This window comes from Wolffia australiana, chromosome 1 (genome assembly GCF_029677425.1).
Source record: "Wolffia australiana isolate 7733 chromosome 1, ASM2967742v1".
Lineage (NCBI taxonomy): Eukaryota > Viridiplantae > Streptophyta > Magnoliopsida > Alismatales > Araceae > Wolffia > Wolffia australiana.
The window spans coordinates 2,108,514-2,180,198 of NC_135835.1; the positions used below are offsets into that span (position 1 = coordinate 2,108,514).

At 40.5% G+C, this 71,685-nt stretch overlaps 5 protein-coding genes and 2 long non-coding RNA genes across 15 annotated transcripts in view; 3 read left to right on the plus strand and 4 right to left on the minus strand.

Annotated features, from left to right (window-relative positions):
* Nucleotides 1-4,608: 4,608 nt before the first annotated feature.
* Nucleotides 4,609-11,134, minus strand: LOC144701162 (WUSCHEL-related homeobox 4-like). 5 transcript variants are annotated; one of them, XR_013580939.1, is made up of 7 exons: nucleotides 10,798-11,134; nucleotides 10,523-10,729; nucleotides 10,147-10,438; nucleotides 7,627-7,699; nucleotides 5,327-5,493; nucleotides 4,869-5,238; nucleotides 4,609-4,765 (listed from the first exon to the last, which is right to left on the minus strand). XR_013580939.1 is itself a non-coding variant. In XM_078572905.1 (3 exons), coding segments are annotated over exons 1-3 (498 nt in total). In that variant the 5' UTR covers nucleotides 11,087-11,134; the 3' UTR covers nucleotides 9,999-10,436. The 5 variants fall into 5 exon arrangements, 2 of the variants coding, with proteins under 2 accessions (XP_078429031.1, XP_078429023.1); XR_013580938.1 differs by lacking the exon at nucleotides 7,627-7,699 and having other exon boundaries at nucleotides 4,612-4,765; nucleotides 4,869-5,210; XR_013580936.1 differs by lacking the exon at nucleotides 7,627-7,699 and having other exon boundaries at nucleotides 4,612-4,765.
* Nucleotides 8,316-10,153, minus strand: LOC144701155 (uncharacterized). The gene has a single exon (XM_078572887.1). It carries the CDS (start codon nucleotides 9,896-9,898, stop codon nucleotides 8,411-8,413), a length of 1,488 nt encoding a protein of 495 aa, XP_078429013.1. The 5' UTR covers nucleotides 9,899-10,153; the 3' UTR covers nucleotides 8,316-8,410.
* Nucleotides 10,921-11,696, plus strand: LOC144701178 (uncharacterized). Its single transcript, XR_013580940.1, has 2 exons — nucleotides 10,921-11,061; nucleotides 11,129-11,696. It is a non-coding gene; the product is annotated as an uncharacterized LOC144701178 (long non-coding RNA).
* A 29,489-nt stretch (nucleotides 11,697-41,185) lies between these two features.
* On the plus strand, nucleotides 41,186-44,573 carry LOC144701185 (glutathione hydrolase 3-like). The gene is made up of 6 exons (XM_078572927.1): nucleotides 41,186-41,692; nucleotides 41,766-42,284; nucleotides 42,356-42,582; nucleotides 42,653-42,917; nucleotides 43,982-44,119; nucleotides 44,208-44,573. Exons 1-6 carry the CDS (start codon nucleotides 41,240-41,242, stop codon nucleotides 44,475-44,477), a joined length of 1,872 nt encoding a protein of 623 aa, XP_078429053.1. The 5' UTR covers nucleotides 41,186-41,239; the 3' UTR covers nucleotides 44,478-44,573.
* A 178-nt stretch (nucleotides 44,574-44,751) lies between these two features.
* LOC144701203 (uncharacterized) lies at nucleotides 44,752-45,034 on the minus strand. Its single transcript, XR_013580944.1, has 2 exons — nucleotides 44,997-45,034; nucleotides 44,752-44,902 (listed from the first exon to the last, which is right to left on the minus strand). It is a non-coding gene; the product is annotated as an uncharacterized LOC144701203 (long non-coding RNA).
* A 3,219-nt stretch (nucleotides 45,035-48,253) lies between these two features.
* LOC144701193 (ATP synthase) lies at nucleotides 48,254-48,621 on the minus strand. The gene is made up of 2 exons (XM_078572937.1): nucleotides 48,398-48,621; nucleotides 48,254-48,300 (listed from the first exon to the last, which is right to left on the minus strand). The coding sequence occupies exons 1-2, from the start codon at nucleotides 48,516-48,518 to the stop codon at nucleotides 48,254-48,256; spliced, it is 168 nt and encodes a 55-aa protein (XP_078429063.1). The 5' UTR covers nucleotides 48,519-48,621.
* A 20,298-nt stretch (nucleotides 48,622-68,919) lies between these two features.
* The window catches only part of ACR9 (ACT domain-containing protein), a 4,514-nt gene continuing 1,748 nt past the window's right edge, over nucleotides 68,920-71,685 (plus strand). For all 5 annotated transcript variants that reach the window (XR_013580945.1, XR_013580947.1, XR_013580948.1 and 2 more), the window contains exons 1-5: nucleotides 68,920-69,188; nucleotides 69,286-69,498; nucleotides 69,573-69,678; nucleotides 69,750-70,071; nucleotides 70,664-71,126. Coding sequence is in view for 1 of the 5 variants with exons in the window: in XM_078572955.1 (XP_078429081.1) it covers nucleotides 69,041-69,188; nucleotides 69,286-69,498; nucleotides 69,573-69,678; nucleotides 69,750-70,071; nucleotides 70,664-71,098 (1,224 nt within the window). In the remaining 4 variants the exon portion in view is untranslated. The remainder of the gene's footprint in view (nucleotides 69,189-69,285; nucleotides 69,499-69,572; nucleotides 69,679-69,749; nucleotides 70,072-70,663; nucleotides 71,127-71,685) is intronic.

The window sequence follows — 71,685 nt, forward strand, 5'->3', positions numbered from 1 at the left end:
GAATCTTATCTAAAATATTTGTACTATTTTCATATTTTTCATGCTTACTTTCTAACAGGTTTTGCTTTCCTGGAATTGTACCAACATCATATAATCGCTGGTTTACTTCTATCAACTCCTTTTCTAGGCTGATGACTTTCTCTTCCAATATTTCATTCTCCTTTTCTAATTTCTAGTTTGATTTTTTTAGATCGTCAATGATACCATTCTCATCATTTCCAGACTTCCTCATTTCGAGTAGAGCTACTCTCTCCTTCAATTCTGAAATCTCTAGTTCTAGTTTTTCCAAGTCCTTTGTAAACCTCTCTATAATTCTCAGTTTTTGTTCTCTTTCTACTCTAGTTTTCTTCTTAGCATTTGCATATTTCTCTAAAATTTCTAACACATATGACTTTAAATCATCATCATCTAAAAAATATATATCTAAATTTAAATTTAAATTTGACTTACTTGAGGCTGACTTTTCATTGAAAGTGGGGGTAGAAACTTTTCATTGAAATTTTCTACCTCTCTAGACATACCACATAAGTGTCCAAATCACTTATGTGGAACTGATTTTGCACTTTAACTAAGAGCTGATTTTCATTGAACTGATTTTTCACTTTATCTAGAGTTTATTCCAAACTTTTCATAAGTGTCCAAATCACTTATGTGGTATGTCTAGAGAGGTAGAAACTTTTCATTGAAAGTGGGGGTGGCAGCCCATCATGTCCTTCCATTTTTCTCCATCAAAGGCCCATTAGACATTCTAAAATGAGTAAATAGCACGATACATCCCAAACCATGTCCAAAATCTGCGAGTTAACCTTAACTTTTTTTTTGGCACAGTATATCCCAAACTCATTAAGTCGACGGTGATATGTCCAGGTGATGACGTGGAATCCATCGTGGCTGCCAGGTGGATCTCCGGCCAGATTTTGACCTGGCGGAACCCACCTGGCAGCCACGCGTGATTCCACGTCATAAGGGGATATGTCGACCTGCCAAGGGTTTAACTTAAAGAGAGAGAGAGACATTCTAGAGAGAGAGAAGGAGAGAGTGAGGTTCTAGAGAGAGAAAGAGAGGTGTTCTAGAGAGAGAGGCACTCTATAGAGAGAGAAAGGGAGAGAGAGACGCTCTAGAGAGACCCGACCGAATCGAATCGCACGGGAGAGTGAGGCGAAACCACCTCTGCTGCCGGCCGCCGAGGCCCGCGAGCTCTTGGCGGAACCCCCCCTCTCACTCTCTTTCTCTCTCTCTCTCCAATATCTACGACGATCGTCGATAACCTTCCCCTCTGTCCCTGTCTATGTCTCTATTCAAGAACGCCTCACTCTCCCGCGTGATTGGATTCGGTCGGGTCTCTCTAGAGCGCCTCTCTCCCTTTCTCTCTCTATATAACGCCTCTCTCTCTCGAACACCTCTATTTCTCTCTCTAGAACCTCTCTCTCTCTAGCCCGCCTCTGTCTCTCTCTCCTTCTCTCTCTCTAGAATGCCTCTCTCTCTCTCTTTAAGTTAAACCCTTGGCAGGTCGACATATCCCCTTATGACGTGGAATCCAACGTGGCTGCCAGGTGGGTTCCGCCAGGTCAAAATCTGGCCGGAGATCCACCTGGCAGCCACGATGGATTCCACGTCATCACGGGGATATATCACCGTCGACTTAGTGAGTTTGGGATATACCGTGCCAAAAAAAAGCTAAGGATAACTCGCAGATTTTGGACATGGTTTGGGATGTACCGTGCTATTTACCCTTCTAAAATTTGGAATAAACTCTAGATACTTATAAATGAGATATGAAAGCTCTTGCTTTTATTTTTGATAGCCAATACATTTTCACTTCAGTAATAATTATAACCAATGCATGTTAGATATTTTTCATAAATATTAATCTTGAGAAACTATCAATATTATTTGCTTCTATAGTTATTAAAAATAAAGAGTTAATCTCAGATTTCTTCATGAATTGATGCTGGTAGATAATGATCATGGGTGAATCCCACATTTTTAATGTGTATAATTAATGCTGGAAATTCTCCAAAAACTTAAGAGTCCTATATGTGATATAATCTAAATTCGCATTAATATATTTTTATATGGCCCAAATCATAGTTTCAGACTAATTTAATTTAATTATCACTCTCATTCGATTCACCGTCCAGCTTTACATAAGCAAAAAGAAGCTGGGAATGTACTAAAGAGATCATGCTCAAACTACATTGAGGCATACCCATGCTCCCTTGGGGCATAATTTGGTGTTTGGTAGATGACGGGAATAAATTATGAAATCATTTTCATACACAACTCAATGATAAACAAAATAGAGTTTTGAATTCTCTAAAATGTATAATGGCAAGTAAGATGATGAATGCGGGTCAAATCCACAGAGATTGATGGTTGACTTTTGAATAATGAATTGTTCAACTGTATCTTATTAGATGAAGAAATAATTAAAAATTATTATCATAAATTATAAAAATAATATAAGAATTTTAGGTAAAAATAGGAATAAAGGTGATAATAAAATTAGTAAGGAAATTAGCTTAGGCACATGTTGACCAAATAATCTTACTAATTTTTTAGATAGAATTTTTACATTTTTTATTTTCAGAAATATGGCATCAATAGTATTCTATGTGTTGGGTTCTATGTCTTGGTTCATCCATGGAAACCATGATTCCATGGATTCCAAGTGTGTTAGTCGATTGAATGTCGATCTGTGAAAACATACATCAAATGTACCTTGTGGGGAAATTTTCAACCCTTCACTTTCTTTCTCTGATATCGTTCTAAAGCCGTTCACATGTCCGGCCTATAGAAGTATTCACGCGATCACTTGGCGCTTGGATCTCCACGCCTTCTTCAACTACCCTAAAAATCTTAAAGATCTTCTCACCATGAAGACACTCTCCTCAGTTGAGAAGAGAAAAGAGTAGAGTAGAGAAATGGGGGCTCCTAATTCTGGCTAGCATGGTTGCTTGAAATGAGTGCTCCTTCCCTGTTTATATTTTACTTAATTTTTTTTTGAAAAACCCCATAAAGTAAAATATATTCATTAATGCCCCTATGATCTTAATCGTGTAACCGTCTATGCCCATATATCATTCTTGTTGATCACTTTAGTGGCCCAATAACAGTTATTGGCCAACCTCATTATTTAGCTGTATTAACATTTATGTTAATTAACTAAGGATATATTTAACCTAATTGAAAGGTTAAGTTTCCAACCCGTGGGGTGACAAGGTACACCTCATGCTCTAGACGATACCAAGTATTGTTTGGACTCTCTCATGAAACCTTTACCATCATCAATTACGATATATATATAATATCCATCATTTGTGCGAGACTCTTGAACAACTTTGGATATGGTTGATCGTCAACCATATTCTTTCATTTGATTAGTACTGATGCGTAACGTGAATCATTGGAGAACACCTTATCCAATATCCTCAAAACCGTGGCCAGAGATTTGTTGCATCATTTTCCTTGAGTCAATATCCTCATATACCGAGGGCGGATGATTTCATCTAAACTATGACTTGTTTGAATCACATGTTTAGAGTTTCGTAAGTCGTAGTAAAAATATAGTTGTCCATCCATTAAATCTCCTTGGTGTCTCAGGTCAATGGATCGCTTATACAATCATGTCATGAATCAACAAAATTTACATTTAGGTATAATACCATTAAGAGACTCTTCGGATCAATTATGAGAATTCTTTCTCCAAAGAGCACCCACCATATGTCCTTAGTGTCGCCACACTAATAGCCACATGATCAACTACACTTACCATATAAGTAGGATCAATTGGTGCTATTTTATCCAGATAATTTGATGTCCGTCTTGTTTAAAGACTGGTGGGCATTATATTATGAATCTCATCATAATTCACTAGGCCATTACACATATTCATGGACTTGATTATAATCATCGCATTGGAATAATAATGAACATAATTTTTTATTCAATGAACTTAAACAAACATGTTGGTGTGATTGGCTAGATGGCCACATAATATCCATCACTAAGAAATTTTTTGTAATTTTTATAATATTAGATAAAAGGAAATCAAAAGACAATGCATGACCTACTCATTGGATTTAGGTTAATTGAGGGAAGAAATGGTAATATAATTATACAAATTTGTATTTTCGGATAGAAATTGTGCAAGAGGATAATAATCTTATAAAGACAAAATTTTAAAGAATGTATGGAAGTAATATCAACTTTAACATCAATGCTTAGAACTGGGATGAGTATGATTAGGACGGAAAGCCAAGGAAGTTTTTATTCTAGATAAGCCAAAACCATGAAAATTGGATGGTTTATTTTCCAGATATGGCTGGCAAAAGTCGACACCTAGTAATGGTCACCCACTTGAGGTTGTGATGTTCAGATAATGAAAATGGGGTGAGGTCAAACTTCAACATAAATTCAAAAGTCTTTATCATGTAAACAAGAACCAACAACAATCATATTGCAACAAAAACCATGCGGTTTGGTTAAGAAATAACTGAAAATTTTGTGAACAATCTCAATGCTACAAATTGCAGACAATTACAAAAAAAATGGCGATGATTTGGTAAAATTCATTCAAAATTTATAATTAAATGGGAAATTAAATCTATCTAAATCTTTCTTCAATGATTACATCTTTCCAACCAGGAATCTCCAAAAACTAAGCCTGAAATCAAGTTGAAGGCACATCAATCACCTCATTCTTCACTTTTGAAGAATTTAGGCTTGCTGGTAAAAATTCTCTCTCCTCTTTTGATGAAATTTTCTGGACCAAGACAGGTGCTAACGATTCAAAAAGCTAATCAGTCATATTTTGACTATGAAATGAATACATGCTTTATAAAGTAATTACTCTATGGATAAAATACCTTCATACAAACTCAAAAGCTCTCAGGCGTCCTTCTTGTTGAATGAAATTGAATGGTCAAGATGATGCCACATCCTGCAATGATATTGACCACAATGCACACATATGGGGCTCATAGCATTTGCCTTTTTTAAATAACTCTGGAACGTTAGATCTTCATCCAATGCATCAATAGAATCGACATGCCATTATGCAGATAGCTAGCTGTGATTAAGTTTCAGCCATCCAATTTCACTTATAAGATCAATGACAAAGTTCCAGCCATCCAATTTCACTTACTCAGAATTTAGGTATGTGCTTCTTGTTGTCTGATGGCCCACCATGTCCATGCTTCTTATTACATCTGTAATAGAAAAGGATCCTGATCGGGCCTTGCATACATGTAAAACAACTCAGAACCAATTAATCAAAACTCAAAACTCAAAAAGTGGATATTAATAACTCAAATTTTTTGCTTACTGGCATATAATATCCAAAGTGGATATTTATTTGAAAAGTCCCTAACTGACAAGCCTCCGCTTGGTGATCCATGGGTCATCTATGGTCAACCCAGCTTTAAATGTATGTCACGTAAAGGCCGGTGCTGCTGCATTGGCTGTGCAACCACGCCACCTGTCGCCGTGAGCCTACATCAATGAAAATTTCTCCATTGGTTCCTAATTTGATCTTCTTTAAATCCACGCTATCAATAAAACAATAAATAGTTAGTTTTCAGGTATAATATTATGTGTGTATCAAATATACCATAGCAAATTCGTAAAAAAACTGGAAGTGCTTCTTTCAAAGTGGACTAAAAAGAACAATATACTTAATACCTATCAATAATTATAATTTAAAAAATTTTCTGGCTCTCCTAGAATTTCTCTTCTAAAAAACCTATAATATGAATCTTTTATGAAAAATAAATCATCAGATCCATCAAGTATAATTCATTAATTCAATGTATTAAGATCAAGTTTGAAAAATTACGTTATATATTTTATTTTTATATTCTCAATATTATTTGATTCAAAAAATAAACCATTCAGATGTAATATTTTAATAGTTGAAACTTTAAGATATTTCTAAAAAAAATTACAAACCTTGAGCTTCAGGTCTTATATTTTTTTAAAACCATCAAAATGTGAGTTGAAAATGCAAGGAGCTCAAAGATTTCAAAAGAGTTCCCTTTTCTTGAGGTTCTATATCTCTTCTAGAGAACACATATAACTAATCAAAATGATTTAATTAAAACTAGACATATAAATAAATATCAATGATCTAATGGTTATTATAGTATATCCAATTCAATGCTAACCCCAAGTAAAGTACTCATAGAAATGTGATTCAAGCCAGAATCCAGAATTAACTCACAATTTTGATAAAATTAAGTAATATTCAATTAGTAAAAATGATTATTGGATTATTGATCAAATGAGACTTTATATCCAACATATATTAATTCAATTACCATTAGCTGCATAATGCATAAAACAATGCCCTAGTTTAAGTATTTATTATATTTTTTATTTGATCAGCTATCTCATCTCACCAGTAAATTTTCCAATATGATAGAAATATTGAATTTCAGACAACATTTCTCTACTGACTAGAGGGCTACCTCTCTTATAGTCATGGGAATTATAATGTTATGTGGACTTAAACATGCATGAATTTTGTATCAAGTTGTCTTCTTTATGACCAGCAGAGAAGTTAACACGCAAGTATAAATGAACAACACATGCCGAGCTCTTTGATCCAGGCCATAAATTCTTGATGATTTTAGAATGCAACTGCGGAAGCGATATATGTAATGGTGGCAAGAACTATTAGTAATTCGCGTCACCTTCATTTATTCTTATGCAAATGTATCTCTCTGCTCGAGGATAAGAGATAAAGAGAGAGCGAGTATGATGGAGATTATAATCTATACTGTGTTCTAGCTTCTCATTTGAAAATGAATCGCCAGATTGAGATGATATCAAAGTAAATCAATATCCATATTATATGTTACATGAGAAAAAATTCCATGTGATATGTTCTATAATTAATACTTTTCAAAATATCCTATTTTGCAAGTAAAAACACAAGGATAAGATTTATGTTTGCATAATAGGATACCAATATTAATCAAAATGATAATTATTATCAATGGAATGAGTAATAACTGATGGACTAAAGACAACTACTAAGGAAAAATGGATCTATAAATGTACCTGTAGATTATGCAAAAGTGAAAAAATACTACCACAAAAGAAAGATGATTGAATTCAGAGGTATGTTTGAAATAATATGACAAAATTATGGTGTCTAGATACAAAGGGCAGATGTATGCAAGGAAATAAAGAAGGGTGAATATATATATGTATATATATATATATATATATTTCAGCAATAAAATATATTTTGATATGTCACGATACGTATCTATGTCAAATTATAGAATAACATAAAAGCTGAGACATTATAGATATATACATGTATAATATCTAATTCGTATAACAAGGATATCAAAATCTACGAAAATAAGTGAAATGGCATTATAGCACTTGACTATTGATTCAACTCATCTAATTTCTAGATAAAACCGTACGGATATTTTTAATTCTATGATAGATTCGCTAAGGACAAGGACACAAAAGTCTAGGGGTGAGCTCTCCCCGTGCGATAAAACCTAATCTTGATGATGACCGGTAATCAAAATTATAAAAAAATGTTAAGTCACCGCTAAATAATCATAATAGAATATTTTAAAATGACAAAAGACTGAAATAACTTACTCTTGATGTTTTCATCAAAACATAAACGATCTTGTAGTTTTTAGTATGACCCGAGCTTCCTCTTATGTTGGCTCTAGCAGAGTTGAAGGGGGAGGCAGGAGTTCAGAATTGTAAGATGATGAAAAACATTGAAAGCAAAATATGTGGCGATAGTGATTGTTTCTTATCCTCAGATTTTCCTATTGCCCCTCTTCTCCCTCTCATATGTGGCGATAGTGAAAGCAAAATCTCAATCCTCAGATTTTGACAGTAATTTCATTGTCATCGCCCCTCTGACAGTAATTTCCTCTTCTCTCTTCAAGATAGAGAATGGGGCATCATCAACACATTCCTACGAATGGGAGAGATGGAGATAGAGATTGAGGTTGATATAGATATCGAGACTGATATCGAGATAGAGATAGAGATCGAGACAGAGATAGAGATCTAGATCGAGACAGATACACAGACAGAGATAGAGAATGAGACAGAGATCTCGATCGAGACAGAGATAGAGATAGAGATTGAGGTTGAGAGAGATTGAGATTGAGATAGAGAAAGAGATTCAGAGAGAGATTGAAATTGAGATGGAGAAAGAGATTCAGAGAGAGATTGAGATAGAGATAGAGATACCGAGAGAGATAGGGGTAGAGATAGAGGTAGAGATGGGAATAGAGACAGAGATAGAGATGGGAATAGAGACAGAGAGAGAACCCAGGAAAACGAATTAGATCTTCTTCCATGGAAGAATTGCATCCATCCATCCATGATGTTGTTCATCGCCACTCGGCGACGGATCAAAGAGTCAGCAAGAGTTCATGAGCTCCAGCGGGGGGCGAAGGCAGACTCGGACTTCGTGCTCCTCCGGCTCCGCGCGGTGCTTCGGCACGGTGATCTCCAGCACCGCCCCCGTCTCATCGTAGAAGGCCTCCAGCTTCGCGTCTTCCGGGATCCGCGTCGGCAGAGGAATCTCCCTCACAAACTCCCCCGGCGGGCAGTGCTCCGGCGACGGGTCCGTCAACTTAAACGTCCTATCGTGCCTCTTCACGTAAGGCATTCTGGCAGTGCTCACGCAGAGTATCTTCACCACCCCGTGCGTGGGCGTGTTCTTCCAGTGCACCTTCACCCTCTGCAGATCAGAAAAAGGCAAGCTCACCATAATCAGATACCCTTCTTCGTCCTCGTAGATCGTCTTCGCGGCCGTCACGGGCCCGTAAACTTGTCGCATAACGCCGCTGAACTCGCTCAGCCACGGCGGCTCCGTCGCCGCCGGGCCTTCTCCCTCCGCGGGCACGGCCAAGCTCGCGTCTTCCTCGAGCCCGCGGGGGAAGAAGTCCTTGCGCCGCTTGTGGCAGACCGGGGACAGCTCCATGGCCTCCGAGCCGCCGTAGTTGGACAGGTTCAGGCCCGACCCGTTCAGCAGCCGCCGGGGCGGCTGGCTCTTCAGCGGCGGGGGCGGCGGCGGCGGCCTCTCGAGCTCGAACTCCGTGCTGGGCAGGTTCCGCCATGACTCGAAGTCGCTGGCCTCGGTCGGGATCGAGAAGTTGAGGTCTCTTCCTGTGAGCTCGAGCCATTTCTTTCGGTCCGACTCTGAAACCACGCTTAGATTCGGCTGACGCACGACTTCGATTCCGTGAAGGCACTGCGGGTTCGACAGGCCTCTGTACTGCTTTCTCTGCATGCGGTGGCTGCGGACGAAGCCCTTGTCCGCGCTGAACGGGAACTGCGGCTCGCCCAGCCGGGAATGCCCGTTCATGTAGCTCCTCAGCTGCATCTTCCCCAGCGCGTTCTCCGGCCGCTCCTTGAACACCCACATGTACATGTTCTCCATGTCGTGTTGCACCAGGAAGGTGTCCAGCCGGAGATCGGACTTGTCTCCGCCGCCGCCGGCCTTCCCCTTGGATTTCTCCGCGAGAACCGGCTTGAAGTAGAAGTTGAAGAAGAACCAGGCGCCCCAGATGCTGTCTCCCCGCCGGGCGCATTTGCGAGCTCCGGGCTTGGGAATGGTGAGGAGGGACTCGGTCTCGAACATTTGCGAGCCCAGACCCACGTCGAGGATGTCGCAGGCGTCGGCGGTCCACGGCGGCGGCGGCGGCGACCGCTCCGCCGACAGCGGCAGGTTGATGTCCGGCGGCCGGGAGAGCGCCATGGGCTGCCGCGGCTGGATCATCATCTCTCTGTCCGATTCCTCGTGCGAGGTTGCCATGGAGGCCGCCCCTGTCGGGTCCATGGAGAGCAGCGTTGATGGGTGCTGGTTTTCCATGGATAGGGTTGTGAGCAGCGACTCCCCCATCTCCTCCCCCCCAAATCCAATTCACCTTCCTTCCCAATTCAATGACTCGATCATAATCCCCAACCCACAAACGAAAAATCAAAAATTTCACCCACCTACGAACAGCCCGGATGAATCCTCATCGAATCTCAGGAATCCGGCGGAATCCAAACAATGGCAGAAACGGAAAGGGTGGAGTGACGAGTGACAACGATAAACCTAAAATCGATTGACGAAGATAGAAAGGGATGGAGAGTTGTGAAACCTACTAGGAAGAATCTCCGGGTGAAAAGCGTGGATCTTTCATCTCCGGCTCGAAAACAGGAAGAAGGGTTTCCTCGGCTTCTTCGCCGCTCTTCTTCGTTCAATCTGCCCGGCGAGGCGAGGAAGACGAAGATGGGGAGCAGGCGCCCATAGTTAACGGCTGTTTGATAGCCGTCTCCGTCCCGTTATTTAACGTTGCGTGTCAACCTCAACTCCTCTCTCCAAGCCCACCAAAACTTCTAATTCTGGTTGTATCCTCCCCAAGGGAAAAATCTTAAATGCCGCGTCTCTATCCTTCTACGATGTCAGAGAAATAATAAACGAGCGTACATAAAAATTATCCTATCATTGACGTAGTTGATTTCGACGAGATATTCATACAGGAGCAGCTTCCATCGTCGGTTTCGGGAGTGGGGGATTGAGAAGCGGAGGAATTTCCCTCGGGATGAAGCGGAAAGAGCTGGAGAGTTCGATAACGCGCCATGTTACGACAGCCGCAGTCCTCGTCGGCGGCGAAAACGGGCGGCGGAGATGGGTAGAAGTAGCCGAGTGCGGCGAGCTTCGTCATGTAGCAAGACCCGGAGAAAACTGCGAGAAAAAAGAAGAAATTCAGAGATGGGTCGACTCGGTTCTTTGAAAATTGCACGACGGCGTACCTCTCGGGGGCGGCGGCGCCGCCGCTTTCGGGCGGAGGAGCTTGACGAACTGGTCGGAGTTGTCTTGCCTCTGTTTCTGCTTCTGTTTCTGCCGCTGCCTTGCCTTTTGATTCTGAAACCAGTAGAACACGTTCTTGCCTTCGATCTTGCCGTGCTCTTGAAGCCTCGCGGTTATCTCCTGTATCTGCTCCGTGGTTGGCGTGCGCATCCCTTCGCGGTAAAGGGTTTCGAGGAAGGAGATCTGCTCCTTCGTGGGGTTCCACCGTGAGCATGCCTGCCCCTCAGCCATATCTAATTCCTTCTTGCCATGACCTGCTCTTTGCTCTTATAGGCCCGGGCACTGCTTCTTGTTCTTGCAGTCCTCGGAAATGATGGCCGAGGCTTAAGCTGATAGTGACTCTGCTTCGCCGTCGAGGAAGAACGGTGGCCTTTGATGCGTCTCTGTTCCCGGAAGCGCCCTTTCGGGACTTGCCCCGTGGGCGTTTTAATTAATGGCATTGGCGATGGCGACGTTGTAGCAGCGAAATAATTGAAAGCGCCGCTCGATCGAATGATTTAACCTGAAGAAACGAAGAAAAGAGAAGATCTTTGGAGTAGGAAGGACACGAATCGCTCCGTTTCCCCAGGCTGCCATTGCCGGAAACACACGGCCGGCAATCATGACGAGGGGGCGATTTTCTCCGGATCTCCGCCATTAAAAACCGAAGCTCGCCGGGGGCGCAAGACGGCGCAGTGATTAATACGGGGGATTTGGTTATTCTTCTGCTGCGTACTGCGATTCGCGAGTGCTGCGGCGGCCATGGCGAGACGAGGTTGTAGGCCTGCAAAATCTAATCTCAGTTCCCCAAACTCTGCCGGTGGCCGCGTTGGGAATTGGAGGAAAAGATATACTCTTCGTCTCTCTCTCTCTCAGTCTGTCTCTCTACCTGGCTCTCTCCGTCGCTCTCTCTCAGTCTGTCTCGCTACCTGGCTCTCTCCGTCGCTATCTCTCAGTCTGTCTCGCTACCTGGCTCTCCCCGTCTCTCTCTCTGTTCCTCTCTCTCAATATCTGTCTCTCTTTCCTTCTCTCAGTCTCTCTATCTCTCTCTGTGTCCCTCTCTCTCAGTATCTCTCTCTGTCTCTCTTTCCTTCTATCAGTCTCTCTCTCTCAATATCTCTCTCTGTCTCTCTTTCCTTGTCTCGGTCTCTCTCTCTCTGTCCTTCTCCCTCAATCTCTCTCTGTCTCTCTTTCCTTCTCTTAGTCTCTCTCTCAGAGTATCTCTTTCCCTTTCTCTCGGTCTCTCTCTCTCAGTATCTATGCCTGTGTCTCTTTTCCTCCCTCGGCTCTCTTTCCCTCCCTGTTTCGCTCTCTCTCTCTCTCTTATTCTCTCATTGTATCGCTGCCCCTCTCTCCGGCACTCCCTCAGTGTCGTGTAGACATGCGCGTGCAGTGCGGTGCGGAAATTCGCACCAAATATGCGAATTTCCGCACCGCACAAACGGCCAGGGCGGTGCGGAAATTCGCACCAAATATGCGAATTTCCGCACCGCACAAACGGCCAGGGCGGTGTGCGGTGCGCTTTTGTGCGGGAAAGCGCACCGCACAACGCACCAAATTCGCACATTCTGAAGGCGGGGGGGGGAGAGGATGGGCGTGGTGGTGCGGGGCGGCGGCCAGGCAGTGGAGGGGGCGGCGGCCAGGCAGTGGAGGGGGCGGAAGGGAGGGGGGGAGAGGACGGGGGGGGGAGGGGGGCGGGGAGGGGGGCGGGCGGCGGCGAGGAGGGGAGAAGACGGTGGGGGACGAGGTGGGGCGGGGGAGGGGCGGAGAGAGGGGCCGGCGGTGCTGGTCACGGCGCCGGGGGGGCGGACCGTGGGGGAGCTGGTCCGGGGGGGGGGGGGGTTTTTCCCGGGGAGGCGGTGCGGCTGTGCCGGGACTGCCTGGCGGCGGGATGCGGGGTGCGGCACGGGGACGTGCGGCCGGAGACGGTGGCGCGGGCGCGGGAAGTGGGGTACGTTGTGCACGGGTGGGGGCGGGCGGTGGTGGAGGAGCGGGACCGGCCGGGGATGGACGGGGGGTTCTCGTCGACGGGGGCGCTGGGGGAGGGGCGGATGTGCGCGGCTGGGGACGCGGAGAGCGTGGTGTACTTGGTGGAGTGGGCGGTGGGCGGGGGGTGCCCGGAGGTGGGCTCGGTGGAGGAGGCGCTGCGCTGGCGCGAGGCGGCGTGGAGGCGGCGTGGGGGCGGCAGAGGGGATGGAGGCGGCGGGGAGGGTCGGCGGGGGCTAGAGGGGGGGGGCGGCGGGGAGGGCTGGAGGGGGCGCGTGGGGGGAGGGCGCGGCGGGGTAGGGGGCGGAGGGTGGCGGCGCTGCGGGGCAGGGGAGGGTGGCGGCGGGGGAGGGGAGGGGGGGGCGCGGCGGGGCAGGGGAGGGGAAGAGGGGGCGCGGCGGGGCAGGGGAGGGGAAGAGGGGGCGCGGCGGGGCAGGGAAGGGGAAGAGGGGACGCGGCAGGGCAGGGTGGGGAAGGGCCCGGCGCGGCGGGGCGGGCGGGGGGCGGCGCAGCGGGGCAGGGGGGTGGAAGGGGGCGGGGACGGCCGGAGGGGGAGGCAGGGGGGCAGCCGGCGGGGGACAGGCGGCGGGCCGACGGGGGGGGGGTGCAGCGGGGACGACCGAGGGGGGGGGGGGGGGTTGTGAAGTGTAAAAAAATCGCACAAGTAAAAAAATCGCACAAGCGCACCGCACATGCGCCCAACCGCACGAGCGTGAACCGCTCGCACGGTTTGGCGCATGTCTACTGTCGTGTCTCTCCCTGTCTCTCTTTCCCTCTCTCAATCTCTCTGTCTCTCTCTCAATATCTCTCTCTGTCTCTCATCTCTCTCTGTTTTGCGCTCTCTCTCGCTTACTCTCTCTTTCTCTCTGTTTCGCGCTCTCTCGCTTACTCTCTCTTTCTCTCTGTTTCGCGCTCTCTCTCTCTCGCTTACTCTCTCTTTCTCTCTGTTTCGCGCTCTCTCTCTCTCGCTTACTCTCTCTCTCTCTCTGTTTCGCACTCTCTCTCTCGCTTACACTCTCTTTCTCTCTGTTTCGCGCTCTCTCTCATTTATCTCTCTATCTCTCTTTCGAGCTCTCTCTCTCTCTCTCTTACTTTCCCTTTATCTCTCTCTCTCTCTCTCTCTCTCTTTTTCTGTTTCGCTATCTTTCTCTCTCTTATTCTAGCAATTTCTCTGTTTGTGTTTTTGTTTCTCCCTCTCTCTCTCTTACCCTCCCATTCTATCTTTGTCTCTCTTTTTCTCTGTTTCGTTCTCTCTCTCTCTCTAACACTCCCTTTATCTCCCTCTTTCTCTTTCTCATTTTCTCTGTCTCACGGTCTCTCTTTGCTTTAACATTTTCTATATCTCCGTCTCTCTGCTTAAAGCTCCCTCTTCTTTCTCCCTCATTTTTCTCTCTCTTTTCCTTCTGTTTCTCGCTCTTTCTTACTCTCTCGTCGGCTCCCTGTCTTTCTCTTTCTTAATCTCTCATTTTCTCTGTTTCTCGCCCTCTAATCTCGTTTTCTGTCTCTCTTGTTTTCTCTCTATTTCTTGCTCTCCCTTATTTTCTCATTTTTTCCACCTCTCTCTTATCTCTCGTTAATTCTCTCTCTCTCTCTTACCTCTCGTTCATTCTCTCTCTCTCTCTCTCTCTGTGTTTCACTCTCTCCCTTCAGTCTCACTATCTCTCTATGTCTCTCTGTTTCACTTCATCTCCTTTTCTCTCCATCTCTCTCTCTTACACTTTCACTATCTCTCTATGTTTCTCTCTTTCACTATCTCTCTGTCTCTATCTCTTCCTCTCTTTTGCCCTCTCTCAAGCTCTCTTCAGCCCATTAGAATCAAACATGACTGAATGTCCTTATTTATTCCATCTGTCCTTATTTAAGTTAAATGTAGGGTCGGATAGATAACTTTTGTAATGAAAAAATGATTAAGATGTAGAGGGGTTAATTAATTGGAGTATTTATTTTAATATGATATAAGGGGATGGATGAAGAAGAAATGGGATAAGCATATTAATGAGAGTAAGATAAGCATATATAGATTAATGAAGTAGAGACAGATTTATACATGCTAATAGTTTAGGTTATGGTAATCACAAATAATTTGTTAAATTTCATTATAACTCCATGCACTTTGTGCGTTTGTTTTCCTTGAAATTATCATAATCCATGTCATTAGAGTTTAAAATAATTTATTTCACTTTTATAATGAATTTCCAATATTCTCTCTAATATGGTATTTCAACATAAATTTCTGACATCAATTTCTTGAATAAAATACTTTCACAAGCCAGAAAATATCTATCTCGATACTTAAATATTTAAGGTGGTTTATTATATTTTTATGGATTTTCTAGTATTTATATGGAATTTTCCAAAGTTAAATTCATGAAGAAAATAATTTTATAATTCAAAAAATATAAATTTGAATTTATAAGGTCTGAGGTCACGAAGAAATAAAAAGGTGATAAGCATATTAAGGGCTGAAAGAACGTTCTGAAATAACGAAATTTAAACATTTTGTCTTTATCCACTCCAAGATATTCGTTCCAGGTGGCAGTCTGCCATATAATTTTGAGGAGAGATAAAATCGGAGGGAGGAGAAATCAGAAGGCTCAAATCGCTCCAAATTGAAATGAGGATATCTAATGATATAGAAGGAATTTTTTGGCTGAAATTTTGAAGGTAGTTCCATATTTCCCTCCTTTATCAATCCACCATCTTAGATCTATAAATAGAACCCCCCGTCATTGTAAAAAAGACACCCTTGGATTTTGTTCGTAATTACGATTAGCAGAGTAATTGATGTGATACGACTACGGCCGGGATCGATCGGCGCATTTCACGTCACAGGGTTATGATGCGAATGTATGGGATGTAAGCCGAATGATGAGAAAATACGAATGAGCAGATAAGGACTTGACGGATAACGACGTCGGCCGTACCGATCAATGAGAGACGAGTGATCCTAAGATCAAACTCCCAATGACCCGCTGGACCTACTAGACGTCTACTAAGTGAGGGGCATCTAACAGCCCTGGAGCGTTCGGCGTCCAAGTCGGATGACAGTCCGTCTACCACAAGAATCCCTATGCTCGACAAGGTGGCTAGTCCTATCCGATGATGTTCGAGAATATCACGGTAGCGGACGCGATAGGGGAAGACGAGATTGTCGAAGATAATAATACTGGAGTTTATAGAGGGGAGACGAGACTGACCTTTGTATCGCTTAGTCCAAGGCGTCCAAGTCGTCGAGCGGATGCTTAGTGTCGGGTCGTGCGGACGAGTGTCGTTGACGAGGACAAAACCGGGTGCGGACGGTGCGGTCGTAACTACCAGCAGAGAGCTGAGTCCACGGGTGGCGTGCAACAAAAGTCGGAGCAGAGGGCGCACAAGGCGCGCTTGGCTGGCGCGACGCGGCGTAGTCGTGTGGGCGGGCAAGACAGCGAACCAAGTATCGTGGGAATAGTCGTGGGTGGGGCAGAAAACCAAGTAATCGGTTATGGCGAGGGTGGGAATCAAGAAATCAAGAAAGATGAGGCGAAGGGGAGAACGAGGGAATCAAGGAGAGATGGTGAGATCAAGAAATCAAGAAATCATGAAATCAAGGATTTAAGAAATCAAGAAATCAAGAAATCAAGGGGAAAGAAAGTGGGCGAGCAAGAAAGACAAGAGGATGCGGTTGGGGATCAAGAAACGATGGGGAAAGGAGGGTGGCGATCAAGAAAGGCAAACGAGGCGGTTGGGAATCAAGAAACGATGGGAGAAAGGAGGGTAGGCGATCAAGAAAGGCAAGAGGAGGCGGTGGGGAATCAGGAAACGGGGGGGGAGGGGGGGGGCGATCAAGAAAGGCAAGACGAGGCGGTTGGGAATCAAGAAACGATGGGGAAAGGAGGGTGGGCGATCAAGAAAGGCAAGACGAGGCGGTTGGGAATCAAGAAAGGATAGGGAAATGGGGTGGGCGATCAAGAAATGGTGGAAGGGTGGAAAAGGTACCAAGAAATGGTTTTCTTGAACTGTAACAACCAAGAACCCTCCAAGAAAGAGGAGTTCTTGACGGATCTGGAGGGTGCTCCCTCGACGGAGCAGATTTCCCCGGTTGATGGCGTGTCGGCTATGCTTCTTGAATCTCCCAAGACCCCGAGTAATCTCGAAGGCCTCTTTCGATTCTTGATGGCGGCGGCTTCTTGAAACTCTTTCCTCGCACCGGAGTGATCTCGACGGCGCGCTTTAACACACCTCCCTCGGAGTGATCTCGACGGGGAGACGTGGGCTCTACCCACGGAGTGATCTCAACGTGGGGTGGGGCTAGCCAAACCCCCTACACTACTCTCACGATAGGGGAGACGAATTGTGAATAAACTTTTCAACAATGACTCCAAGGTGTTCCTTGGGCATGCCATCCCCTTATATAGTGAGGATGGGTGCCAAGTGAACGTGGGAGAGGAGGAACCGTCGCGAGACGTGGTTCGGCCTCCCTTACAAATTCAAAATACAAACATAAAAAGTAAAAATGACGAGGACGGGGCCCAACAACATTGGCCCAGTCCACGAATCCAAAAATACAAACACACATGAAAATGAGCATAAGTAAAAAGATAAAAGTTCTTACGCGGGGTACTTAAACCCCGGGTGGCGAGCGTCGGCGCGAGCTGCTCGGCGTGGCTGACGACATCCCGTCGCGTCATCCTCGAGATGGTTCTTCGTCATCGTGGCGTCGTCCTCGAGATGGTCCTCCATCAGTAATTTTCTCATTCAAAATCTCATTTGTGTCCGTTCTTGTACTTCAAGAGTGAAGGATTGAAGGAACGACAATCAGATCAAGACACGAGAAGAAAAGGCACCACTTGGCCCTTTGGGCACGTGACGACAATGTTAGTGTGATTTTCGTCTTTTCTGACTTACGTCTTTGTCCTTTTTCCTAGTTTTTCATCGTTGATAGCATAGGTTTATACTCTTACGCAGACCAACTTCAACTCCGCCGCTTGTCTACACATATCCGCCTCCATCTCCATCCCACCAGTGGCGGTAAAATCGTCATCACTCGCCTTCCCTCTGTCGCTCGTCGGCATGTATCTGCTATCATTTCTGTCACAATCAGCACAATACCTCTTTCATCCACTCCACTCCACTCCACTCATGTCCATCTCTGTCTATCATCACATGACTCTCCCAAAATGTCGGCTTAGGTGTTTTCAAATTAGCATTAATTAGTATTTTTCTAGTGTAAAGTCATATTAAAATTCTCAAAATTATTCTATAAAATCTGAATAAATTAGATTAAATTGGATTAATATTTTTTGACCTTCCTGCAATTATTTTAAATTTCTTTTCACTAGTTTTATTTTTTAAAATTAGATTTGTATCCTTAAATCAATATACAAATCCTAAAAAATATAAATCAAATATAAAAATTTACTCTCTTATTCTTTGTTCCTTGTGGATTCAACCATTACCTACCTTATTCTAAGGAAAATTTAATAAATATTGTTGCATAAATCAGAGCCTTAAACTGAATTATTTAACCCAAATTGTGTTTTATCAGTTTAGATATGGTAAAAGCAAGAAAGTAGAGTTTGATTTTTAGAAGAATATAAGAAACTGGTTGACAAAGAGAGCTCGAAGATGATGGATAATATGAAACACTGAACAATATTAAAAGTGTCTTTTACCATACCTCCTATATTTGTAGGCTATTTTGAAAGAGAGTGAACTTCGAGATGCATCAAGACTGTTAGAGAAGTGGAGATATTACAATGAATTGTCATATTGGCAGAATGTAATGACCTAGGGTGAGTCTTAATGGCATACATTGGTTCATCTGCATCATAGCTATTAGATTAGATCCATCATCCCTTTATCAATCACATCATTTTTATCATCTTTATCACTTCATAAATACTTCCACATCACTGTACCTCATTATCCTACTTTCATTAAGATTATATAATTGTTCATATCCATTTGTATTTGCATACCCATCTCTCCACCTTCTCATCTCATTGTTATCTCTTTACTCCGACATCCTTATCTGTATTTCTCATTATCTCTCTCACATCATTATCTCCTACCACTCCATTTCTCATATTAATATTATTAATATCTTTATAAATATTTTATATCACCTTCCTACCTCTTTTGTGTCTAATCTCACTATCTCATATTTAAGAAGTATCATACTTCACCTATTTAATCACCATTTAAATATTAATGAATTTTTAGTCAACAATCCATATGGACACAATCCTTATTCATTGCTAGCTAATCATATTTTCATTAAATAAAGGTTTGCAATTTTTTTGATTAAAATACAAACCAATGAGATTAATTAATATCCCTACCTATGAATGTATAAAATTTCCTTATTCCTTGTTCCTTGTTACAAAATATAATCTCATACAAGTGATTTTATAATTTTTCCATAAGGTCCTTTAGTTTCTTAACTAATGTCTTCTGTAAATGAATTTCATCAGAAAGGGATATGGACATCTACAGAGGAATGTATTGGTCATATGGTTTATGACCACTCTTATATGTGTTTTAATAAATTTTCTTTATTTAGAAAAAAATCATATTTTGTAAATGAAATTGGGAGTATTATGATTCAGGATATGATGAAATTTATCCATGATTAATTAAATTTTCAATTAAGTTTAATTGTATTTGATTAATTGACCCCACATGTTTGACACATTTAGTTAGGGGCAAATTAGTAAGGAATTATTAGGTTAATTAATTCATTAAATATAATATTACATTGGTTGAGGGGGTTACACACAAAGTATTCATTAGACATTGGTTGATACACTTAAAGTAACAATCTTTTCTGAAAACTCTGCTAAGCGTAACATCATATTAAGTTAAAAATTAACAGGGACCCATATAACCCTCTATTTGAGTGCACTTCTCCTTCCCAATTTTCTCCTTGGGTACCCTCCCCTAATATTGCTTCTAAGAATAGTGAGAAAAATTCTCAAAGGTCTTTGGAGACATTTATCTGAAAGAAGAGATATTTGATGTGCTAAGGACTATGTGGATACATCTGGATTTTTTTTCTCCATCTTCTTTCTAAAAATCCATCAAAAACCAAAATGAGAGAGGATTCCATTCCACGAAGATGATTTGTGATAACACCCTAAATTCAGTATTTAATTCAAGTAATTAGCCCAAGTTTATGCATTTAAAGAGTTTAAAATAGGGTTGTTAATATATATTTACATGTAATTAATGTTTCCAAGTAATTTCTGTTTTTTCTCTAATTTTCTGTTCATTTTATGAATTTTCTGGAATTTATTTAAGCTTGGAATAATTCTGTTTAAAAGAAAATTTCAGGTTTATAATTTAATTTTGACGTTAATTAATGTGGGGACGAATTACTGAATTTTCTAAAATTTTATTAGAATTTTTGGGAACTTATTCAAGGAAGAAATGAATTTTTAAGAGAAAAGGATATATTTATAAGGAAAATATGAGTTTTAAAGATATTTCTAAAATCAGAGGGTTTTTTCCTACATTTTTGTTGCAATTATGCCTTTAAAACAGCTGTCGGTTGTGTGTGCAGGCGTACAAATACTATTAAAATAATTTAGCATTTTATTACAATTAATCAGGATTTTTTAAACTGTTTTTAGGAAAAATGGAGGAAAGAGAAAGTGAGAGGGGCATAAACACAAATATTTGCTGGGCGCCGTCCGTTTGCACACGCACATTTAATCAGGGACTTTTCTGGAAAATTTGGGGGAATTCTCTCTCCGGACAGTAAGTTCACCTCCGGTGCGGCACATACACAACACACACGATAGTACAAGCGCACAGATACGAGCAGAGCGCCTTGTACAATGTATTTTTTCAATTTTTTATTTATTTTGATTTCAGGACAGGGGTACGTGGTGCGCGATAAATGATCCCACCCTTTGAAGTTCAAAATGCACCAGCCAATCAACCGTCGACATGTGATTGGGTGTAAAGAAAAAAGTAGTTAAATAAATGAATATTGATCTAACAACTATGATTGGTCAAAATTCATTTATTAATAACTTTTGATCCTGAACTCTGATTGATGCTATTTTTTATTGACTTGCTCGCCTTGATTTCTCTTTCTATTTGTATTATCGGATCATTCAGATCAAACCTACATTTATGGATAAAAATTAATTATTAATCAGGGTAAAATGGTAATTTTTACCAGTTAACCTAAGTATAAAAAGATAAATTTTGAAAGGAGGTCATTCTAGAGGTGGTTCTTTCACAGCTGCAAGATAGAGAGGAGCTTCATCCTGGATCAACCCTGTTTGGTATTTTTTTCTTCATTGGATTTGAATTTTAGTGTAATTTGGATTATGTTTTAGTGAAGTTTGTGATTTTTCCTCTTGAACTTGGACTGCGTTTCTAAATTGCTTGGCTTGAGTGGCATGTACAAGCCCTTACTAGGACCAACCCTGTTTGGTATTTTTTTCTTCATTGGATTTGAATTTTAGTGTAATTTGGCTTGAGTGGCATGTATAAGCTCAATTTTACTGTGTTTTTTACTGGTTATTTATCAGTAACATGTGTGAGGATTAAGCTTATTCAACGAATTTATAAACCTCACAAGTCAGGGCGAGTGAGGGTCGATCCACAGGGAGCAAAAGAAAACAGCAGGAAATTCCTTTTCAGTACGTTAAAGTGCAACTTAATCAAGCCGTCTACAGAGAATTTCTCTGTAGACAGATCCTTTGCCCTTTGGGGGAAAGGATCGAACACCTTGCGTGCAGGGATAACCTGCGCGCAAGGTGTTGCGTGCTTGGCGGCCTCCTACGCGCTGACTATGCAGCGCGCGACGGCTGCCTATGCACGGAGTGCCTGCACGCAACAGCGTGCTGCGCGCGGCTGCGTGTTGCGTGGCGGCTGCGCAGCGATGCGCGCGCTGCTGCGCGGCTGCGCGCTGCGCGTGCTGCACGCGGCTGCACGCTGCGCGCTGTCTTGGCGCGGCTGCACGCGCTGTCTTGCGGCTGCACGCTGTGTGCTGCGTCAGTTGCCAGCGGTGCACGCGGCTGCGCTGCGTGCGGCTGTGCACGCTGAGCGCGCGGCTTTGCTGCACACGGCGTGGTGGAGATGCGGAGGAGTTCTGTTCTTTTGGAAGATTTGGGAAGACGATTTGAACAACAAAGGAACAAAGTTTAAACTGAAATCAAATCTAAACGAAACAATCCTCAGTTGGAAAACATTGGAAGATCTTGTGACTCTTCCAACCCAACCAAAATTGTCTGAGAAGAGAGGGATTACAGGGCTGAAGCTTGCGATTTCCCCACGTCGGGTGTCACGTCCTTACGGCGAGGCGTGGTTCTTCAATCCAAGCTATCTTCAATCTGTTCTTCCTCTCCAACTCCAAAAGCTCATCAGCTCCTGGAGGGTGCAGAAATCCTCTTCTCCAAGACCTAGTTTCCTTAGAGAAAATTCTGAACACCTAAACTCCTCTCTCAAGAGAGTATTTATAGGTTTTCTCTTAAGTCATGCCCAGGGGCATTTTCGTAATTTTTGCCACTTCAAATTTTTGCCCACTTCTGTTGATCCTCCTCTCTTCCTTGATCTTCTTAACCTGTTTCTGAATGTTCACTAGCCATAAAACGTTAAATATATTCCACTTGATTCAAAGAATCAAGTGGGGTTAGTGATTTCATAAAACAATACATATGCATGAACTTAGCATGAATTCACAAGATAATTGTAATGAATTTAAACTTGAGAACTTGATTATTTGATGACATATTTTAGAGTCATCAGCTACTCCATTTGCACACTAAGAAAAAAATATAGAAAGGTCTAATTTCTAGGATAAATTAGATTGTCTTTATGATATAATAGACAATTTGGTTTCCAAATCCCCCCAAAACAAACTAAGACAAAATATCCTTATTAACCTCTCTAATTAACCCCTTTGATCCTTCTTATTGGATCAAAGATGTCAATCTAGAGCTCCTTGCTTCTTCTATTTTTCCCATCTCTTCTATACCCCTTTCTAAACTCTTCATCTAGTTAGGGTGATTTGATCTTCATTGAAGATTAATTTAAAATCTTAATTAGGCTCAATTATTCATGCATATCACAATTGAATTACCTTACTAGCTTCCCTTGGACGATACCTCTACTTATCATTATACATCTTAAGTGAAGGTTTTATAAATTTTGTTGTATAAGCTAAAATTAACAATGACAAGGGATTATAAATTTCAAAATTCACCCCTATTTTTGGCTTATCAATTTGATCATCCAATATTTATTTTTTGAGTTTTTCAAATGAATGGTCCATTTTTTCTTTCATTTCTTTATCACTTATCCTCTTTGAATACTAATTGTGACTAAAACCAACATAGAACTTTATTGTTGGAGGGGTAAAAGATAAGAATGATACTCGTGTTCTATAAATTTAGTTCTAGTCCTGTACTACTGCCAAAGTGATAACGAACCTAGAATTTTGTGCAAATCCAAACTATTGTGTGATCCTTACAAGAAAAATTACATGGTAATAATATATTTACTTTAATCTTCGTAACCCCTAAACTAAACAAGAAAAGATAAGAATCTTACCTAAAAATATGCATTCACAAAAAGCATATTAGTGTCATATATCATTATTCACGCATGGAAATTAGTAAATCGGCTAATGTTATCATTTATTTTACTCATATTTATACTTACATAATATTGTTTTTATTGCTTCATATTATTCAGCGTCAATAATTTCTATTCTTTCACATAATCATATTTCCCCTGTTATTATATTTTTCACACTTTTAGGAATTCTTCCAGAATCTTTTAGAATTTATTTGTTTCTTATGTTTCATCTATTTTAAAAGTTTATATATGTATATGTTCCATATTTATGGGTTTATGAGATCATCATGTTTGGTCATGTAAGTGGTTTGAGTGCGCCAAAGGACCTGGTCAGTGGTATCAATTGCGAGAGATTATGTTGATAGCCGAACTAGTAAATTTTACCTGATTTAATGAAGCAATCAGGTGGACTCAATTCCATTGAGTCAATACAGATTCTTATTATGTCAGGGATATGTGGCTCACGATTATCGGGCCACATTGGCACTCCGGCTTAAGAGCATGGAACATTCAGGTTGTCTAATTATCATTAGAAGACTGAGAAAATAAGTATCATGTTCAGTGATAAATCAAATAAATCAGTTTCTATTAAATTCTAAACTGTGAATATATTTTTATTATACCTAGTACAAATCTGATATTAAAAAAATTAACTCAAGAAAAATGTACATGATAGATAAAACATTGATAGAGATGATGAAGTCAAATTGTGTATTTACTTTTAGTATCGTTCTAATTTTAATTTTTCATAAATTTTATTAACAATAGTGAAAAATCACTCAACTGTATAGTAGGAGCAAGGTCCTCTCCGCAATTACTGGACTTCAGAAGTGAATTTGACAATAGAGTTATAGTTAAGGAGGAGTAATCCTAGGAATAAATATAGTGAATATAGCAGAAGATAATAATTAGTAGTTAGGGAACATTATCTAATGGATTAGAAATTTTAAGATTATATTCAATAATACTGAATAGTAGTTGATATGAGGGAGACCTAGAGAAAGAGAATCTTATTGAGTGTTCATATCTTTTAGTAGATACTAGAGATAATAAAGAAGTAAAATATTTGAAAAGGATCAGCGGTATTATAGTTATAGATGGTGTTAATGTAAACAGTGGAAGGAGTAGAGAAGATAATAAGATACAGAGAATACTCAAATACTATTGATAGAACGTAGGTGGTTATTTATTTGATTAATAGTAAGTTATATCTTAGATATGAGATAGGTACAATAAAAATGAATATTAAGGCTTCATTAGATAGTGAAGAATAATTTATTCTTAGTAAGATGTAAGGACTTAATTAGAAGGAATAGTTATTGTAACAAGAAGTAAGAAGAAGAATAATGGGAGTAGAATTTTGATAGATAGGGAGAGATTATTTAGTTAGATATGGCTTAATGAGCTAGAAAAATATTTATACATGATAAGAGGTTAAGATTAAGATAAATAGAGATAGGTGAGAGGATAGAAGATATATACTTTTTAAGAGGTAAGTTAATTAGATATAAAGGAGAGGATAAAAGAATTTAGATAGCGTTAATAAGAGAGAAAGATTAATATATATTATAATGTGATATGGTTACTGGTAGTTTAAAATGATAAGATGCGCTTTATAGAAGTCTTTATATATAATAGGTCATTTAGTATTTTTTATATATAATAGGTAAATTAATATTTTTTATATATAATAGGTAATTTAGTATTTTTTATACAAAAAGGTAATTTAATTTTTTATATATAATAAGTAAGGTAAATTTGGAGAAAATAAGATAATCGGGAAAAGTTCCTTGATGCATGGCACATGTTTGTGAAAATGTATCAAAGACACAAAACTTTGAATAAAACTGAAGAATCAGAATTTTAAGGGGATTGAAATCAATACTATGATTAAGATGAGGATTTAAGGATAGATTTCTACAAGGACTTCAGCACTTCCCCGTAACACCTTGATTCGAGTGACAGAGGGTGAGGGCACCATTCGCCGGCCCCTGACTTTGGCGTGCACCTCTACCACTCTCCTCTGTGCTGGTACACTCTTGGTGTGTGTCCTGGAGCTCTTCTAGTGCCGTCCCAAGCTTTGTGAGCCGTTAGAAGGGTGTCACTATCCCCCTATTACTCTCGCCACAGTCGAAAGGGTCTCTTGTCGCTGTTTCTGTTTTGATCAAGAGATCGTGAAATTGGGAGTTGTAATCCCCTTCTGAGAACTCTAGAGGACCTCTCATCATCGTAGATCACTTTATGTGCCCTTGGAAGTCCTCCGATGGCTGTCAGATGACTGATGGTCCCCCTTATGAGAACTCTAGAGGACCTCTCATCCTCATAGATCACTTTATGTGCCTTTGGAAGTCCTCCGATGGCCATTAGATGACTGATGGTCCCCCTTTTCGCTTGAATCCACCGTCCGACCAGTGATGTCGATGACCAAGGGTGGAGATGGACGAATCTTCCCCTGGTTGTCTGATCTCCTTCTTCGGGAGTCCAATGGCTGCGATTAAATCACAATCGTGGACCCCTTTTACACACGGTGCACCCATCAACCACATCAGATCTTATCAGCCTTTTCTCTATTGCGATTTGTTTATCGAAGGGCCGCACCGCCCTTGTTTGCTGTCATGGCTAATCAAAGGCCTGGAAAAGAAAAAGAAAGAAAAATTAATAAGAATAGTAAGATCTCATTGTCTGGTCTTCCTTAAGAAAATCAGACGGTCCATATAATATCATTATGCTTAAATTGGCCCATTATGATACAGGCTTTGGGTTGAATTTGGTCTGAAGCCCGGTCATAAATAGTTTCAGTTTCCTAAATACATGGCCTATTGGGCCGCGATCCACCATTAAAATTCTCAGCCCGACCCATGCAATTCTGAAAGTTAAAAGCAGTCATTAATCCCATATCGGGGTATTCTAAAATATGTAACACTATATAAACTCTGTCCCATGTTATGGTATGAAATAAATTAACCTTCCCTCTCATGTGTGTGCACGTGCCTTTGTGTTGGCCTCATATGGGCCCCCATGTGGGCCATGTGTGGGCCACGTTGCCGCTATTAGGCGCAGTGGCTCTCACCAACTGTAGGCAAGCTTGAGTGCCCTTGCACTCGCCTGCTTGTGGCATGCTTGAGTGTTGCGTGGGGCTCATAAATAATTTATTCTTTTTATTTCTAATATCTTTCCCTGAAAAATATAAGCTAACATACTAGAGATAATAAAAACATTAATATTCTAAGCATATTTAAAATAAGAATTAGTGGTTTGTTAAATTATGCTACACATTATATTAAATTTTTTTATTTTGACCACAATTACTTCATCTAATTCATGAGATTAAAAAATTCCTATATAGATGAGGATGATATAGATAAATAATCCCAAAAGTGGCATTAGAATGTTGATAATTTCGTGATGATTTAGAGTAAATCAAGAGACATCACGGTTGGAACCTAGGGATTCATCATGTCAACCTTTAAATCTGGTGCAAATAAGATCATGTCAGAAAGGAAAACAGGCGAGAGAATTATTGATCCTTTGTGAAAAATTATTAGTTTATAGATATTAAATTCATTAGATTAGAATATCACACCTAAAATTTCTAAATTTCCACTGTTATGGAATTTCTCAATTCCAAATGATTTAAAGGAATAAAACATATTTTTTTTCATTTTTTATTATTGTGTCCACTCATGCACAAACACATTCCTGCAAAAATGAATATATGAATAAAATTACCAACGTCCATGTGGTAAACTTTTTATGTCCAATTCTTACAAATGTGGCATTTCTAGCTGAATTTTAACTTCACTTTTGGATTCAATATTTTACTACCATGATGTTAAATATGTAGGAAGCCACCATGGTCTCATTCGATTTGGTTTCCAAAGCCTTCTCTTGGTTCTCCTTCAAAGCTTTCTTAGAAACCGTCAGTGTAGGTCTATTGGTTTACTTGATTATGCTACAATATTGAATGACATTCAATCCAATAACATTATCACAAACCATTCAAGAACTCAAAAACGCACAGTCACTTCAAATATTTATGGAGTATTTCCCCAATTGATATCAAAAAGAGGTTTTGTGAATAACACTAGCTCCATTAATTTTAAGAAAATTGATAAAACATATTTTCAGATAAATTTAGAAATTACTTAACTAGTGTACCTCTTATCATCTAATATTCCCTGTTATTCTCTCATAAATAAATCATTCCAATAAATATATCACAATATATAACGAACGGCTTCATTATACCAAATCCTTAATTTTTTTTCTTTTTATTATCCATTCATTATCTCTTTTTTTAGGTCGAATTAAATTGCAATCATGGATCCAATGGATTAGGGAAATCTTCTGTTTAATAGCAACTTTATAATACTTACATAAACTTAGGTGTTTATAGGTGATGCTTTACTTCTGAGGAGAGAAATTAGGTTAGAATTTACCCTTCTAATTATACAGTTTTACTATGAAAATTTTGGATGGATTTTATGATCTTGTGAATACAATCAATAAATGAAAAATTTTAACGAGTTTGCTTCTGATTAGCTTTGATAGTTTATGGGTAAATTATACTTCATGCATTTCAATATTAAACAGATAAATAAATTTTTATGCTATATTTATTTTTCATAAAAAATAAAATAAACGTTATTGACTAAGAAACATATATTTGTGCTGGACAGGTATTTTGACCAATCAATGTATACCATTTCAATTGTGGAATTGTACCAGTGTTAAGATGCATTTAATGCTTCATGTCACATAAATTATGAATCCTTACATGATATTTTGACCATTGCTTATTTGATCAAAAGGTTGGTTTGCCTTTATTAAATGAATATACACTCTAATTGAAAATTCTTGTATTGAAATTACTCTTGACTATGTTAAAAATTGGTAATCAATTGGGTAATTTCTGCATGTGTTGACTTTAGCAAGACTAAGTTCAGAAATTTTACTAATACACTTATTGTCCAACATAATTTTTATATTGATCAAAGCCTTTGGTAATTTCCTTTAAATTGTCACAATCCCTTAAAAAAGAATTATTAACAAAGGATAAAATTTTCTGAGGCACATTTGTGCTACTATTGAATAAAATTATATAGTGTGATTGTAAAAACTATGATTAAACCCATTTATCAACACAAAATTTTAGATTATAAGCATATCTTATTAGTTATGATGGTGGTTGAATTATGATCAATACATCTACTTGTGTACATCTAAGTTGAACTTATGGAAAATAAAAAGATAAGTACCCCTTTTCAGGATTTTATGGGAAGGTGAAGATTGTCAGAAATAAATGTGGCGGTGATGCTATTGGGGGAGGGACACATGAGCTAGAAAAAGGGAATCAGTAACCAGAGTTGAGATATTGGTAAGGTGGATGCTCAGGGTAGGTCCCCTATTGTAGTAAAGCCATTGAAGTGATCATGGGTGGTCCTTATAAATGACATCAGGCAGCAATAGTCAAGGGTAGATGGGGCTGGCACCAAACCAAGTGGTATAGAGGTAGATGCTTGTAATGGATAAAGTGAGGTTGAGAAGAATGGGGTGCCATCATGGAAGGTGACATCACCAAAGGTGATGTAGTGACTTGTATCAAGAAAGTAGATGACATACAATTTTCCATACATGGATAAAAAGGCTTTGAGCGGTCTAGACAAAACGTTTACAAAGAGAGGATTTATGATTTTGGACAAATGTCATGAAACCAAATATCCTAGAGGGTTGAGAATGGGAAAACGAGAGGCATTAGGGTAGATGTGATTAAGAGGAATGGGCTAGTGAGAAAACAGAATGTGGTTACCAAGATTAGTAGAAGTTGAGAAAAAGAAGTTAGTAAGGAATGTCAAGTAGGTAAGGATGTTTTTACTTTGTAAATACATTTTTGTGGGAGGTGAGGGACAGGTGGTCAAATGGCTTTACAGAAAAGTTCAAGGACATTTTACATGTGAAGGATTTTTGGGGTAGTGTAACATTAAGTTAACATGTGTACAAAGCTCATGTGTCAGTCTAATTAATGACTCCAATACTCCAATAACATTTATTTCCTTTATTGAACTATATCATTATATAAATTAATTAATGTTGGATTAATCTAATCCAATGGATTGGTCGAGTTTCTAGTCTGTTGGGTACCAAGCTAAACCTTGTCGATACGTTTCTACTCACTCATGGAACATGTCTATCAGTGGAGACAATGTAAATACAGTCCATCCTCTTGATGCTTGTAGGATGACTTAGGGGATGTTCAACTATCAAACCGATATTGGTCATTTGAGTTAGTACTGATGCATTCAGGAATCATTGGAGAGATTTTCTCTAATTTTCCACTTTATTGCATTGTCTTCCTTGAGTTGTTTTCTCTTATACCAAGAGTGGAGGATCCCATCTTGATCACTCAACTATCTTCCTTAACTTCTTGCTGCACCCAAACTTAGACTGTTTAGAATTCCATGATTAGGAACTCATAACTCATATTTAAACTACAACCATCCATCCAAAAGATGTCTTTGGTGTCTCAAGTCTAAGGACCATTTCCACGACTGTGACATAAATCAACCTGATTGAGAGTCTGGTATTATAGTATTCAAGGATTCGTACGGATTGATTCAGTGAACAATTTCTGCTAAAGAGCACCCACTATCTATTTTAATGTCTCCAAACTAATGTTATAAGATCGACCATATTCATCATACGAGTAAGAGTAGATAGTGTTATTCTATATCAATATCTTGATGTACTATTTCAGTATCTTTTGAATATGAATATATTTACAACACACACTTGAAGAGTGGTGAAATCCATAACTGATCTTTTTACATTTCGCTAAATTGTATCTGTATTCTTGGACTTTATTATAAGCATCACATTGGTACTATAATGAATACATTGGGAAGATGTTTTTATGTCTCTATGTTGGAAATATATATGGCCTGCAAGCAAATCACACATACCACATCTTGTTTAAGATTGAGTAATATTATATTCATTAAAATACACTTTTGATGCTCGTAATTGAAGTCCATGAATACATGCAATGACTATGTGAATTATGATGAGATCGTAACATAGAGATCAATAGTCTTTAAACATTTGTTTAAAATGATCTTATTTGAAGTATATTATAGGACATAGAAATATCCAAACAAAATAAAATTTTCTAGGATAACTCATATGATGAATATGGCTGACCTCATAGCCATTAGTGTGGAGACATAAATGACATATAGTGGGTGACCTTTTGGGAAAAAGTTAATTAGTTACCTCCATGAATCCCTGTATGTTATTATACCTAGCTTCTATTAGCTTAATTTATATCATGATTGGATAAGTGGTCCTTAGACTTGAGACACCAAAGACCTACTCGATAGATGGTTGTTTTGACTACGACCTACTAAAAATCATAAATACGATTTTATTGTTAGTAAAATTTTCATGTATTTTATGTGCTTGCTTTTATTTAAACAATTATTTATGCATTTTATTAGTGCTTAAATGATTTGTTACTCTTTTAGAATGAATTTCTTATTTTTCTTGACTTTATGGTATTTTAAGATAGTTTTTTGACATTAATTTCATAAATTAAATAACTTTAAAAGTCAGACATATTTAGATTTATTTAAATATTAAAGGGGTTTATTATACTTTCAACATGTTATATATATTTTATAGTATTGTTATGGATTTATTTGAAGATAAATTTATAAAGAATATTTTGAATTTGCTTAAATTTTAAATGAATTTTTTGAAATCGTCCGCTCTTATAACTGCATGCCACACTAGAAATCTGTTAGACACATCAGAGCCCACAGAAAATTGGATGACTTAGATTGCTTTAAATTGAAATAAATTATACATAGCGATCCAAAAGGAGTTTCAGGGTTGATATTTTAATGTTAGTTCCATCTTTCCCTACTCTATCCATCCAACATATTGGATCTATAGATTAAACCTCACATCCTTTTTAAGAATGTACCCTTGGATATTATTCCTGATTACAACTAGCAGAGAGATTTGCTCAATCTTGTTTGAGTCCATTCTTGGACTCCAAGACTGACAGATTAAAGGATTGAGGTTCAGATCATGGCATGTGAAGAAAAATCACCACTAATTCTGTTGGGAACATGAAAAAAAAGTTAATGTGAGCTTTGCCCTTTTTTTGACTCACATGTTCATCCTTTTTCCTAGGCTACAATCACATATGGCCTAGGTTTCCAATATCATGCATGTCACCTTCAATTCTGATGTTTGTTATTACATATTCATCTCTATCTTTGTCACACCGACGATGCTAATATCATCACTATTTCCCCCCTTCTACTTCATGTTGACGCATATCAGTCATCATCTCGGTCACACACAACACTGTATCTCTTTCATTCGATCCACTCCACTTGCATCCATTTTTGTCAGCTACTGTCTGTCGCTGCGACATCAATGATGAAGGTATTTTAATTAGAATTAATTAGCATCGTCATTTATAAATTTCTACAAAATCTCCAAAATTAATTTATCAAAATCGACTAAATTAGGTTAATCAAGATAAACATTTTCTTAGCATTTCATAGTTATTTAATAGTTTGACTTCATTACATTAGATTAATTCCCTAAATAAGGAGGAAAAATCCAAAAATAGAAATTAAAGCTAAAATATCACTCATACTGTACTTGCTCTTTGCGGATTTGACTCTTGCTCACCTTGTTCTAGTAAAAAAAATTATAAATTTTGTTGCTTAAATTAGAAGCCATAAGTGAAATTTATAACCGTAATATCTGGTCCATCACCTGCAAGTATCTAATCAAGTGATTTCAAACTATCCTAGCCTGGATGGAGTGACAAGTCCACAAAGGTGATTGTGCAGTCAAGATGAGATCCTCCACACTCAATATTAGAGAAGATTGACTCAAAGAAGATGATATAGTTAAATTCCTATCCAAGCTAATGGAAATATAGAAGAAAATGTTCTGTCAATTCCATGAGAGAGTTGACATGCTCACTTGTATCTTGTAGATCATGAGGTGTAGCTTGGCCCCCAGGGGTGTTAACTTAACCAACTGATTGGGTTAAATTGATCTTTGATTAATTAATTTATATGTGATATAGTTAATCAATAAGGTTTTCCAAATAAAGTTTTACGCGTCAATCAAGTTATTAACTAGAGGGCCAACAAAGGTTACATGCATCTAGAGGGTATCATGCACATGATTTTGGGCTGTCAGTGGATATACTCAAGTTCAGTGACTTCTATTGAATATTCCCAAATATGGGAACTTTTGTGAAGATTTATAAGGGGATTTTTATGAAAACTTCCCCTCAAGTATAAGTAGAGGGGGGGGGGGGGACATCCACATTTGATACCCATGAGGGTCAGTTTGAGTGTTCCCCTCTTTCTTCTCTTCCTCTTCCTCTTCCCTAAATGCTACTTCTAGTGGATATTGTAAGGAGAAGAAATCAAATTTCTATCAGCCCAGTTCATGGAAAGAGGAGGAAATCCAGAGCCTTAAAATTCATTGCTACATCTAAAGGCTAGACATCTGAATGGATTGGAGATGCTTTCTTGAGGAACCAAGAGATCAAGGTGACATTTTTTCTATGTTTTTGGTTTTCAGATCCATATTCAATTCGATATTCTACTGCACAATTGGGTTCAAATCATGACGATCAAGACCTAAAATTCTTAGCACTATGATATAATGTGAATTAGAATAATTGATAAAAAGATAATTGTTACTGAACTAAGATATTACAATCCTATACAAATGAGGTCACGAGATGGGAAGTGATATGCCCTTTGTGAGATCATGACCTGATTGGGTTAACTTAGTTAGTCCCTTGTCTAATTGAAATATCTGTCATCTTAGATCTGAGAAAAAAATGGACGATATTAGATGTCGGTATCAGTTAATGATATTGATATCAGCTTGCTAGAGGATCTCACCATCCTATGGATGGTAGTAGATGCTGATACTGCATCCTCAATATCAGATGACAGATTTTTGAGATCTGTGTATGAAAAAAACTAAAGGCTGTTGGTCCCATATTTCATGTATATGTCATAGGTTTCTCTAGAAGAACATAAAAAATTATTGCTAAAATCCTTCACCACCTGTTATCCCATGTGCCTCTCGTTTTGAGCTTGATGGAAAGTGGGGGTAGGATTAGTTGGACTTTTACTTTAAAGAATGCAATGGTAACCAACTGGTCCTTGTTAAGTGGTCGGAGGACTCATATGTATATATAGGGCGGTCTCAATCCTAGATGGCTGTGTGAAATAGACCACCATTGTGTTTGTGATGGCGGAAGTCGTTGATGGTGTTGTCCGACTAGTAATTCACTAGGGAGATGTAACTACATGATGTGATGAAACCCTAGAAGAGTGTACGTGCAGGTCTGACTTGTTGGAATTCGTTGAAGTCCAAGCTCCGGATTGGGAGACCAATGATGATGACGGTGACCTTCTGACCCTCGTCGGAGCGATGATGGCGACTACGTTGCAAAATGGAATGATTCCGTAGGGCTCACACGTAACGCACGGGCTCGGCCCGTACCTAAGAAATCAGTCGTGATGTAGTTTTTTTCTCAATAATTTATCTCACCGAAACTAACCCGAGCGCGGTATAGTGCAGCCAAAAATATATTGTAGAAAATAATATAATGAACGAGCAAGGGGAACGGTGTACCTCGTCAGTGGTGGCATCCTCATCGTCGGTGTCTTTGTCGGCACAAACCGGTACGGGCGAGTGCAATGGAGGAGTGCCGGAGACGGGCACATGGTAGCTCAACAGGTGTTTGTGGCGCAGCACTGGAGCAGGGTGTAGGAGTTCGGAGGCAAGGAAGTGGCTCGACGGGGAGTACTCGGACAACCACGGTTACAGTCGGTGCACGGCGGGAGAGCAGGTTGAAAGCAACATCTAGGGCGGTAGGAAAGATTCACGCAATGGCAAGGGGCAGGATGCTCGATGAGGGCGAGATATAATCCCAGGCCGCAAAGACAAACTTCAACCCTCCGCAGCGGCGACACCAAACTCTTGCGACAGGTCCGCGATGGTTGATAGACTGGTCGCGGGCAGAAGTCGGCAATTTCGTTGCACCACACGGGTGGACAGGGTGATACAACCACTGAATTCCATCATCAATCAAAGGCAATTGGAGGGTGTGTAGAAAACCTGCAGACAGAGGCAGGATGGAAGCACGAGATGCCCAAGAGGCCACTGGATCTCATTTCACAGGGCATTGACTACCGCGGTAGAGAATTTCTTGGATGACCAAGGTGCAACAAACCATCACGACTGCAAGTAGCCGCTCGATTCGAAGTGACTGTTTGCACGGTCACCGGCGTGACAACAGCGTTCTGTGACATGGAAGACCAAGGTGCAATGACGGTCACACCCGCGATTAGCCGCACGATTCGAGATGGACGTCGGCAAGATCACAAGTGTGACAAACAACGATCGACGACCAGGAAAACCAAGGCATGACAACTGTCATGACCACAATTTGCCACACGATTCGAAGCAGTTGTCGGCAGGATCAATGGTGCGACGAGCAGCGTTTGCCGTATGATGACACAACAGTTGAATATTGGTCAAGGGGTCGATGGGCGAACAATTGTTGGCATTTTACAGATCGTTAACAATGCGGTTGACGACAGATTATGGGAGGGGTGCAACAGAAACCAGGTGACGGGCTTCGGGGGGCTACGGCCAGAATCAACAGAAGAGAAAACCTCAATGATCTGTATTTCCACTCTCCCCCACCTTCTTCCTCTCTTCTTCCTCTTCTCTTCCTTTCCTCTTTTTCTTCCTCTTCCTCTTCTCCTCCTCTCCTCCCTTCTTTCTTCTATCGTGAGACCTGGAATGTATAACTGCTAAACAAACAACAACCAGATCTAGCATGAACGTGGTGCCCATCATGGCATTATATAGGGCCATGATGGGCACCTTAAAAAGAGTCCATTAGGGGATCCAATAAGAGACCCCCTTTTGCAACATAAACAAAGAAACTAAGAGATTAAACGATGTGAAAATAAAATGATACAGATGGATACGAAAACACGATGATACAGACGTGTCACGATGAGTAGGGTGCACTCGTTGTGACGAACACAAAACATATAATTAAAATGCAAACACGTGCGCGGGCGTGCTCTACCCTGGGTGTCTTCACGGATGTTTAAACTCGGGCGTCTTCACAGATGCTTCGGCGTGTCAGTAGGGCTGGACACAGACCGGCGGTGATGCTGATGATGACGCAGACGGCTCTGATGACGTTTTGTCAACGTCGTTTGGGCGCGCTCCATCACTTTGCTAAAGTATAGGTAAATGCATGCTTTTTCCTAGTAAAAAAGCTTGCATTGATTATGTAAAAGTATGAAAATATCCCGAAAATGAAGATAACAGGGTCAACACATACTTTGATAGAAGAAAAAAACATTAATTAATACAATATAAGTCTAAATCAACAATTAATTTATGAAGTGTCTGCTAAAATAGAACACCATCTTTACTTTTTCACCAAAAAGATTATTTGCTCAAGGTGTACTTCAGCCAAAAAATGCAGTAGAGCTATTAAAATTTTAATACATCAAGAAAATTTTTGGAACGTTTTACGAAGGTTATGGATACCTTTGACATCCAAATTAATAAAAGTCCCTCTAAAATTCATTCAAAATGGTGGTTTTGAATACTTTGGGTGTACTTGATGGTCAAGTGTGAGGAAATACAGTGACTAAACACTCCAGTTAAATGTATGAAAATCATAAATTTTGATACCAATATATTATTTTCTCCACTTAAACCCCGTAACATATGATTTATCACCCTAATGACATTTTTATTAATACAAAGAATGATAGAATCACATGTGATTATCCCTCTCTGTCATTTTCTAAATTTGTCTCTGAATGAAAATTGATTCGCTCAGATAATATATTCTGGAAAGTTATCTCATTCTTATTAATCATTTTATAACTGAGATAATTATTTCCTAGTATCAATGTGTGTATTAATATCAAGGATTCGAGTGGTCATAGTTTAAATTTATAAGCTAAATGTAATTTTACATTTTATTCTTTCTTATTCCATACTCACTTTTTATAACATGTGTTGGTTCAATGATGAAAAAATCTAGACATTTACAACATCCTTCATTTAAAATCTTATTTTGACTATTGGAGATGTATAATATTCATCAAAATCATCAACAAATCCTCCAAGGTTTTTACTCAATGCAGAAATCTCAATATATATAATTTCTGACCTTGTCAGATTTGAATTTGAAAACAACATAACAAAGCAACATATTTTTTGACAAAATAAAGGAGAAGTCCCTAAGTTTCGCAATACTATACCCTCCATCAAGAGCTTGGATTAACTTGATCATCATATGTGCAATGAACATAAGCAGATGGATAAAAAAAACTAGCCGGTTAGAAAAAATAATGAATCTAGTAGGGTTCATAAAGATCATGGACTCATGGTGATCATAGTGCCGTCAAAATTTCAATTATGGTCTCACATAAACTCTATTCACAATCCTGTTAGGCTGGGTTTTTGAGTAAAATTGAACTCTGATTAGAGTCTGATTGATATAAGAGTTATAGTCTGAGCATACCATGATTATGATTAGAATGAACCTTTATCACAAGTGGACTTTGAGAAGGATCAAATTATCATCACAATTTAATTCAGATCAAAAGTGGACCATGATAAAATCCAAGACTTGAAAATTTACAATTTTTAACAGCATTCAATTGTGATCAGAGTCCCAATATTTTCAAATAGTGACTCTCATCACAAATTTTCTTCTCATAAGAGTAACAATCTTCTTAGTTTGATATAAAGATCACAATTGACTTGTGATCAGAAAGTTGTCGTAGGCGCCTGATGTTAGGATTTCAACTCTGATCAGAATTACAATCTCATAAAACCTTAAATGTGATTTGATTTGAATCAGAAGTCGATTGTGATCAGAATCCCAACCTGAGTAGTCAGTGTCTCTAATCAAAAGGGGGTTGTGATTAAGATAACAATAAGATTAGATTACGACTGTGATCTGAGTTGAAATTTTATCTGTGTCACCCTCTCATACTCATACTCATATTTTAAGCATATTAAATTTCTAATCACAATCTACTCAGAGTTTGCTTTTGATCACCATCAACTTCTGATCATAAGTGTACTCTGACAATATCACATAATTGATCAGAATATGACTCCTATCAGAATGTGACTTGATCAGAGCTCACTTATATGGTAAGAGCTATAGTCTGATCATACTACAACCATGATCATAGTCTACTTTGATCATAACTGAGATGTAAACATACTCAAATTCAGATCATCATGACTCTTATGAAAGTCAACTCATGGTCAGAAGTTGACCAAGATCACATTTTCATGAGACCAACCATATACTAAACAGGTTGAAATATTTACCTTGAGATGACGTGACAACTTTATCTTCACTATTCTTGACAGTGACCTTCAACCATTACTTGTTGCCGCTCGGAGCAACATTTAACCATGACAAGATTTTCACTGCTTTATAGTCACTATGAGTAATCTATTTTATGTGGCCGCATTACTCCCATCCAAGAGCCATTCTGCTAGATCACTGATCGTATACATTGATATTAGTTCTCTAGTAACTGCTGAAACTGAAGGGGGGGTCATTTAATTTACATGATAGGCCACAATGAAAAAGGGACTAAAAACTCCCTCGTTATTGTGTACCTCAGCTAGATATGCATTGAACTCGAGGTTATGTGACATGCCAGAAGTCAAAGGATGAGGGGAAGTCCACATGGTGCTGTGAAATCAAGCATCTAACTCGTTCATTTCTGTCCACATGGTACTGTGGAGGCATGCAGGTCAATAATGGGTGGTGAGTTTGTGTCAATAGGCAAGATTCCTTCAAAAATTATTTCCTATTTTACCACATCCACAAGCATCACCACCAAGCTGAAAGGGTATCAGGGTGGCCCCCTCATCTTCCCAAAACAGGCCAACATATTGTGCCAGCTTTACCTACATCATAATGCATACAAGTGACATGGAGAGCAGGTCATCTTCTTGTAAACATCTAATGCCTGAGAAAAAAATATCATCATTGGTGTATGATACCACCGCATTAAGATGCCTCTGGAAACTAGAGATGAGGAAAAACATTTCACAAATGGTTGGGTTCTTTTTCTTGCTTACATGATCTGCTGAACCATAAAATTGGATGAGGATACAACAAAACTCTCTTCGCTCATGGAGACCTCTTCAATAGCATCACCTTTCTTCACATCATGTGCTATGTCATGCATTGATCCTATTTGTTGGACAGCACAGTAAATCCATTACAGTCCTCTTTGGGGTTTTCTGGACACATTTCATGTACTCCTGACACTATAATGTAGAGCTTCAAATGGCATGAATCAGTGTACGAACTTTAGCTCAGCATCTCTTAGATACACAGAACATCTTGTTGAGTCATTATCATCTACTTTAAAATCTCGTCATTGATTTTTTGTTCATTACTATCTTACTTATCAGCAATCTAGTTCGTGTTGCCTTTGTTGACCCTAGTACCACGATGGAAAGAATGGAGAAGCTCTTCATTTATTATACAATGAGTTTATGATGTAAGCGACACAAAACACAGGTAACCTGGACGTAAAAAGTTCTTTATTTTCATTACCATGACTGCCATTATCCTCTTGGACATCCTGACACTATTATTCATCATGATATATACCTAAAAAATACATATGTTATAAAATACTATCTCCTAGTACATCATCCCCGTGGCATGAGATGCACCTTCAATTGGAGATCTAGAATCTGGACGATGAACACAAACTTATTCTTACAATCATGCTTATGGATGATTTCCTAGCTGTGAGTACTCCCTTAATGAACATCCAATTTGTATCCACCCAATGAACGATGATGCCTAACATTCTAGTACCATTATCTGAAGTCCACGGATCTGCGGTGATCGGCACTCAATGAATGCCAGCCCATAAATTCTTTACCTTCTCCTAATGCATGTGCATCATTATTTGTAATGAATAATGATAAAACTCCTTAAATGTTAAGTTCTAGACAATGCTCAATGTAGAATTTTTTAGGTAGATAAAATGTGTAATGACATATGTTGTCACCTCCAGAGTATGGCCCTTTTAAAGTATGATGTTGTGTCACCCCTACCTGTGGTTTGTTACCCAAGACTTGAATGATTGGAGACACATGGGTGTCAATGATACACTTCAATTTGTAGTGTTGCCTATGATTTACAACCTTGAAATGTCTCCAAAAGACGTTCTCATTCTTATCTACCTGTACTTAATTGAATTCTTTGTGTTGTGTGTGGATTTCTCTTGTGATAGAGGCGTGCATAGTACTCACCACCAATGACACGTGTCTATGATTATGGACTCAGACTATCCAGAACGTTGGCCCCTAGGGGACTGCCATTTCAGAATTCCTAAACTGGAGAGGGCACATCCCCAAATGTGCTCCGGGATAGGACATTAGTCACTGATGTAGTCATACTCTTTACCAGCATCAAGGTTTGATCATTTTCCCCTAGATTTAAACAGGTAAAAATAATACTTATAGTTTAATGGGAAAAAAAGCTTTTGTGAATGACTTTATTGAAGACTTTCAGTTTTGGTCACCCTAAACTAGGGTTCGCCCGTCCCGATACTGGTATTGGATTACGGTATCAGAACGGATACTGTACCAGATACCGAAAATAAAATTTTCGGTATCCATTTTTTTCGATATCCGGATATTAGATATCGATATTGGATATCAGTTGCTACAATACCGATATCCGATATCGATGTTGTCATCCGCCTCCATCTCTCAGGGAGGATGACGATATCGGATATCGGGCGTGGATATCGGATTTCGATATCCAAGTTAGAGAGGATATTTAAAAATATAATTAACCCATAATTATTCAACTGTTGGAATGAATCAACGTGGGCAAGAGGGTAATTGGGGAGCTTTTTGATTGATTAAGTGAGGGTAATCAGCTGAATCTTTTCAATTTCTTCCAAATGGGATAACAGGATTCTGAGTTTAACATCAAACTCCAAATCCTTTTATCCCATATGGAAGAAATAGAAAATTTCAGCTCTATTTATTGGAAGATGTGTTAATATATTAAATAATCAACATATATAAGAGGCGTTAAATATAGTGACTATAGATTAAAATATTATTTTATCATTGAATGTATAGTCCGACTCATTTAATATATACATGGCAAAATTTCTAATTTCTTCCATCAAACTTTGAATCCTGTTACCCCATATGGAGGAAAATAAAAATCTTGCACTCAATATATTTACTGAGGTTGAAAATACATCAAAAGCATATGACATTGATGTACAGTAGTCATTGAATGTGATGATAAAATTTATTTTTTCTGTTGATACAGGATATTGATATCTGGATACCGGTTTCGATATCCAGATATTGAAATCCGATATCCGGTATTAGATACCGGTTGGACAATCACTACCCTGAACCACTGGGCTTTAGTGGTTCAGATTTTCTTGGCAATGACAGCAGGGGATCCTCGTCCATATCTTGTGCATTGATTCAAGGAACAATTTTAGGAAACTTATTGACCCAGCTCACCCGTTCACAAACGGTTATTTTGGCCAATCAACAATCTACCCTTTGCCACGTGGTGGTCAATCCGAATTCGGACTTAAACGCCGGGGAGATTAACAATGACATTATCGCAATTCTTCCTATAACCAGGGTCATTTTCTCTCCTTGTTGGAACTTCCCTATAGGTGGGAGGAGATTCCCCAGACGCCACTGAAGTTGCATCTGATGGCCATGGCGATACACGGCGGCGATATTAACGGCGGCGCCGCCGCCTCTCTCCTCGACCACGGCGGTTTTCCGAAGCAGAGGCTGATCTCAACGTGGATAATCTTGCTGTTTCTCGCGGGAGTGAGTTTTCTACTGTTCTTGGTGGTGTTCAGCCATGGCGGGGAAGAAAGGAGGCTTTACAAGGGACTTAGCGACGAGGTCGAGAGCGTGGAGGCGGAGCACGGCGTGGTGGCGGCGGACGACGGCAGGTGCTCGGCGATCGGCGTGGCGGCGCTGCGCGCCGGCGGCCACGCCGTCGATGCCGCCGTGGCGGCGGCGCTCTGCCTCGGCGTCGTCAACCCCATGTCCAGCGGCATCGGCGGCGGCGCGTTTATCGTCGTCCGCTCCGCCAAATCCGGCAAAGCCCACGCCTTCGACGCCCGCGAGACCGCCCCTCTCGCCGCCTCTCAGGTAAACAAACTCCCCTCTCCGGCCTACGTTTCGATAATCTTCATCGTCAACGGGGATAAAACGGGCCATGCAGAGCATGTACGAGAGCGACCCGTCGTCCAAGTCGAAGGGGCCGCTGGCCATGGGCGTCCCCGGCGAGCTCGCGGGGCTCTACGCGGCGTGGACCAGGCACGGGCGGCTGCCATGGAAGGACCTGGTCTGGCCCGCCATCGTCCTCGCGCGAGACGGCTTCACCGTCTCGCCTTACCTCGCCGCCGGGATTCAGAAGAAGGAAGCGGATATCCTCGCCGACGCCGGCCTGCGCCGCCTCTTCCTCCGCCGCGGCCGCCTTCTACGCGCCGGCGACACCGCGCGCAACCCCGCCCTCGCCGGCACGCTCGCCGCCGTTGCCGACGGCGGCGCCCCCGCCTTCTACGCCGGCGCCGCCGGCGTCTCCCTCGCCGACGACGTCCGCGCCGCCGGCGGGCTGCTCACCCCCGACGACCTCAGAAGCTACAAAGTCTCCGTCTCCGACGCCGTCGCGGTTGACGCGTTCGGGTACACCGTCGTCGGCATGCCTCCGCCGTCCAGCGGGACGGTCGGCCTGGCTATGGTAAAACCCGTTGGAAAGCCCCGGTTTTGGAGATCACCCAGTTTATAAAATGCCGAGAAATTTTCACCCAGGTGCTGAAAATTCTCGAAGGATACGAAGAACAAGATGGGGAGGCGAGCCTGCACCGGCTAGTGGAGGCGCTGAAGCATTTGTTAGCGAAGAGGATGGAGCTCGGCGACCCCGCCTTCGTCGACGTCGCCTCCGCCGTCTCCGACATGGTCTCCTCAACCTTCGCGGCGGAGATACGGCGGCGGATTAACGATGACGAGACCTTCGGGCCCGAGTATTACTTGCCCAAGTGAGTTTTTTTGTGAAAAGTGGTTCGTTTCTTTTTCGTCATCCGTCGTTGAGCGCCGTGGAGATCGCAGGTGGAGGCAGATCGAGGACGAAGGGACGAGCCATCTGTGCGTGGTGGACGCGGAGAGGAACGCGGTGTCGATGACGAGTACGGTGAACTCGTTCTTCGGCGCCGGGGTGCTGTCGCCGTCGACCGGCGTTGTGCTTAATAACGAGATGGATGACTTTTCCGTCCCCGTTGACGCTTCCGTTGATCGGCTTCCCCCTTCTCCGGCCAACTTCATCGAGCCCAGGAAGCGGCCCCTCTCCTCCATGACCCCCATCATCGTACTCAAGGCAGCTCTCTCTCTCTCTCACTCTCTATTTATCATTTTCCTTCTTTCTCTCTCACCATCTCTCGCTATTTCTAGTTTTCTCTCTCTCCCTTTCCGTCTCTCTTTCTCACTTTCTCTATGTTTCTCACTTTCTCACTTTCTTTCTCCTTATCTCCCCATCTCTCTTCTATATTTCTCACTTTCTTTCTCCTTATCTCCCCTTCTCTCTCACTACCCATCTCTCTCTCTCTCACTACCCATCTCTCTCTCTCTCTCTCCCCATCTCTCTTCTCTATTTCTCACTTTCATTCTCTTTATCTCCCATCTCTCATCTCTATTTCGTACTTGCTTTCTCTCGCTCTTCCCATGGCTCTCTATTTCTCTCTCACTACCCATCTTTCTCTTTGTTTATCTCACAACCCATCTCTCTCTCTTTTTCTCTCACTACCTATCTCTCTCTCTTTCTTTCTCTCACAACCCATCTCTCTCTTTCTTTCACTCACAACCCATCTCTCTCTCTCCTCTCTCACTCAACCCATCTCTCTCTTTCTTTCTCTCACAACCCATCTCTCTCTTTCTTTCACTCACAACCCATCTCTCTCTCTCCTCTCTCACTCAACCCATCTCTCTCTTTCTTTCTCTCACAACCATCTCTCTCTCCTTTATCTCACTCAACCCATCTCTCTCTTTCTTTCTCTCACAACCCATCTCTCTCTTTCTTTCACTCACAACCCATCTCTCTCTCTCCTCTCTCACTCAACCCATCTCTCTCTTTCTTTCTCTCACAACCCATCTCTCTCTTTCTTTCACTCACAACCCATCTCTCTCTCTCCTCTCTCACTCAACCCATCTCTCTCTTTCTTTCACTCACAACCATCTCTCTCTCCTTTATCTCACTCAACCCATCTCTCTCTCTCTCCCATATCTCTTTATTTCTCTCCCTCCCCATCTCTCTGTTCTCTCTCGCCAGCCATCCCTCTCTCTTTCTTTCTCTGTACTTTCTCATTTTTATCCCGCCCATCTCTCTATCTACTTCTTGCTCTAGTTCATACATATTATCTAGAACCGCTTCTCTATCCATGGCAGGGGGATCAGCTGGCAGGGATCTTAGGCGCAAGCGGGGGGACGAACATAATTTCAGCTGTCGCACAGGTCTTCATAAACCACTTCGTTCTGGGAATGAGCTCTGAAGAGGCAGTCAAGCACCCTCGAGTGTACCACAAGGCATCTATCTATCCATCCATCTATCTATCTCTCCTCAAGACGAGAATAAAACACCATCTGATCATCCTGTGCATTGTATTCTTCACAGCTGATCCCCAACCTGATACAATACGAGAATTTGACCACAAGTGATGGAGAGCACATCGAGCTAGCCATGGCGGCAAGGGCTCTCCTGGGTCAACGGGGGCACGTTTTGAGCCCAGTAGGAGTCGCTGCTGTATGCCAGCTCATCGTCCATGACCTTCAGAATCCCATTTCTACTTCAATGAGGAAGATGATTGCTCATGGGCAAGTCTTCCGTGGCATGTTGACTGCCGTCAGCGATCCCAGGAAAGGGGGACGGCCAGCAGGGGTTTGAAGTTCAATTATCATCAAATGTCAGTAATTGATTAATCATTAGTGTTTAAGCAATCAGCTATACTTCCATTCTAGACATGCCATGGCTCTTCTTTCAGCAAGATACCAACAACGAGGACTTGCCCCATGGCGGTTCCTTCGCAAACAAACTGAGCATGAACACGAACAACTATTTCTCGGTTTTGGTTCGTCGATGAACATTTTTTGTTCGGCACCAAACAACGAACTTCCAATCCATAAGAAGACCTGATCAGAAAAATTGGAGCCATAGGACATACTGGAAAATGGTTTTTCATCCATTAATTATTGAACATGGTCACTGAATCCGGCAAGAAATTTCAGTACACAAGGAAATTACGAAACCCATTGTTGAAAACAAGGAAAGCTGGAGCCCAGGCTGTTATGGTCTATGTTGCATAAGTTCACCTGCACAAACGAAGCGAAGAAATTTCTTTAAGAATGTAAAGAGAGGAAACAAAATTCAGCTGCAGTTTCTTGAATATAAGTGCTGGGACAACACCCTTTGGTACGGAGTTATGTGGCCCTTCTATTTCCTGAGAAAAGGAGAATAACCCTCGATTTGTATGAAATAGCATGGAACTAAATTATACGGAAACAAAGCACCAAAAACGTTGCAAATGCTCCGGTTGGATGGTCATATCCATTAAAAGATTAATTTAATGGGAACTGAAATCAGATGCTGGGAAAGGGAAGACACGGAGAGAAAAACTAAAACGGATAGAATGGGACTTATTAACTAATTTCATGGCAAACGAGGAAAACCGGAATTCGAAAGGAGGACCACGACAATATAAACGTAGTTGTACAAACGGCCAGTTATCTTACTCATTCAGTTCGCTACCCGCCAGATGAATGAATATGAAATTCTCCAAAACTGCGTTTAAAAACCATGAAGGCATTTCAGCCAATCAAATGCTCTGGGGATATCTCAGATGTTACGAGCAGGATCTTCAACCCCATCTTGAGATACTTGCAGGCGTTTTCTTTGATGATTTTCTTTTTTACTATAAGCACCTGTCGGGGCCTATGCCACATCTTAAGGTGGTTTTAAGTTTCTTCACAGATAGCAAGCTGCATATCAATTCAAATACACGTCATTGGAGTACTACAAACCCTTCCATAGTCAAGTTGATCAATACACTCAAAAATATCACTCTGCACAGTGATAAACCTCTGCAAAATCTCAGAAATGGATCACCCAGTGTTCTACTATGATTCTGATTTTCGTCAGGACGAAGTGATGGAGACCTCAGTGTTAGTCTCCATCTAGAAATGAATCCTTCAGGAAAAAGGGAAAATATAAAATGATCGATTGAGGGGGGCTGGCCCTAGGAGGAAGGATGGGGGGGTTGAGCGTTGACAGTGCTCTGGGCAATATGGCTTCACCGAAATGAGGCAGTATTTAAAGGAGGGGGGAGGGGGGGGGGGGCGCAAGGTGTCCAAGGACGGGCTAGCCCACAAGGTTTAGGGCCTCATGGCATCATGGTTCGCTAGAGGGGTAATCAGATAAGGGCGGGGTTAGCCAGGTTGTGAGGAGAGTTAGCTATCTCCACATTTAACTCTGGGTGGCTACCGTCTTGTCAGGTGACCGCCTTACATAACTTTTCAAAAAAAAATTGATCGATTGAGGAAAGAAGAAGATTTTATTAGGAGCGATATGATATCTCCATGGATCTAATCAAGAGCTTACCCATGTAAGAAGGATAAGATGCAATTAGAATGGCTTTTTTACTAGCCTAACACATTCTTTCATAGCTCTTAAGTAGTGTCAACCTTTTCCACAGGACTAAGCAGGCTTCATGGACTATGGAAATCCATTGTATTGATGTAAAATTAAATCAGCAAGTCTGGCATGAATTGTGCTCCTCGCAAGGCATGAAAGAAAGGTGGTCAACAAGTCCCCGAAGGCCTACTTTTGATCATGAGAATTTATTTCTTATTTCAGAAGCATTGTAAATGGGCCAATTGGTGTATATGGCCTATGCTATCTGTTTCTTTGTCAATCTTTAATGAGAGTCTGATATGGTTCCCATTAGAATATATGAGAGAAGGAAAAGAAGGGGAAGCCAAATAAAGCCTGTTGACCAGTCAACAGGCATCAGAGGACCTGGTGGTCCACGTGATGCTGATGTGGCTACTACCTCCCAGTCTTGACTGGGAGTGATAAGGGAATAAAGGATGCCTATAAATAAGAGGTGAGACCTCCAAGAAAGGTACCTGTGGTCAGTTAGAGTTCGTGAAGGGTGTGGGAGATCTTGGACAGACCAGCTGTATGCGGCAAGAGTCTTCTGAGGGCGTTCATACCAACAAGGGGGCTAGCAACTGGAGGATCGGCGTCAACGGGGAATTCTGAAGAAGGATTTGTGGGTGGAAATTGCAATACTACATCTGTAAGTACCTTTCTTGATATATTTTGACCAATTCGATACAGATCGTATCAGAGTCCCACATAACATGTCTTCCAAAGATTCATTCCCACATGGAAAAAAGTCACTTAAGTGGGGTCACCCATGTATCTCATTGGCTGGTATTTAAACCAGCTCAGACAGAATTAATGTGTGCCTTTTATGCTAATTTGGAAAACCCTAGCCACACAGGGAGCTCATGAAAGTTCAAGAACGGAGCATCAAGAGAACATCAGGCTTGCATTTTATCATACTAATAATACAAGCTTCCACTCAGCACCCAAGATAATCCCCTTCAAATCACTTTATGGGCGTAACCCACCTCAAATAATTACTTATCAAACCAGACCATCCTCTGATGAACCCACCTCATTGCGTTATTAATGGAACCATACCATCCTTGATTATCTGGATCAACAACTGATAACATAAGATCAAATTTTACACTCCTCGAGTAGAACCTACAAAAGGCATTAGCGCCGACAAAGAAGAGGACATATATCCAATGCTGGGACAGACAATTCATAAAAAGTTGGATCTTGATGGCTGTGAACCAATCGCATAAGATCTTTCGCCAAAAGAGTAAGTAAAAGAGTTCCCCGCAGTACTTACCGCAGTACATAAGAACTTAATATATATAGAATAAGACTGGATCAGCTTCATACAAGATAAATCCGCCCAAATGCACCAAGGTTCACCCTGTGTTCCACATTCTTGAGTTGCGCAGAACCTTGGGCAACATTGACCAGGCGCAACCTTTTCCGCCCAGACTGACATAAGGTATGGATGGAGAGCAACTTGAACTTAGTTATCGTCAACCTCCACCAAATCGATAAAATACCTATCAGGTTCTTGGGCCCCTACCCCTCCCAATTTCAAAGTAAAAATTGAGCGATATCTTCAAAATTATCAAGTACTCAACAACTTTACGGATTGTAATGACTAGAAGATATAGATTTTCTAGATTGAAGAGCAGCTGGTCTTTTTTTCCGCTATATAATCATGAGTCCACGCTTTTTATAGAGAAATTGTATTTACTTCCCGCCTGCTCCGTCACTTGCCCCAAGTTCAGCCCATTAACTTTAAATGTTGACGAAAATGGAGTAAGTATCGACTATTTCAACTCCCATCAGTACGTCAAGATTGCTCGCCCTTCCAGTGCTTCTCACCGATAGAGAACTACCAAGACATCTTAATAAGAGATCCCTGACACGGCCCAATTTAATTCGTAAATGCAACGATGGCGGAAAGAAACACGCATATGCCGACTACATTTCCTCATAGAATCCTAACAAACCGCCAAAAAATCCGGAATTGGCAAATGCCCATAGTAAAATGAGGCCAGGAAACCCTACCTGTTGTGTTTCTGCACGAAGGGCGAATTCTTGGCTTCCTCCTCTGTTCAGTACAGATCGATCAAAAAAATCCATCACATAAATTATAAATGTAAAGCGAAATCTTGACGCGATTAGAATGTGAGCGGGACACGGCGTACCAGTAAGACTAAGCGAGACCTTGGTAACGATGTAGCCGGTGACGGCGAAGCCGACGAGGAATGGCCAGTTCCTGCCCCACTCCCTCTTGAAGAACACAGGCCATGGATCGAACTGCCTCATCCCTCTACTTCGACGATCCGATCCAACCGATCCTCCTTCACCCGCCCTCTCTGCTCCTGCACAGCCGCGCTTGTAATTCTAACCCCGATTGATTGATCGATTCCCTCTGCACTTTCTAGGGCTGCGCTCTTTCTTTGGGCCCAAAAAAGACAAAAGCGGGCTTCTTGGATGTAAAAATACTCTCTCTATGATGAGCCCATTATCTATTTAATCTCCTTAGATATTTTACCCATGTAAACAATTTTTTAGAAATCTTAATGAATATTTTACCATGAATGATACTCTAAATGTCATAGATTTATATTTCAGAAGTATAAATACTCTGAATTGATTTTTAAAGTCTTAATATTAATTAAATTTTAAGTGATTTTTGAACATCTGAGGTTGTTTAAATAACTGACTATTGAGCTAGATGAATTCAGGAATCAATTGAGACTTGATTCTGATATGAAAATATGTATCTATGGTCTTCCTCTGTGTTCAGATCACCTCAATTAGTGATCCCATTGATATCTGTATCTTCAATAATCACCTGATCTTACGCACTTGTCGACTACTCAACCCTACTTTTGTTATAAATTGATGAAATACAATGGGTTTGCCATTTTTAATTATTCTTAGATAATGGTCATCATTACTTATTGATAGATGTTTTAACGGTTGAGAATACATGAGTGACGTGTTCTAGCAGCATAACTAACACATATCTTTGAATTCGACTCAAACTCGCCTAATATCTGAAGTGTTGGGTTCTGGGACCATATTTTTTATGCATGAAAACTATTTTCACTAATGGAAGTATTTGATTTATAAACATGTAATAGAATGCGTACCTTGTGGCAAACTTTTTCCACCTTTGAGTTGCTTTGCGGAAGTGTTTCTTCAAGTCGATCAATTGCCCGGCCTCCTAGGTATCCACACGACTAGAAGGTTGTTGGATCTCCTCTCCCTATTCCCCACTCCTTGAAGATCTTGTGATTCTTCTCACCATTAAAGAGGCTTGAGGAATGAGTAGATAAAGAGACGAGACAGGAGGGAGGGCCATATCTGGCTTGCATTGGCACCTAAAATGGTGCCCCCTTTATTTATACTTATTTAATATTTTTCATAAAAACCCTTGAAAACAAAATATATCTTCCAACATTCTTTTTAGTCCTATGCGTGTGACCCTCTAGTCCCACATATTGTTATTGTAAATAACTTTAAGGCCCAATAACATTTAGTGACCAACCTTATTAATTAACTATACCAACATATAGATTAATGAACAAAGGATCTCTTTAATCCAATAGATAGGTTAAGTTTCCAAAGCGTGGGGTGCCAAGCTACACTTTGTACTATACAAGATATTGAGTAGTATTTTAACTCTCTTATGAAACCTAGTCTGTCATCAGCTACCGTACATGTGTAATCAATCCTTCATCCACACGAGACTCTCAAACAACTTAGGGTATCATCAGTGAACATATTGTCCAATATACTCACTATTGGGTTTTGTGCTTTGGTTCATTCATGATTACATGGTTTCTATCGATGCAAATGTGTTAATCAATTCAAATTTGATCTTTAAACAATAAATCACATCTACCTTATGGGGAACTTGTTCCACCCTTGACTTGCCCACTTTGAGATGTTATGCAGACGTTCACATGCCCAGCTTATTGAAGTATCCACGCAATCACATTGCTCATGGATCTCCACCTCTTCTTCTTCAACTCTCCTTGAAAATCTTGAAGATCTTCTCACCATGAAGCATTATCCTCGATTGAACGGAGAAAAGAGTAAAGTGGAGAATGATGGGGGGGGGCTCTCAATTCTGGCTAGCCTGGGCGCTGAGATGAGTGCTCCTTCCCTATTTATATTTTACTTAAGTTTTTATCAAAAACCCCATAAAGTAAAATATATTCACTAATGCCCCTATGATCTTATGTGTGTGACCCTCTATGTCCATAAATCATTCTAGTTGATAAAATTAGTAGCCTAATAAAAATTATTATCTAACTTCATTATTTAACTATATCAACATGTATATTAATTAACTAAGGATTGATTTAACCCAATCGATAGGTTAAGTTTCCAACCCGTAGGGTGCCAACCTACACCTCATGCTCTAGAAGATATCAAGTAGTGTTTGAACTCTCTCATGGAACCTTTACCATCATCACTTATCATATATATATAATCTGTCATTGGCGTGAGACTCTTGAACGACTTTGGGTATGGTTGATCGTCAGATCCTAATCCACCATTCAATTAGTACTGATGTATAACGTGGATCATTGGAGAACACCTTCTCCAATATCCTCGTGACCCTGGCCAGGGATTTACAACATCGTCTTCCTTGAGTCAGTATCCTCTTATACCGAGGGCGGATGATCCCGTCTAAACCTCTCAATCACCTCCGTGAGCTTCTTACTATATATAAGTTATGACTTTTTTGAATCCTATGATTAGAGGCTCGTAAGTTGTAGTCAAAATATAGACGTCCATCCATGAGATGTCCTTGGTGTCTCAGGTCAATGTATCACTTATACAACCATGACATGAATCAACTTGATTAGCATTTAGGTATAATACCATTAAGGGATTCTTTGAATTAATTTAGAGAACTCTTTGTCCAAAGAGCACCCACCATCTGTCCTTAGTGTCGCCACACAAATAACTACATGATCAGCTATACTCATTGTATAATTAGGTTAAGTTAGAGTTATTTTATCCAGATAATTTAATGTCCATTTTGACTATCCATCAAATAAGAATATTTAGAATACATGCTTAAAGACTAGTGATCACTTTATTATGATCTCATCATAATTCAATATGTCATTGCATGTATTATTTGACTTCATTATAAACATCACACTAGAATAATAATGAGCATAATATTTTATTCAATGAACTTAAATAAATATGGCGGTGTGATTTGGCTCAACGGTCACATAATAACCATCACGCACTACCTTGGCTAGGGATTTGGATGCACTATCTTCCTTTAGTTAATCTTGTCTTATACCGGGCACGAATGATCCTATCTTGATCACACAATTATATATGTGAACTTCTTTCTATATTTGAGCTAAAACATGTTTGAATCCTATAATTAGAGACTTGTAAATCATGGTCAAAATATAGGTGTCTAGCCACAAGATGTCCTTGGTGTTTCAGCTCAATCGATCACTTATACAACTGTAATATGAATCAACCTAATTGACGTGTAGGTATAATACCATTCAAGGAAAAAATATGGAACATTTCAGTGAACTCTTTCTCCAAAGAGCACCCACCACCTTCCGTTAGTGTCTCCACACTAATGGTCACATGATCAACTATACTTATCATATAAGTAGGATCAGAAAGTGCTATTCTATTAGGATAATTTGATGCCCATCTTGATAATCCATTAAATAAGAATATTTAGAATACATGTTTAAAAACTAGTGATCATTGTAATATGATCTCATCATAATTCACAAAGTCATTACATGTGTTCATTATAAACTTCATCTTCTTGTACAGCTTCATAGGGAAGGTCGTGTGTTGCGATGCAAATTTTTGCACCGTGTGTGTGAATTTTTTGTTCACACAAACCCCCATGTGCAAAGTGCAATGTGAATTTGTGTGAAAATGCGCACCACACATCACACAAATTTGTACAAATGGTTGTGAGAGAGAGGGAGAGAGAGGAGCCAGCGTGAGAGAGAAAATGATAAAAAAGTGAGAAGGAGAGAGGACTGAGCCACAAATTTGAGAGGGAGGGAAGAGTGAATGGGAGAGAGAGTGACTGAGAGTGACAGAGAGCGAGAAAGAGGAAGAAAGAGGAGAGTACTGAGAGTGAGAGGGAGAGAGAAGAAACAGAGAGAGAAGATACAGAGAGAAAAAAGCTCGACAGAGAGCGAGAGGGAGAAAAAAGCTCAATAGAGAGAGCGAGAAAGAGGGAGAGAGATGAGGGAGCAAGAGTGAGAGAAGCAGAGAGAATAATGATAGAAAAAGAATGAGGAACGACAAAGAGAGAGAGAGAAGAGTGTGACAAAGAAAGATAAGGCCGATGGAGAGAGAGAAAGAAGGAGACAGATGAGGGAGCAAGAGTAAGAGAAGAGCATGAGAACATGAGAGAAGAGCAACTGAATGAGAAAGAGGGATATAGAGGAACGAGAGCGAGAGAGAGAGAGAGAGCGAGAGAGAGAGAGAGAGAGAGAGAGAGAGAGAGAGAGAGAGAGAGAGAGAGAGAGAGAGAGAGAGAGAGAGAGAGAGAATGTGTGTGAGATAGAAGAGACAATGCTGCTGTTTTAAAAACTTAGCACAACTTTGCACATTGGCACTGTACACAGGTGTGTGCAAAGTGTGATTCGTGTATGTGGTGTGCGATGTGCGATTCAAAATTTGCACTGAACCGCACAATCGCACGAAAGGACCTACTCTACAACTTCTACATGTTTGCCTTGATTATTGACTAATGGAATATATAGGTCCTCTTGAGAAAGATTATAACTGTTGCATGAAGTAGTTCTTGCTACTGATGTTCCATGCATAATCAAACAAACATATGAAGCACACAAGTTTTTTTATTATTATCTGGTGCGAGGTCAATATACTATTGGTTTGTGCACTCGACTTGTTGAAGATGCCTGCCAATGACCTTTGGGTTGTCACCAATCAAATCTCTCACTTTCAATCATGTGCATTATAAGAAAATTTTGGCATAACTATAGTCCATCTCATCAATTTATTCCATCTCGGGTTAATCATTATTCAGGGGTTGAGTTAAGAAGAAGATAATCTAGATGGATGAGTTACTTTCTTTTTAGGAACACAATGGAAGAGGTCCAACAACTGGGAGATTTAGGATAATTCCAAGATCAAAGGGGAAGGAAGAAATGCATATCTTTTGTGTTATGACAGTTTTTCATGGTTTTTAATTTCAAGGGAAAGAGAAAATGAAAAGGGGAAAGATTAGGTCTTGATCAAGCTTGTACAACTAAACGTTAACTCTCGTGATTGGTGGCACCCACTAGAATGGTGATTCAAGAGCTAGGTCTATCTCCATCAAATTGCGGTCCTAGCATTATGCTCTCAAGTGATTATGAGAAGGAATGAAAAACAACAATGTCGAGGGTATTATACAGTACCAAGTTTTTAATATTTTTATGTTTTTCAGTTGCTTCATGGGCATCGCCATGGGAGAGAATAAAACAAAGAGGGAGTATCATGATTCAATGAACCAAAATGGTTAACAAATAAAACCCATAGAGGATCAAGCTGTAGGCAAATCCAAAGCTGAGTCCCATGTCACAACCAGCAGTTTCAAACATTGACTCTACAATCTCAACTTGCATATTTTATTAAAGAGGGTTGAATGGAGAGATCAATTTCCCTAATATAATTTCTTTTTGTTTTCTTAGTTTTCAGATGATTGTGATTGGCTAGTGGTGATGCAACTAGATGAAGGAATCAAGTGATTTAAGCACAATGATTGGACGGTGGCATTTGAGAAGGATCCGGGCCCACCTATCATTTGAAGGACCATTGCCGCATTTTAATTCTAGGTTCCCAATTTGTACTTAGAGAAGATAAGATGGCCAAGGAAAGCCATAAATCTTCACCCCTGGTTGTTGTTGAGTTCAAGGACCTTGATTGGGATGTAAAAAGTTGATTCAAGCAGCAAAAGACTATGAACATAATCGTAACGTCACTTAAAAAATGAGGATCAAATCGCATGTGCATGGATTGGATCTGTGACTTCTACGTTCTTGGAATGAGAAGGGTTAAGTTGTTCATGTGTCTAACATCTAGATGTATTCATGTGATTGTCCACATGCCAAATATTACCCTTCACCTTGACAAGCCCTGTTTTTGCTCCATTATTGGCATTATGACGAACTCATCGCATCGAAAACGGAGAGGAGAAAATGGACGAAGGGAAAACAAGGGTAGGGACCTGAGTAATTCTGGCTCTGGAGAATTTTGTTTAGGGCACTCCCCTATTAAAAACAAGTAGGGATTTTCATGAAACTACATTTCCGTTTAATATATCTTTTAACATCCAAAGGATTGTTTTATGTGACTCTCTAGACCTATGTGTTTGTCTGATTAATGATACCATCATATATTGGGATTCAAAATTAATTAAATATATCATCATATATATTAATTAATCACATATTGATTTGGCCTAATATACATCAAGTTTTCAGCGTAGGGGTATTAAGCTACTCATGAACTCTAGAAGAAATATATGTGTAGAATGACTCTCTCATGGAACCTTACTATTATGGACTACCTTGTATATATTGTTCCTCAATTACTTGACATTCTAAGGACGATTTAGGGTATGGTCAACTATCAAACCCTAATTTCTCATCTAAATTAGTAACAATGCATTCAAAAATCATCAGAGAATTCTTCCCTGATATTCTACTACCTTTGCTAGGGATTTCACATCATCTTCCTCAAGTTGTCTCCTCTTATACTGAGGGCTGACAATCCCATCTTGACCTTGCAATCATCTTATTGAACTTCTTGATGTACCTGAGTTATGATGTTTTAGAATTGCCTGAATAGGAATTCATAAGTTATAGTTCAAAGTACAACAACCCGCCCACAATGTCTTTGATCTCCATGGTTATAGGACTCATTCCATGATTGCGGCCTAAATAAATCTGATTCAAAGTTTTATTAAAGATAGCGATGCTTCTATATTTTTTCCATTGGATGGTCACATGGAAATGTTGCATGTGAGATTATTTAACACCATGCACTGGTTTGAGGGTATTTTTTTGTGATGCATGCTCTATTGTCACTTGACGAAGCATTCTATGACATTTGCATTATATTTGACATGTGAGACAAACATATTTCTCTATCATCTTAAATGAAAACAAATTCCCACCAATCTTTTGATAAAAAAAAATGCATAAAATAATTGCATTAAAATAAATGCATTAGAACAACTTATCACCACTTTATAACAAATACTTAAAAGAATAGCGGTAATCAAAGTAAGTTATTGTAATAATGGCATAAAACTCCATTCATCATTTTTGAAAAATAAATAATATTATTGAATAATAAAATTCAATTGATTAAAAACACACTAGATGTTTCTTAAAAAAAATGGAGTAAGAGAGTTTAAATGAATAAGACTCATAAAACCAAACCCATTCTAAGGCCCCAAAGTATGCTGGATTCCTGCACAGAGGCCTGCGTGCTAACTGTGGGACATGCCGTGTGCTGGACTCATGGTTTGGAGATAAAGTCCTTGAGTGCGATGCTACAACACATACTACGGGTGGTGACGCTCGATGTTGATCTTTTAGGCCATCGCTCTTATGGTGCGTGTGGCTGTCAACACTCAAGCGCGGCGGATCAGGGGAGGCCCTTGCACGTTGGGCACACGGGTTGCCGTGAGTGCTCTTGCAAGTGCCAAGCACCGCGCGCATGTTGGGGACACGCAGGCTGGGCGGCAGCGCCGCGGGTGTGTCCGGAGCGCATGTTGCATGTGCGGGACGTGGGGCGGGATACATTCCCCCAGGAGACTAAGGCATAGGTGCACAGAGAGCACCGGGACGGTGCAGATGGCAGAGTGCCATGCCCACGGGCACGTAGTGCCCTGCCAGGGGGCATGCGTGTAGTGACGAGGCCGCCAGGGGCGCGCGTGCGGTGCGGCGGGCCTCAAGACGCAAGAGCGTCACTGCCTAGATGTGCAATGCCTCATCTCGTTAATTTGATATTATTCCTCCTCTTCCCACATGTAATGTCCATGGCTACGATGCAACCTATTTACAATACTAATGCAATGATCCTATTGCTCGATGGGTCTGCATCCCCACCCTCTCCTCTAAGCTCTTTTATGCGTACTTAAGCTATTTCAAAGGCTTCCACTACAACAGATTGAGGCTGCTTGGTGTTCGGCTCCAAACAATGAGGTCAGCACACGCCAGATTAGAGCATTGTTTCCTAGCTCAGAATTCGACTGCATGACACCCATTGATTGAGGCAAATTGTGTGTTAATTTTTAGTGTCGTTGTAAATTTAATTTGTCTACAATAAAATAAATTTGATAAAAGTATAAAGCTCACTCAAACCTATAGTTGGGTTCGGATGTCTCCACAAGGACTGACCTTTAAATATGTATTTAATAATTGAGTTTTAGTTAATAAGCAATAATAATAGGATAGAAAATATAGAAGAAATAGTAATTTAGTAAGTAGACAAAATAATAGGTGAATAAGAGAACTAGACAGGAGAGAATATCAGAGATGATATTTATGTATATTTTTATAGATGCTAGATATAATAAAGAAGTAATATATTAGATAATATAGAGAAGGATGATGCTAATATAGGTAGTGAAGAATAATGATCTAAGGGAATAAGATGTAAGAAGTAAGGACTTACTTACTAGAGTAATTGTTTTACTAAGAATAAAGAAGAAGAATAGAGTAGAGATTTGATAGATAGGAAAAGAGTAAGTAATTATCTAATTATAATATGACTAAGTAAGTAGCCAAATAGATATAGAGAAAGATTAAGAGAGGACAACAAGACTCACAAGGGTGATTAGAAGGTCATATGTGATTAATAGCTCGATTATACTGGTAGAATATGACTTATATAGGTTTAGTAGTGACTATATAGTTATATATATGTATTTATATGCATTTATATCTTTTTTTTATTTTTATAGTTAATTTCTGATGTAAAATGAGTAATTTAGTTGAACACCTTGGAAGTGTTCAACCAAATGCCCTATAGTGATCGACCTATTATATATGTAGATATTTTATATGTGTTTTTTTAATATATGAAAATCAGAGAAATAAAGGAAATTCCGTCGACACCCGAGAAATGTTCGACTGAATGCCCCGGAGAGGTCAAGATAGGAAGAAGTAAATGTTTATTAAAGGAACTAAGTATATGCTTAGAGTTTTATAATGTTTATTAAAGGAACTTAGATAAATCGATTAGTACTCCTTGAACACGCAAATATTAGATGGGATGCTGAAACGAACTCGTGGTAGCAATTTTCAATTGAAATGGACTAAATCAATGGGTAAAATAATTTTGATTCAAATCTTGACTGTCGTTCAATTCAATTGCAACATGATAGAACTGAGGACTCACCAGATCCGCCCTGATTTGAAGAGCGAGAGTGGCAATGCCGATTGCCATCTCCAAACATTAGTTTACGGGTTCCCTCACTCTTCTCCTTCGTCTTGGTGCAGATCCAAGCACTCCTAGCTCTTCCCTGAAGCCTTCCTGAGCTTTCCACAGTCATCGACACTGTCACAATGCTGATGTTTGCCTCCAATCTTGGAAGGGACCTCTATCATCGAGGTATATTCTTGCAATGAGAGATGGGCAAAAAAAAGAGCTTCCAAACTCCTTTTAAGGAGTTGTGAGGGGTCCTCTTGACCCCTTGAAGGCTCAGGCTTTATCCAGCGGCCCTCCAGGGGCGGTTGGATCAACCCGTGGTCCCCTCATCGGCAGCCTATATTGGCCGGTGATAACACCCTAAATTCGGTCATTATTTCATGCTATTAGCATAATTTTATGCATTTAAAGAGCTTAAAATGGGGTTGTTAACATATATTTACATAAATTTAATGTTTCCAAGTGATTTATGATTTTTCCCTAATTTTCTGTTAATTTTATGAGTTTCTGAGATTTATTTGAGCTTGAGATAATTATTTTTAAATGAAAATGGCAGGTTTAAAATTTAATTTTGAGCTTAATTATTATGGGTATGAAATACTGAAATTTCTAGAATTTTTTTGGAATTTTATAGAATTTATTTAGGATTTAATTGGATTTTTCGAGATTTATTTAAGTGAGAAATGAATTTTAAAGAGGAAAAGGATATATTTATAATGAGAAAATGAGTTTTAAAGCAATTTCTACTCTTCTAGGGGCTTTTCGTAAATTTCAGTTGATATTATGCCCTCTAAAACAGCTCTCGGTCGTGTATGCAGGCTTAAATCTATTATTTAAACAGTTAAAGGGTTTTATTGAAATTATTTACTATTTTTTAATGGTTTTTATGATAAATCAGAGAAGAGAGAATGTGCAAGGGGCATATACATAATTATTTTTGGGCGGCGTTCAGCATCAATTCCAAGGTTTCTAAAGGACTTTTCCACAAAAATAGAATTCAAAATGTGCACGCCAATGAGAGGACGATACGTCATGGCATGTAAAAAAAAGAAATGAACAAATAAATGAATTTAAATCCAATGGCTTAAATTGGTTTAAAATTCATTTATTAATAACTTTTGATCCTGAAGTCCAATTGAGATGATTTTTTTATGGAATTGCTCGTCTTGATCCCCTCTTTATATTTGTGTGTTGGATAATTCATATCAAGCCTACATTGATAGATAAAAATTAATTACTAAACGGGGGTAAAATGGTAATTTTGACCATGTAACCTAAGTATAAATGCTAAATTTCAAGAGGGGGAACTCATACTTGATGGTTCTCTATCACAGCTGCAAGACAGAGAGGAACTCCAGCTTGGATCAACCTATTTGGTACTTTTTCCTTCTTTGTATTTGAACCTTTGGTGTATTTTGGATGTTGTTAGTTGAATTTCTTAATCTTTCTTCTTGACCCCTGTCTGAACTTCTAAATCGCTTGGCTTCAGCGGAATGTACAAGCCGTTACTAGGATTTAGAGGAGAAATTGAGAAATTTCCTAGCTATTCCAAGTGCATATAAAATAAAACTATAATAAAACTTATAAAAAGGCTTAACATTCTAGGATATAAAATTTTCCATTTCATTATCCAATAGAGTAGTTATTACTGAATTGTCAAACCTAAAGAACCAACCAAAACACGTCTAAATTTTCTTCTTAATCTCTCTAATTGAATTCTTTGATCCTTTCGATTGGATCAATTAATTCAACTTAGAACCCCTTATTCATCTACTCATCCCATCTCTTCTACCCCCCTTTCCAAATTTCTCATCTAATTAGGGTGATTTAATCTCTGTTGAAGATTAAATTAACCCCAATTAGGTTCAAATTATTCAAGAAGAACATCAATTGGATTCCTCACTAGCTTCCCTTGGACGACACTCGTACTTATCACTGCACATCTTAAGTAGAGTTTTTATAAATTTTGTTGTATAAGCTAAAATTGACAACGACAAGGGTTTAAATTGCATAAAATTTACCCCAATTTTTGCTTATCAGCCGGCCAATGAGGATGACGACTGGGGGGCGAAGAAGACAATATTGGCCCCCACTGTTTGATCCCCCTCATCTGGGTTTGTCGGCTGCGGACCTAGATAAAGTTGGTGTACCCCATCTGCCACATCAATATGCTTGGTCAGCCACCCCGACAGTGCTCCGTCCGTGCTCCTTCCTCTGATTTGTCCACCAAATGGTCTTGCGTTCGTGTCACCCGTGACAATCAATAGGAGCCGTGGAAAAGAAAATAAAACAAATTAAATGAGACGGGATAGATCACACCGTCCGATCTTCTTTAAGAAGATCGAACCGATGAGATCATATCCACAAGTTTAAAACAAGCTCGAAATGACATGGGCTTTAGGCCAGGTTGGCTCGAAGCCTGTTTATGAATTCTTTTTAAGTTTTATAAGATCGCAGCCTGTTGGGCCACGATTGCCTAGTTACTCATCGACCCAACCCACTTCTAAGGTAGAATAGACTGTGGGGGTAAATCCCATATAGAAATATTTTAAAATATAAAACACTATAAGATCTTTGACTTATATCTTCTATCGAATATTAAAAACTTACCTCTCTTGCGTGCGTTAGCTCCATCTTTGTGGGCCTATAATTGGCCTATTTGATGGTCGGCTGGGCTTGTGCTGCCCCCTTGGTGGCTGTAGGGCAGGCTTGAGTGGCCGGGTTCGACCGCTTATGGCCAGCTTGGGCGCTGGTGCACTTGGTCGGTCCCTAGATGACTCAATAAAACCCAAAATTTTTCTTTTTATTATTCATTTTTCTTTCTTCAACATCGACTTCATCCCTGCAATAGCATAGATGACATAATAAATAGAGCATTAATCTCATAAAAATTAGTAATATTTTAAATATATTTTTATGAAGAAATTCTTGGACTTGTAAATTATGTAAAAATTACATTAAAAATGCATTGTTTTATCACTTGCTCCTATTTTGAAAATTCTTGTAAAGTTGGAGATAGTACACATGAAATGATCCCAAAATGACTTTAAAATATGCATGATCGCATGCCACATTTTAGGTCTATCACCCATCTTTCTAGTAAACTAATGAATTGGATAAAAGAACTACCAAAATTTAAATAGATTAACACACTGCCTACACTTTCTTAGACAGTGTGAAAAATAAAATTGAATAAGAATCATTAAATCTAATTAATTTTTATTACATCAAAATAATTGCACGAAAAAATAAAAATCTCAAATGCATTGAAAAACACACTAGCGATCCATTTATAAAATCCCATGAAAGAGATAAACTGAATCAGATGCATAAAACCCTATCCATGAATTAAACAATGGCATAGAAGAATAAGTAGAACTCAAATGCATGGGAAGAACACACCAGGTTTTTTTTAAGAATTATGGTGGGAATGAGTGAAACAAAATGCGACACGTATTACATCATTCTATGCTATAAAAGAGCAAAACTAAATGGGATTCATAAAACACCATTCATGAAACAATCACCAATATTTAAATGCATTAAACACCATACCAATGATTTATAAACATGGCATAAAAGAGTGAACTGAATGAGACACATAAGACTCACCAGAGACAATTCGTTCTTCAAAATATCTGAAATGTATATTTTTTTAAGTGTGGATGAGGATGCGTTGTAGGATGAGGGATAGAAAGGTGATAGAGGAAGTAAAATTGCAGCTTTAGTTTTGGAAGGGGTTAACCATGACTGAAAGGCCAAATGAATGAAACATAGAACTTAATGTTGGATTGATACTCAAAACTTAAATTTGGGATTTTTTATTCTTGAAAAAAATCTTCACCCAAATTCTTGTTGATAAAACTCAAATTTAGAGTTCAAATTATGTCATTGTTGATTTGAATTGGATCAATACAATTTATAAATTAATACTTGCCTAATATTTCTAGCTAATGGATTGGCAGGGATCAACTCCATAGGGAACATATCTTAATGATTTAACTATCAGTAGATATTGATGCGGGTTAGATGAGAGTGGATACATATAAGGTAATTGGTAGTGATGAGACGAAAATGGTGAGATGATATGTAAGGTATTAAAAAATTTAATAGGGTTTGATGATGTATAAGGAGAGACATAGGTGAGATGACACAAATAAGGTGAGAAAAAATGAGGGAGTAAAATAAGGGGAGGCGTAAGGGGGATATGGTGGATGTAGGAAATGAATGAGAAGCAAGATGGAAGAAGATAGTGGTTTAGGGTTCATGATGTAAATGGAGGAGCGTGATCGTGACATCGGAGATGATTTGTGACATATGCGATAGGGTGGATGGTGATGAGAAAGATAGTATGTGACAGAGAAAGACAATTTAAGGCAAGAGACTAACAATATACCCCTAGATTATGCTGGGATTAGGTTAATTTCCGTATGTATATCCACCTCTCCATTCCTCTATTGACCTTCTCTTCAATACTTACACTCTTTCAAAAGTATTTTCTTACAATTATATGTGACACAAAATATAGAGTTAACCATACAAAGGTACCCCCATAATTTTAGCTTAATCAACCTTCTAGATTGTCAAACATCAAGCTCTGAAGTTTGACGATTCCTAGTTGTTGGTTTAAACTAAATATACCTCTTTCCTCATCCTTGTCAGAAATGTCACATTGCTTTTATAGTTTTGTGATGTAATACGAGAGTGCTGGGATCGACGGCTCGTATCATAACACAATATAAGGAGAATTCCTAAATCTTCTGAATGTCATGCATGCAAGTATTTCAAAGAAACTCCTTGATGACAAATAAGAGACACGGCTGATTAAGTGAACAATCCAGTAAATTCTCGAAAGAACAAGATAATCACGATAGACTCTCAATGACCCTTGAAATCACAAGAATACCTAAGATGAAAGGAGCATTTTATGGCTCAAGAATGTTCACACTTTTACATCAGGAATCTAATCTTCTACCTCAAAGGATATCCTACCCCTCAACACAAGTGGCTATCCGATTAGATTCGTATCTTATTTAACCACGACAATAGAAGCGATAGGGGAAGACGACACTACAAGAAGTAGTAATACTGATATGTAAATGGGAAGATGAAGAGGAACCTGGCGGACGTCGAATTTGTGTATTATGTTCCCTTAATAACGTTGTGGTTGACGTAGTCCAGAGTAATTGAGAAGCTTGACACGGGCGTGGATGCACAGGCGAAGCGTGGACGTGCGGGGAGGATGTAGGCGCGCGGGTGCCAGACGAGTGCGCACGGTAGGGCGTGGACGCGCAGGGCGCGCGGTTAGGACGTGGCGCACAGGCAGGGCGCGAGCGCGCGGACGGGGCGTAGGCACGCGGACAAGCGGGCGGGGCGTGCGAGCACAAGACATGGGCGTGCAGCAAGGACCCGATGCGCAGGCAGGGCGCAGCGCAGGGCGCAGCGCACGGGTAGGACACGGGCGCGTGAACGTGTGCGGGCGCGCGGTAGAGTGCAGACGCGTGGACAGGGAGGCAGAGCACATGGGCACCAGGGAGGGGCACACAGCGAAGCGTGGGCGTACGACCAAAACCCTTTGAAGATTAAGCTTTAATGTGTATTTTGATAAATGTTCAAAGTGATGCATGCCTCAGTATGGGTTGTGATCAAGCACAATAGGCCCTCAGTCAAGTAGTTGAGTAATTGTATGTGAAAATAAAATAAGAGCCTTAGATATATTAAAAGGTTACTTAGTTTGGCCATACACTGAACAAGTCAAACCATGTATTTAGGACTTGTAATTTTAGGTAATGAAGATAAACATAGTCATTACCACTGTTCAAATATTTGTGTGAATTAATCTTCATTTGATTTGTTGAATAATGTGTTCAAAATCTTAATTACTACCTTCGAATATTTAAAGCTGAATTTATTGATAATTTAATGAAAATTAATTATATCAAGATACTATTATCCAATGGTGGTTTCTTTATTTAAATGTTGCGTTAAACATATCTAATAGTTTAATATTATTTTAAATCTCTAGTCCTTGGCATAACTTCTAGTTTTTGCTCTTAACTCTTGAAAGGTATTTTGAACTGGTGACAAATTTGTAAATATAAAAAAAATCAAAATTAAAATGATTATTATTTTATATTGCTTAATCATAATCAATGAATATGACTATTGGACTTTTGACAGATCACCATTATGCCCCTTTCGGATTTCCAAGTCCATATGTGAAGTTTTGAGCCCTAATTTCAAACTCCCTTCTTCTTGACCTTTGAAAATCGCAGTCCAAAAGATAAAGAGATCTTTCAAGTCCTAGAACAATTTTCAAGCAAATTTTGAGCATTCTTTGAAGAGATCGTTTGTTGCTAACATCAAGCCAAGTCCATTGAACTTGAAATCGTGATTTTTGGTGCAGGGTGTTTCAAGATTCAAAGAAAAGAAGGCTGGGATCCGAACTTCACACATCCTCGACCCTGTGATAAGTTTATAATTTTTAGCATATTTTTTTATACTGATTTTTAGCTTTTGTTCAACATATGAATTGTTTCTAATATCCATATAAAACCGAAAAAATTTGAATCGCACCATTTGGTTCAGTTTGAAAAGAGTTACAGGGGTTTGAAGTTGAACACAGTAATTGAGCGGTGAACAAAGGACGTTGAAAGATTGATATTTGGAGATTTCTCTAATTCGTTTCTGAAATACTTTGTATAGATAATATTTGTGCAAAATTGTGTTACAAAACCGTTCCAGGTAGAATCATTGCATTTGGTGCAGGATTGAAAAAGATATTGGAATTTTGAGCATCAAAGGTCAAACGCAAATCAAGAATTTTATCCAAAGAAAAACGTGAAGGAGAAAAGGATTGAAGAAAGAATGACCACAAACAAGGAGGTATTATTGAAGGGAAGGCATAGTTAGATTTATGAATTTTTAATTCAATAAAATTTTGACATAAAAGTTTTCTTGTTGAAATACTTAAAATTGATAATTGTCTTGAATTCTATTTCGAGTACCCATCAATACTAAGTGTTGTTGAAGAGAATACATTATTCATAAATATACTGTTATTACTAGATCTTTGTGATCACTCAGGTCAAGGCTTTGGGGGGCCATAAGAAGAAGGCTTTGGGGGCTAAGTTGAAGTAGATTAAGCAGCGTCATTCCGTGGAAGCCTTTGAGGGTTGAGGACAACAAAGCTTCATTGACTTTTTCTTTTTCTTGGTATCCTTGTTCAGCCTTATTTCCAAGTGATTTGCTTGTGGCGCGGAGAAGTCCAATCGGCGGCAAGGCAATCCATGGAGTGGTCTCGACATGGGCAGCGTAGACGACGACTAGGCTCACATTCTCCACTCTCTCTACAGATCTAACTGCTATCTAGTCTCTCTAAAGACAACACGAAGAAAAGTTCAAACTTCAAAATTTTAAAATCCTACTCACTTGGGCATGCCATCCCCTTAAATAGGGAGGATGAGTGCCAAGTTGACGACCCTAGGGGAAGAAACCATCGTGAGACGAAGTCCCCCCTAGACAACTATTACAACGAGGAAAGAAAGATTAACGTGCGATGCTCAACACGTAATGTCCTAGTCTGATTGTCCAAAAAAATTAAAAATACAACCAAATAATATGGGAAACTAACGAACTATTTGAAGCAAAATACTTGAAGTCGGGGTTGCGAGCATCGGCACAAGCAGCTCGGTGCGGTTGGACTCGTCCCGTGTCAGTGTTGTTGCGATGGTCCCCCATCATTTTGTCTTTAGCTTGTCTTTGTATGCAATAATTGGGTCAAAGACTTATGCATCGTACTTTATTGACATCTTGCATCGTGCCACGTGCCCTTGAAGGAAAAATACAAAGGACAAGAATAAAGACATAATAAGGCACATGTGACATGGGAATGCTTCATGGCTGATGGAAATATATGTGGCTGACAATACAATATTTTGATTAGAGTGTACATATGATGCTTATAATGAAGTCTATGAATACAGAATCGAACGTAGTGAATTATGATGAGATCGTAATATGGAGATCAGTGGCCTTTGAGGATGTGTTCTAAATATTTCTATTTGCAGGATACTCAAGAAGGATATCGAATTATCTGGATAGAATAAAACTATCTAGCCTAAATCATGTGTAATTATCAGGTCTTGTAGCCATCAGTGCGGAGACACTAATTATAGATAGTGGATTCTCTTTAGTGGATAGAGTTCTCTGAATTGATTAGTAAAGATCCCTAAATGGTGTTACACCAAACTTTCAATCACATTTATTTACATTGTGATTGTGCAACTGGTCCTTAGATTTGAGACACCATAGAGATTGTGTGGACAAATGGTTGTACTTTGACTATGGCGTATGTGTTCCCAATCATGGAATGCTAAATAACCTAAGTTTGGGTGCATCAAGAAGTTCACCTAGATAGTTGAATGTTATGATGGAATCATCCACCATTAATAAAAGATGAGATAATTCAAGGAAAATGATGCGATGAAGTCCTTTGCCTAGGTCGTGAAATATCAGAGAAGAGTTCTTTTTCTAAACACATCAGTAATCATTCAGATATCCGATTAATGTTTGACAGTTGACCATTCTTTTAGTCATCTAATTAGCGTGAAGTAGATAAGAGACTATACGTACAACGTAACCAATGACATACATGTTCCATGAGTGAGTCAATACATACTCCTTTGTAACTTTTGGAGCATGAGTGATGGAGTGAGCTGCCTTACTCCATTAGTGACATCATCAGAGCCACCGTCATCATCGTCAACAGCCCGTTGGGTCACGTCCAGCCTACTGGCCTTCTTCGTTTTGAGTATCACGGGTGAAGTCATGTCCGTATCTTTCTCATATTTTGATTTCTTTTCGCCTTCTTCGTTTATTCTTCATTTGTGTTTTCGTTCTCGTTGTGTCACTATTTGTCATGTCGTGTAGGTGTTTGTATCTTCGCATGTTGTGTGATCACGTGTCGTCAATGTACATGTCAAACATATTTATTTTTATTTTGTTAAAAAGGGGGGTCCTATGTATAAGCCCCCCCCCCCCCCGCTAGTAAGGGCACTTGTGTCCTTACTAAGGGCCCTCTTGCCTTAGTAAGGGCCTTCGTGCCGCTATAAAAGGGGGCTCAATGGCGCCCTAGTTTTTCTGACCAGGATTATCGTTTGAAGTAAGTTTTGTTGATTTCTTGTTCCCATGAACAAAGGAGGAAGAAGAGGAGAGGAAAAAGGAGAGGAGAGGAAAGGAAGAAGCAGGAAGGGGGAGTAAAAAGGGCACCTGCCGTTGCCGTCAATCTGCTTGGACGCTCTTTTCTGGCCGTACCACGGCTATGTGGATCTATACATTTGCGTCGGCATGATGATTGCCCGCGCTGCATCACTGGCCCCTTCGTTGGCCGCTAAAACGCGACCGTGTAGTCCACATCCACCCACTCGCCGCTATGGTTCAACGAGAGCTGCTCCCGTACCATTGAACCCGCTCACAACACCAAGAGGCCCTGCATGCTTTGAAGTTGATCCTGCTCTAATCTTGCTTGACGTTATTTGGCACGCCGTTCCAACGGTCGCTTGGGTCCCGTGGAAAATTGCACTGTGCGAGGCTGTGTCTCCCGTCATGCCACCTCATTCGAATGTGAATCCAATACGCCTGGCGATCTTGCAGTGACACAACTGCCCAACCTGTTGTCAGGCCTAGTCTTCGTGTCACCCCATGGTGCGCTGACGTGCTGCTCGCGCCCGTTGACTGAACCATGCTGCTAGACAACGATCGCCCATGCGGTCAACTTGATCCGCTAGCTGACCGGGGCCAAAATCCACCATTGGTGCTACACTCACATGACATCCTGTGCACATCAACTCTAGCGGGGAACCTCACAGCGTTCCCCCACGCGGGAATCCAATCTCCGTGTGTGCGCGACCCGCTCCTGGATGCGCTGGCATGTAGTGTATTGCCGCTTTTGCGCGATCGGCTGGGCGAGCGACTGCACTCTGCGCCATTAGGGTTGCTGGCACCACAGGTCGCACTCTCGAAGTCCCTGCCCGCAGTCGCTGACACCGCTGCCAGCATCGCAGCCGTTGTGCCTACACCGACGAACGTCGTCCAAGACTTCTCTGGCCGCGCTGATCCACCGATACAGATGCGCTCGTTGAGCCTTGACTGTTTGCTCATACTGCTTCGACCACGCAACTCTCACTCCCTCTTCGTCCTTATCTCCAATATCCAATATCACACTCCTGCACCGTGTTCGCCACCCCAAGATGAGCAAAGTCATGCCCAACACCGGCACGCCTCCGCCAACTTGCCCGCATCAGCCATGCCCTGACAAAGACCCTGACGATGAAGGCTGCTACCGACGAGGTACGTCGTTCCCCCTTGCTCGTTAATGATACCATTTTAATGATTTGACTGATTCCAATTGTTAAAGGGATTGAATGAGTAATTGATGCCAACCATTCACTAGAATATCTATTGATCAATGTCCTACGACACATGGTGTGGCACATAGTAAACCCCAAAATACATTAAATAAATTCATATTAAATTAAATGTAAATAAATATATTTTTGACTTAGAAAAATTATATCCTTATGAGTATAACGCAACATAAATTCCTAAAAAGACCTAAAAATTCATAAAATTTAAAGCAAGTAAATATCATCATATTAACCTATTAAGAATGCGTGCAATTATCTGTCCCAGACCCTGAATGTAGTGCAATGACCCCATGACCTCGCACCACTCGTGATCAGACCATCCCTGCTTAGTGAATGCGCCGCCCCTAAAGAGGCTTGAGCTACATGTGACGTGGCTAAGTTCAGATTGGGGGGGGGGGGAAGACCCAAGGGCCCCGCACAGTACAGGTTCCATGTTCATACCGTCTACCCCTGAATGTCAATGATAACGAAAGCGATAATTAACAAGAGTTTAATGAATAAAATATTAACAGAAATAAAATATCACGTACGTGCGTCGTCAGTGGCAGAGGATCACTATCAGCCGCCGTTGGTTGCCTGGTCCATGTTAAATTTATTTCTAAGGGGGGTGAGGATCCAATAGGTCCACGTCTGAATTAAAACAAACGATATTCGAGAGAATTCCATCTGTGAAATACCATTAGAAAACAAATATCACATAGCCCGTCGTCATCGGCAGACGATCATCATCATCCCACCGTTGGTTTCTAGTCCTTACCGAGAAAAGCGTCGATTCAGCAAGCCAGAAACTTCCTGGTTCGCCACGTCAGAAATTATCCGACATCTCTCTCTCTAACCTTCTCTCAATCTATCTTGTCTGGTATGTCATAAGGAAGAGAAGAGGAGCAGCCCTAGCTGATGGGCTGATAGGGGAAGGGGAGTTCAGAGGATTCAAGAAGGACGATCATGGGGACGGATGACGCCGTGGTTCTACAGGTCGCGGACAGGCCAGGCGAGCGGAGCGTGATCACTGTCAACTGCCCGGATAAGACAGGCCTCGGCTGCGATCTCTGTAGAACCATTCTCGAATTCGGTCTCCGCATCACCAGAGGCGGTAAGTTTGATCTCCCAGATTTTTCCTTAGAGAATGCCGGTTGATATACTTAAGCTTATGAGTAACCTTTGCTTATTATTCTCCGGCTGATGGGAAGACGTGTCGACGGACGGGAAGTGGTGCTACTTGGTGTACTGGGTCGTTCCCTGGCCAGACGTGGGCTCCGTCAACTGGGGTCATCTCAAGAGCCGACTGCTGTCTGTCTGCCCTTCATCCTCGTTGTCCTTCTACTTCAGTTCTCGTGTGGCCGCTGCTCCTCGGGTGTATCTCTTGAAGGTTCTCTGCAGCGATCGCAAGGGACTTTTGAACGGTAAGTGCTCTCTCTTGCTCTATCTCTCTTTTTTATATTGTGGGAACAGCGGTGAAACAATGGTTGATTGGCAGATGTAACTCGTGTTCTTGGGGAGATCGAGCTTATCATCCAAAGGGTGAAGGTTTCGACGACCCCAGACGGCCGCGTCGTGGACTTCTTCTTCATCACTGATGGCATGTGAGTGAATTTCTTCTTCAACCGATAGTTTATCTTGCACGATTATCGTCGTGATATTGGGGATGAACCAGGGAAAAGCTGCACACAGAGGAGAGGCGAGAAGAGACTTGCGCGAGAGTCAGAGGAGTACTGGGGGAATCTTGCGAGACTTGCGAGATCCAGTCGGCCTGCCCGGAGTACGAGATCTTTAAACAGAGCTTCTGCCCCCTGCCCGAACACGTCGCGAAACAATTGTTTTATCCCGAGCCGCAAGATGGCGAGTTATTGAGAAGATGCAACGTCTCGGTTGACAACTCTCTCAGCCCCGGCCACACCCTTCTTCAGATTCATTGCGTTGATCAAAAGTGCCTTCTCTACGACATCATGAGGACCCTCAAAGATTGCGGCATCCAGGTTCATGATCTTCCTCGCAAGACTCCCTATTCATCCGTCCATCCATCCACCTGTCGACCTCTCTGTCTGTCGGTCTATCCATTTATCTATCTATCAATTAATCCATCCGTCTGTCTATCTCTCCCTCTATCTATAATCTTTCCATTGATCTATCTTTCTGCCTCTGTCAATCCATCCACATATCTATCTGTCTGTCACTTAGTCAGTTTGCCCGTCTGCATATTTATCTATTTATATCGATACATCTGTCTGTATGGCTGTCTATTTATTTATCTTTATATCTATCCATCTGACTATTTATTTATCTATAAATCTGTCCGTTCATCTGTCTATTTCGCTACAATCTATCCATTTATATATCCATTTATATGTCAATCTATCTATCCGTCTGTCTATCCATCAATCTATCAATAAGATCTATCAATCTATCCACCTATTCGGTCACTCTACCCATCCATCCAAACATCCATCCATCCATCTTTCTAACCAGCTATAAGTCTGTCCATCCATCTATATATCTATTTCTCGATCTATCAATACATCGGTCCGTTCATCTATCTATCAATCTGTGCTGAGCTGTTTTTCTTCGCAGATTGCGTACGGTAGGTTCATGTCGGACTCCAAGGGGCGAAGAGAGGTGGACCTGTTCGTGCAGCAGGGAGACGGGAAGAAGGTGGTGGACCCGGAGAAGCTGTCGACGCTGTGCACGCGGCTAAGGACTGAAATCCAGCACCCGTTGAGAGTGACGGTGGTCAATCGCGGGCCAGACACCGAGCTCGTGGTAGCGAACCCGGTCGAGCTCTCCGGCAAAGGCCGACCGCGAGTCTTTTATGACATCACTCTGGCCTTGAAAAACCTCGGCATCTGCGTCTTCTCGGCGGAGATCGGACGGCAGTCGGCGGCGCAACGGCAGTGGGAGGTGTACAGGATCCTGCTCTCCGAGCCGTCCGATCTTCCCCTCTCATCTGCCCGAGCCCGAGCCCGAGTCGTGGAGTCCGTCCGCTGGAGCCTCATGGGCTGGTCCTAGTCCCACCTCCCATGGCGCCTCATTCACTGTACATTCTACACCCTTCTTTTCTATCTCTATCTCTATCTCCTCTATCTTGATATTCATCTTCATCTCTCTGGCTACGCGTCTGGTATCTGAGCCCACCATTAAAGTGACGGCTCCGCTTTTGTCCCAACGTATCTTCATAAGATTCGGATTCTCTCTCCTGGATCTCTCTCACTAGATCCTGACCTCCTTAGTGGGCTCGCTTCTCTGGGTTCCAGATTCCTTCTGCTCATAAACTTTTGTACTCATTCGATGGGGTTTTTTCTCTTTATCTCTTTTGCTTTACTCTTGGGTTCCGACTTCTGTTTTTCTATCTCGAGTTTATCATTTTCTTCTAATATTCGTCTCTTTCTTGGATCTCTCTCTCGAGATCATTCTCTGGGTTCCAGACTCCCTCTCCCCGTAAAATTTTATATCATTCCAATGTATAGCTTGCTCTCCGTACTCTCGGGTTCCGCCATCTGTCTTTCTATCTTTAATTTATCCTTTTCTCTACCCATCACTGTCTAATTTTTTATCCGGGTCCATTATAAAATATCGTTATCGCTTCTTTCTTTCTC

What these genes read in the sequence shown, in the direction of transcription:
- LOC144701185 (XM_078572927.1), top strand. Translation starts at nt 41,240, where the DNA reads ATGGCCATGGCGATACACGGCGGCGATATTAACGGCGGCGCCGCCGCC. An exon ending in CCCCCATCATCGTACTCAAG is followed by an intron (nt 42,918 to 43,981) that starts GCAGCTCTCTCT and finishes TATCCATGGCAG; the next exon opens with GGGGATCAGCTGGCAGGGAT. An exon ending in ACCCTCGAGTGTACCACAAG is followed by an intron (nt 44,120 to 44,207) that starts GCATCTATCTAT and finishes TATTCTTCACAG; the next exon opens with CTGATCCCCAACCTGATACA.
- LOC144701162 (XM_078572897.1), bottom strand. Translation starts at nt 11,086, where the DNA reads ATGGCTGAGGGGCAGGCATGCTCACGGTGGAACCCCACGAAGGAGCAG. An exon ending in GGCGCCGCCGCCCCCGAGAG is followed by an intron (nt 10,730 to 10,797) that starts GTACGCCGTCGT and finishes TTTTTCTCGCAG; the next exon opens with TTTTCTCCGGGTCTTGCTAC.
- LOC144701155 (XM_078572887.1), bottom strand. Translation starts at nt 9,898, where the DNA reads ATGGGGGAGTCGCTGCTCACAACCCTATCCATGGAAAACCAGCACCCA.
- LOC144701193 (XM_078572937.1), bottom strand. Translation starts at nt 48,518, where the DNA reads ATGAGGCAGTTCGATCCATGGCCTGTGTTCTTCAAGAGGGAGTGGGGC. An exon ending in GGTCTCGCTTAGTCTTACTG is followed by an intron (nt 48,301 to 48,397) that starts GTACGCCGTGTC and finishes TGTACTGAACAG; the next exon opens with AGGAGGAAGCCAAGAATTCG.